The sequence below is a fragment of the Malaclemys terrapin genome, chromosome 1, assembly GCF_027887155.1.
Source record: "Malaclemys terrapin pileata isolate rMalTer1 chromosome 1, rMalTer1.hap1, whole genome shotgun sequence".
NCBI classification, from domain to species: domain Eukaryota; kingdom Metazoa; phylum Chordata; order Testudines; family Emydidae; genus Malaclemys; species Malaclemys terrapin.
This window is the reverse complement of record NC_071505.1, coordinates 132,600,362-132,672,450: the sequence shown is the minus strand read 5'-3', so window position 1 is coordinate 132,672,450 and position 72,089 is coordinate 132,600,362. Positions and strand designations below refer to the sequence as shown.

General features: G+C 44.8%; 1 protein-coding gene across 1 annotated transcript; it reads right to left on the bottom strand.

The window, feature by feature from the left end:
- Window positions 1-24,293: 24,293 nt before the first annotated feature.
- On the bottom strand, window positions 24,294-40,478 carry LOC128830632 (secreted Ly-6/uPAR domain-containing protein 2-like). The gene is made up of 4 exons (XM_054016500.1): window positions 40,414-40,478; window positions 30,851-30,927; window positions 29,760-29,870; window positions 24,294-24,552 (listed from the first exon to the last, which is right to left on the bottom strand). The coding sequence occupies exons 2-4, from the start codon at window positions 30,897-30,899 to the stop codon at window positions 24,443-24,445; spliced, it is 270 nt and encodes an 89-aa protein (XP_053872475.1). The 5' UTR covers window positions 30,900-30,927; window positions 40,414-40,478; the 3' UTR covers window positions 24,294-24,442.
- Between the last annotated feature and the right edge of the window lie 31,611 nt (window positions 40,479-72,089).

Here is a 72,089-nt window from a genome sequence, read left to right as displayed (position 1 = left end):
ACACAATCAGGTGCCTCATTTTGTGTAGAAAGGCTTTAAACAGACACCTGGGGATGAGAACGAGCAATTTTCTTTTTTTAAAAAGGCAGTGTAATTAGTGGGTTGCATATGGAGAGTCAGCACATCTCAGAGCAGGGAGGTGGGACTCCCTTACTAGAAAGCTCTGGCCAGCCATTCTGGAACCCAGTGTTCACCTCAGATCCAGAAAGATATCTGAGTCAGTACCAGTAATTCAGAGAATTCAGCCACAAAATCCACCAGGGGCTGAGGGACTGACCACTGAGGAAAGCTCAAAAGAGCTAAGTAGACAGAGCTGGTGTTAGAGATGACAAAGGCCTGGGTGAGGAACATGGTAACAATCTTTAGACAACTGAAGGTGTAAACACCATGGAGGTAACTTTGTAGAGCGTATATAGGGACATAACGAGGCATGATGAGGGAAAGTTCTCCTGAATATCCTATTTTGTAGTTCATATTTGTCTTGTGTTTTAAGGAAATAATGGTTATAAGGGCTTTGTCCTGAGGGTACTGGAGGTTCAGTACCTGACTAGATGCCATTCTTGCAGTGCACAGGGCACTGTTAGTTTAGTCCACCTCAGGCTGTCACACAGAATAACACAATTGAGCCAATGCAATTCAGTCCTGGTGGTTGTTAAACCTAGGGGGACCCTGGGACACATTGCCTGAATTGTTCCACAATCTACCCATGATGAAGCACTCTTGTATTTGGACACAGGACATGCTAAAGTCACAAGAGAGGAAGTGCTCTATTTTGAAAATGATCAAAAGGCTGGTCTAGACTGGTGGAACTTTGTCTGTCAATTAAGGAACCTGAACTGAGTAATGGTTTGCACGATCAGGCCCTCATTATAAAATCACAGATATTCTCTAAACATCCCCTGCAGTTATTCAGCCTCTTTTTAACTGCCCTGTGATGGGGTTTATAAACTCCACATTACAAGTGATGGTTTAAGGGGAGCTGAGGAGCCCGACTAGCCCATATTGTGGCACCTGGAGCTGGGAGACAGGTAATTCTGGAGTGGATCCTGCTGGGTAGAACCAAACTGGGTGGTTCCTATAAAGAAAGGACTGTAGGGCACTAGGGAGAGGAGACTCAGGAGACAGGTAGGTGGGAGTTTTCTTTCTGGGGGAAAGAAACCATGGAAGTATCTATAAGAAAGATCTGGTATCCTGGGACTATCCCTGAAGGGAGAGGGCAGCTGGGGGGAGGAGACTTCTTAAAGAGGCCTGGGAGAAGAAAAACTCCAGAGAATAAGCAGTGAGGGTCAGTGGCTTGAAAGGATCTTGGTTTCTATGGGGAAAGTTCTGGAAGGCAGCAGTTTGGAATAAAGTGAGGAAGAACTTTGCAGAGCTTAGGAAAGGGGCAAAGATGTTGGGAAGGACTGAGTCTGGGAAGGGTGGAAGAGTTTTGAATTCGGACACTGTTACCCTGGAAGTACTAGAAAATCACTGTCCTGTCAGTCTGATCCCTCTGAAAAATTCACTCCTCCTGCTCAATGGGAATCCACTAAAACAACTAAAATATTTACATACATTCTGAGAGCCATTCATTTTGTATCATCATTTTCCTCAGCCAGTGCATAAGGGCCTGTATTTTAAAACGTGTTTTAAAAATTTTGATCTCCAAGTCCATATTAATGCACTTTGATACATGTGGGGTGAGTTTCTGAGGTGCTGAGCACCCAGAGCACAGCACTTACTGAATTCAGCATTAGTTGGGAGTGGCTCAGAATCTCTGAAAATTGCTTAGCTTTGGGGCCACACACAACTAAAACGTTAGCTGGAACTGTTTTGTCTGTAAAACTCCTTGGAACAGGGACTATGGACCAGATTTCTTAAAGGGATTTAGGTGCCTAAAGAGCAGGAGTCACACTTGGTGCCTATCTGCATATTTAGGTGCTTAAATACCTTTTAAAAAAAACCTGGCATAAGTCTTCATCTACTAATATACACTGTACAGCACCAAGCATCCTGTGGGTGCTAAATAACATACTTGTGAACCCCGCTCTAGAGAAGAGTTAGAGGAAAATCAAACGTCAGTAAAACCAGGGAACACAGGCTGGGGTCACAAACACAGATTAGCTTAAAATGAGTTACATGAAATTGGAATCTGACTGAGTCTAATGCTCAGTTTCACATTCTATTCATGCTGCTAGTTTAAGCAAGGAATAAAATATCACACATACCTGATTTACAGCTGAAGCACAGGGCGATCTGTTTCATTGCTGTTGTGTGGCGCTGCTGGCTTATATACTTCCCCACATGCCTTTCCCCATCCACTCTGCTCCCACCCAGTAGACATGGAATTTCCTGCATGTTGACTTTTCCCTGTGCAAAGAGATTGTAAAACAAACAGAGGAAAGAACAGCCCGTAACAACTTAGAGTAACCTTGTGTTGAAACACTTTCTTTTGGCTTGGACTCAGCTTTTAGGGAAACATTGGGAGAAGTGGTGGCAGCTCTTACACAAGGTGCGAAGTACACAGTGTATCTTCCAAAGAGATGAGAAAATATTCAGGGAACCTGGGATGGCTGGAGAAAAACAAAAGAAAACTCTCTAAGAGGTGCTTCCCACCACAGTAAATCTATGGCATATGCTTGTGGCTCAAAATTACACTTTATTTTTTTAGTCCTTAGATCACTGACTAACATCATGTCTATATTAAAAAGTTGCACAGTTGTATCTTAAATCAGTTTAATTATACCTATTTAGATACGCTGATTGTGTATGTTCACACTGTAGTGCTTGCATTGGTGTAGTCCCTGTCACATTAGAAACCATGTGTTCACACAGCAGTGTGCGGTCTAGGTAGATCTCCCAGGATGCCTTGCACTGCTTCTAGACTTGCTGCATTCTGGACAGTTTTCATAGCAGATATTGGGATACCTCTGAGATGGCCAAGGGAGTTGTGGGAAGAGGGGTCAAGCTTGCTTAATCCCACTTGTGCCCTGGTACCATTTTGAACACTTTCAGCATGGAGGTGACACACATGAACATTGGGCTCCAGTCCCTTACTAACTGTGAAAAGCAGATCCTGTCATACTGGAGAGGCCTCAGAGAGGCATCCTCAGAAGCTCACTAGACCCAGCAGGATTGTTACAGGAGTTGGAACGATGGAGGACCAGATGATGGATTCCATACACACGTCTGTATAGTCTATTTGGTGAACTCCACTCAACAGAGCACAGCTTTGGGGCTTGGCAGTTATTTAGACCTGAGATGACCGGCAGTGGATTCAGAGCTTAAGGATGCTGAAGGGCTCTTTGGTGAGTCTGTGTGGTGAGCTGACCATAACACTACTGTATACCAGAGTAGGAGGTGTGCAAGCGCTGCTAAATCGTGTGACAGAGGGGCAATGTACAGCAGGTCACTGAGGGGGTTGAACAGTTAGTGTTCCCCAGCTGTGCTGGGGCTGTTGATGGGACCCATCTTCCTAAAATTCATCTCCTCTCCTCACTCCAAGCCTTGAGGTTTATCAGCCAGACGGGCCACTTCTCCACAGTTTAGTTAATCAGTGTTTAAATTATGTGTAGGCCAGCTCCATAGCAGCATCAAGCAATACCTCATACTTGTTTTATGACAGAGCGGGATCAGAATTAGGTCCATCATATCTAAGAAGCTTTGAGATAGATGCTGCCTGCATGAGGCTTTTTCTCTGATCACTTCTCCTGAAGAGCAGAATCAGGCTGCCTTCCCACTCCCATTTTCCTTAGAAAAATAAGGAGCTCTGATAGGCCTCTTGCTTACACGGGCTTCATTGTGGAGTAATTCCATTGATTTCAGTGGACTCACTACAGATGCACTCTGGAATAAATGAGAGCAAAATCTGAACAATTTATTGTTGCTCTCCATAGGAATAGAGAGCAGCACTTGTCAGACAGTGGGATTCTGTCAATCTGTTGGGGCTCTCCCTCTCTCCCTAATGCCATTTTTCTCTGCTCATGTAGTAGGGGTGGGGATATAAAAGCATATTGTTGTGCCCATCTCTCTATTCTCTCATGTTAAAGACCAAATTTATCTGTTTAAAAAAATCCCTGTTAAATCTTCTTTTGAAACTCTCACTAACCTGTCTGATCTGTGCTGTGAGGCTTGTCTTATCCTATTTTCTGGGATGTTGGGGCTTGCGACATAGTCTGAACAACACATACACTGCATTAACTAGGGGTTATATGAACTGAGAATGCTGATGGGGAGCAGAAAGGCCATGTGACCCACCCTCTAAAGTCAGCATGAGTGAGAATGGTGATGTCCAGCTTGGTTAAGGGAGGTAAGAGAGATTGATTCACATTCAATAGAGGGGAAGACAGAAGCCTTCCTGATTTAGAACCATGAGCAAAGATAAACAAACTAGACAGTGTGTAACAGAAATGGTGTCAGTATGCACTCAATGCACTTGAAGTCGCTCAGATGCTGCGGTGATGACCGTGGTATAAAAACTATACAGAACAGAGTATGGTGACAGCCTGTGCCCTAGAAGGGATAAAAGCTAAACAGAGACAGTCAGTGGAGTGGAACTTCAAAAACTTTCTCCTTTGTGGCTGGGAACCCCAACCTAAACTGGTGTGAATTCATTTTCATTAAAATATTACTTCCACAAAAATGTTTTGTTTGCTTACAATTTCCTTATTCAGATTAAAACCCGAAGACTTTCCCCAAGTCCCCGCTTCCTCCCTTGAGGAAAACCAAAAACTGATTTTTTAAATTTGATTTTTGTTACTGCAGCTGCATCTCCTGAACTTTGCTGAATCTCAACTCTGTCCCCTTGTGTCCACTCATTGCCTTCAATTACTTGATCACTTGCTGTTGCTTAAATAATACAAGATCTCACCATTTTGTTTACAACCTTAGATATGCACATTTAGCATTCTGAAGTATATCTCTGCCTTTCTAATATGTCTATCCCAAATTCATTAATGTAATGCTCTGCTATATTTTAGTGACCGATATTTTTATATAAGATCTGTTTTCAATAAAGTTTGTATTTCAGTCATTGTGTAACTACTTATCTTATGCATCTAAACTTCAATAAACAATCCTAATTTAGACACACATGCATTTCAAAACAGTCATTTACTTATTGACCAGATTTTGCAGCCCATATTCACATGCCATTTAGTGCTACAGAATGTTGTGAGTATTGGTTGCAGAATGGAACACTTCTGTAATAGGATTTTGTAAATATTTCCTAGATGCTTCCTTAACAAATGTGAAGGTTCTAATATCGATTACTGTTGTATCTCTTTATGTAGATGTTTACCTATTATATTTTTCTTAGGGGACCTGTCCTCTAACTTTCTTAATAAAGATAAAAAAAATCTTCATATGTAAGTTGCACTTTCACTATAAAGAGATAGCACTACAGTACTTGTATGAGGTGAATTGAAAAATACTATTTCTTTTATCTTTTTTACAGTACAAATATTTGTAATAAAAAATAATGATATAATGTGAGCACTGTGCACTTTTTATTCTGTGTTGTAATTTAAATCTATATATTTGAAAATGTTGAAAACCATCCAAAATATTCATCATAAATTTCAGTTGGTATTCTATTGTTGTTTAACAGTGCGATTAAACCTGCGATTAATCTTTTTAATTGTTTGACAGCTCAAGTTTTTTCAAAGATTACCAGCAACTGAACTCTAGTCACTGCTATGATGAATCTGCCAGGCAGGGAGCTACCATTTCCATCAACCCCCTACCTGATGACCTTCCAGGGTGGCAGCACAGCTGTATGCCCCTGAAACCAGAATATCCTGCAATTGGTTCTTCATCGTCTGGAAAGGCTCTGGTGGCCTGGTGTAGGGAGAGACGTCGATACTAATACAAAAATGATAAATTTTATTAATGGGTCATTAAACTTCCCTGTGCCTCTAGTGAAGTTTCAGAGTAGTGGGCTGTAGTCCACGAAAGCTTATGCTCTAATAAATTTGTTAGTCTCTAAGGTGCCACAAGTACTCCTGTTCTTCTTTTTTAGTGAAGTTTGTTTATGATATATTTATCATTACTTACTTACATATGATGCTTCCTGAAAAGTACCTAATACGCATGTATCTATTTGTTTAATTATATTAAATATGCAAGCTATCCAAAGGAATTCCAGCAGGCTTCTGCTTTCTGTCACTGCAGAGACAAGCAAGTGTCAGGAAGATCACCTCTTGTTAGCAATAAAACCATGTTTGTTGCCCCTCTGAGCATCTATACCAAATCAGAAAAGCTGCATTTTAAACTTCCTCTTGCTTTAACTTTCTATATCAATTTCTTTTATATACGGTGTTTCTGAAAAATAGAAGTGAGTTAGGCTGATAACCTAAACAGTTTATTAGTGGGCACCGTAAGCAATGATATACCAGACAGGACCAGCCTGCCTTATAGTCTTTTGCCCAATTAAAAGCAGTTTAAGTACTTATGAGAGAGTAAGCTTGGCTCACAATATATTTAGGAAACAGTATTGTTAAAGACAAGGTGGGTGAGTTAATATCTTTTATTGGACCAACTTCTGTTGGTGAGAGAGACAAGTTTTTGAGCTGCACAGAGCTCTTCTTCATGTCTGGGAAAGGTAATCAGAATGTCAGCATTCAATACAAGGTGGAACAGCATGTTAAACACAAATAGTTAACACATGTTGCAAGAAACCATTCAGTATGAAGTGAGCAATTAACACCTCTGCACTCATAGGACAAAGGAGAGTTAGTGGGTTTCAGATTATTGTAATGAGATATAAAAACTGATGTAAACAGGGTCAGAATAATATCACTGATATCTCTCTATCAGTGCTATAGAGGGCGAACAATTTATGAGTTTGCCCTGCATAAGCTTTATGCAGGGTAAAACGGATTTATCTGGGTTTAGACCCCACTGGGAGTTGGGCATCTGAGTGCTAAAGACAAGCACACTACTGTGAGCTGTTTTCAGGTAAACTTGCAGCTTTGGGACAAGTGATTCAGACCCTGGGTCTGTGTCTGGAGCCAGACGGGAGTGTCTGGCTCAGCAAGACAGGGTGCTAGAGTCCTGAGCTGGCAGGGAAAACAGGAGCAGGGGTAGTCTTTGCACATCGGGTGGCAGCTCCCAAGGGGGTTTCTGTGATCCAACCCGTCAGCCAACTCTGTCCACATATCTATTCAAGTGACATCATCATAGGACCTAATCACATCAGCCATACCATCAGGGGCTCGTTCACCTGCACATCTACCAATGTGATATATGCCATCATGTGCCAGCAATGCCCCTCTGCCATGTACATTGGCCAAACCGGACAGTCTCTATGCAAAAGAATTAATGGACACAAATCTGACATCAGGAATCAAAATACTCAAAAACGAGTGGGAGAACACTTTAACCTGTCTGGTCATTCAGTGACAGACCTGCGGGTGGCTATATTACAACAGAAAAACTTCAAAAACAGACTCCAACGAGAGACTGCTGAGCTAGAATTGATATGCAAACTAGACACAATCAACTCCGGTTTGAATAAGGACTGGGAATGGCTGAGCCATTACAAACATTGACTCTATCTCCCCTTGTAAGTATTCTCACACTTATTATCAAACTGTCTGTACTGGGCTAGCTTGATTATCACTTCAAAAGTTTTTTTTTCTCTTAATTAATTGGCCTCTCAGAGTTGGTAAGACAACTCCCACCTGTTTATGCTCTCTGTATGTGTGTATATATATCTCCTCAATATATGTTCCATTCTATATGCATCCGAAGAAGTGGGCTGTAGTCCACGAAAGCTTATGCTCTAATAAATTTGTTAGTCTCTAAGGTGCCACAAGTACTCCTGTTCTTCTTTTTAGGGTCAGAATAAGTTCTCCCCTGGCCTCTAGTAGTAATGAGCTGGGGGAGGGGGGGACTTCAGGACCAGACCATATTTGCATAAACACCTACTCTGCCAAGGTTTTTAGGAGACAGCACTGCAGTGCCAAAGTGATCAGTTTTGGCTGGTGTTTGGTTACAAATTGAATGCATGGGTAGTGAAATATTGTTACCCTTATCGTATGAGTAAAGGGCAGCAGAACTGTGCTTAGCTTGTGCTGATTGAGGGGGTCACCCTCAACTGAACTGAACTCCTTAACCAGGGTGTAGGGATGCCAAACCCCAGTGAAAGGAGAGCGGGGCGATAGACAGGTATTCCTATTCAGTGTGGGCTCTGCTTAAGGGCAGGTCTATGCTTAAAATGCTGTAGGGGTGCAACTGCCCCAGTACAGGATTTCAGTGAAGACACTACTATGCTGACAGGAGGCCTTTTCCTGCTGACATACTTAATTCATCTCCATGAGAGATAGGCGGTAGCTATATTGATGGGAGAAGCCCTTCTTTTGATGTTCCTAAGCAACAGAGTGATGCTGAGATAAGTTTATAGTGCAGACCTGGCCTTTGAGTCCTAGACAACATTTGACCCTCCCTGTCTCCACTGTTTTAGGCAGAACTGATTAGGCTCCATTGAGAGTCTTTATTTTGGTAAGTGATCACCAGAGCTGCAATCACTGATTCTCAGATGTAGCTGTTGAGCCTTAAGGCATGTCTACACTATAAAATTAAGTTGATTTAAGGTTAGGTTGACTTCCAGCCACTGCAGTAATTAAATCGGCTGGTCATGTCCACAATACCCTCCTTCTGCCAATGGTGTGCGTCCTCACCAGGAGCGCTTGCACCGACTTAAGTGCGGCAGTGGGGGGCAGTCAGACCCAGGATGGCAGGGCTCCAATGGTGAGCCCTGCACAGGGTTGACAGCTTGGGCTGTCAAAGGCAGCAACAGACAATGCAAGGAATGTAGTGTCTACACGGACACTGCATCGATCTAACTACATCGACCAAAGCGCTACACCTCTCGTGGAGGTGTAGTTGTTAGGTTGGTGTAGTGGCCGACTTACCTTGGCGGGAGCAACATTGTAGTATAGATGCTTACAGAGTTTGGTTGACATAAGCTGCCTTACGTCCACCTAACGCTGCAGTATAGACCAGGCCTTAGACCTGCTGTGGACAGTGTTACAATGAAATGGACCTCCGAGCTGGCATTGAGGTTCCCCACTACCTACTGAAATCACTGATAGGTGGGTTTAAGTGGTGGAACCTCAGAATGTGGCCTCTCAGAGGGTGGCAGCAGAGAAGCAGCAGTGCCAGAATGAACAATGGTGGCAGAATGAACAGTGGCAGCAGCGGCTAGAGGTGCGAGGGTGAATAATGGTAGCAGGTGGCCAAGTGAGTAATGGGCAACGATAGCACAGTGAATGGTAGCAACGGTGAGTCAGTTGTGGAGGTGTCAGCAGTAGCTGAGGTATTGCTTGATGTTCCTCTCCCTCCCCCCATGGTGGTAGGTGAATCCACATGAACACACCTCATAACTCTGGGTCTTTGCTGACCAAGGACAACTGACTGCGAGTGGGTGGAGGGAGAGGGGAGACGTGTGCAAGGGGACACTTGTTCCTCAGACGTGCCTACCGCAAAGTGAGAAACTGAGGCAAAGGACACTGCCCAATGCACTGTGCGGACAGGCTGGCTTTTGATTGCACATTTTTTTTAATGTGATTGTGGTGTTTTCCCAAACTAATGCTGGGTTCCCTTTCCCTTTTATTAAAAGTATTTTTTGTTATACACAGACTCAGTGCTTGTGAGTGGGGAAGTATTGCTTCTTAGAGGCACTCATGGGTGGTGTTAAGTTTTCCCAGATTACTGGGTGGGGGCTCGATCCAGTTCTGGTTTGTGTTGTTAAGAGGGGCTCCTAGATATTGAACCCAGGCCTTGCTGCTACCGATTACCCCTGGCAGAAGGGTTACACCAATGTCTCTATTGAGTCTATGATATTTGGTGTGTAGCAGAGTTCTGAACTTAAACTCCCAGGCTGGTCTATAGAAGGTGATCTGCAGGTTTCCTTTGAGGATGGGGACTGAACAGTCAGATATGGAGTGGTCATTTTGTGAACTGTTCACTGACGGATGACAGGTTTTTTGTCTTTTATCATTTTTCTGTGCAAGTTCATTTGAGAGTGTAGTCATTATCTAGTTAACCTTATAGCTGTTGTTGGGGCATTTGATGCACTGATGAGGTACACCACATGTTGTGATAGGTATGTGTATGGCCCCTGGATATTAAAAGGTGTGTTGGAGGGGCGGGGGAGATGTTCATAATCCTAGCAGTGGAGATATGTCTGTAGGTTTTGTATCTGTTCTGGCAGGGTCTGGTGCCGCTTGGAGTTGGTGTGTCCTGCTCTGTGGAGAGCTTGCTTCTAGGGTGACCAGCTCTCTCAATTTTATAGGGACAGTCCCAATATTTGGGGCTTTTTCTTATATAGGCTCAAATTCTGCCCCCCCCCCACTGTCCCATTTTTTCACACTTGCTGTCTGATCACCCTACTTGCTTCTAATGATGAGCTTGGCAAGGTTGGTGGGGGGGTGTTTGAAGACCAGAAGAGGGGGTTCCAAAAAGATTTCTTTCAGTATGTGGTGTCCATTAAATATGCGACAAAGAGTCCTGTGGCACCTTATAGACTAAGTCTATAAGGTGCCACAGGACTCTTTGTCGCTTTTTACAGATCCAGACTAACACGGCTACCCCTCTGATACTTGACATTAAATATGCATTGTAATTGTTTCATACTGTGACCGAATGCACCCCTGAATTCACACTTTACACACTGTTGTGATATTTTGTACAAAATATGAGTTGTGAGGTATCATTTGAAAAATGATAACTCACTGGACAATAATGTATGTAGCAACATTATATGTGAAGTTGTGAACATAAGCTGAAATCATGACTGTAGTCCGTTTACCAGACAAGTCTGGGAAGTGAGTAAACCTGTTTCTCAAAGACAAAGGTCAAGTTTATGCCCCAGGCAGGTGCCATCAGAGGTGATGTGCCATCACCTGTCAAGTGGCTTTTCTTTGGCAAGGAAAGGGGGCAGGAACAAACAGATTTGCATCTTAGCAAGGAACAGCAAAAAGCCTCCCCTCCACCAGATTCCATGTCTCCTTGCTCCTGGCTCTCAACTGGAAAGGACTTTAGGGGTTACTCTGAAGAAAATGCACTTAAAAGGGAGACTAGACTATAAAAGTGAGGGGCAAAACGCCCCAAGTTCTCTCCCTCTCCTAAGAGGACAAAAGAATCCAGCTCTTTGACTTTGGGTGGGATCCTGACGTGAAGATTCATCAGTAATGCTGTTAGGAGCATGTGGTAAGAATTTTACCTTGAATCAAGCCTAGGTTGTAAAGTTGTAGTATCATGAAGTTTTTATCTTTATTTTTCTTCTGACCATTTCTGACTTTAATGCCTCATTACTTGTACTCACTTAAAATCGATTTCTTTGTAGTTAAACTTTGTTCTTTAATCACAATCAACCTAGTGTTGTGAACTGTGTGGGTAACTCCATTTAAGGTGGCAAGTTGTTGTAAGGGAACAATAAACAGGGACAATGGACCTAAAACATCTGAACTGTCCAGGAGAGGGACACTTTTTTCTGTGTGGGGGGAATTTAGGACTGGGAGTGTGTTGGGGTTACCTTGCAAGTAATAACCGTGGCAGGAGTTTGCTGACAGGTTGCTTGGATCAGAGTTGCTGAACCAGGCCCATGGCTCTATGCAGATATTCCAGGGTGTGACCTGCATGACGTTTGGCTGTTTGTGAGGAGTCCAGGTTGGGAACTACAGCAGCAAAGCATTCTGAGGCATCCTAGGTTGCAGAGTAGGGGTGAAAAAGCCCTGAAATGTCACAAATACCCTGTATGGGCCAGAGTAGGGTCATATGTGACAACTAGGGGTGTGCAGTCAGTGTTTTTTTCTACATTGGATGGCCCATTTCATAAGGTGATCTATTTCTCTGTAATGTCATTGTTTGGTGAAGGTGGGTTTAAGTATGTTAAGGTGTGTATGCTGGACTGTTTCCTAGGAACGTATCCTGTGGGATCTGAGTTCCTGGCTGGAAATAACAGATTTCTTGGTGTGTGTGTGGGTTTCTTGTTGGATTTGTGGAGGTAAATGAGAAGATCCGTGAGTTTCTTATATATCGTTATCTGCAGGTTCCCTTGTTGAAGCTGACTGTGGTGTCCAGGAAGTTGACACTATGTGGGAGTGATCTAGAGATAGTTTGATGGATGGGTGGTGGTTGTTGAAGTTATGGTGGAAATCTATGATTGGGACAGAAAATGGCAATTTCCTGCAGTATCCTCCACAGACCTTAATTCAATAAGTTAAATCTAACCGTGTTAATTTTATGTATCATTGTGGACCAAGGATTGGATGTCATTGCAGAGGGAAGGTAACCACAGGTCCTCCAGGAACTAAGAACAGTGGGAGGTGATTAGGCAAATTCACTCAGGTTATAACACCTCCAGACCATGTTTCACCTTCTGGGGAGGCTGCATGTACTTGTATTCTCTAGAAAACCAAGAGACAAAGAAAGCAATTTCTGCTCATCTTAAACTGTTTCTTCTTGATTAGCTAGGTCTGTGGCTGATGAGGGGAGAAGCTGTTGTTGCCTTAGTCCTAAATTACCAACAAAATTTTAAATCATCCCTTTCTAGCCCACAGAGGGCATATCCCCAAATTGCTGGCAGATTCTCCTTTTTGTTTGTCTCTGGTTGTTGAAGGCTGTTTGGTTCTACTCAGAGTCTGTGGTTTGGTGCAGAGACTGTTCTACAGCATGCTTGACAGAGGCATATTCCCCTTGGCTCTCATGTCTGTTCTTCAAACTCCTCCTGGGCTCTGCTTATGAGCAGCAGGCCAAGAAAATCCATCTTGATGGCCTCATTCTAGCCATTTATTATTGCAGCTAATTCAAAATGGTTGGCTCAGCCTTAGCCAATCCCCAGTACACACTTTGGGCATGAAAATGAGCTGCCATATTTCTCTGCTAGTGGTGCCCTGTCTATTTTCCCCATGACGGATCAGGGGGAATGTCAATTATTTGATTGCTGATTTCCACCCACCAAGCATTCCCCTGGTATCTTGTACCTATGGCACCAGCAACCCTACCTCTGCCAGCCAAATCTATCAACTGTGTCTCCTCCCACCTGGAATGTAATGGAATCCCAGAGTTACCACCAGTTTAATATAGCTGCTAAGTACAGTAACACACCAAGTCCATTAATGTGCTCAGTAGTGTACCAGGTGTAGCATGACTTGGAGAAAAGGGAAGAAGGTGCTTCAGTTGCTAGGCCATAGAGGCGCTAGCCCTGGTGGGTCTCAATAAATGCTCAGGCAGCTGGCGCCAGTGAAGGGATAACTTTGAGACTGGCAGGAAAGGGGAGTGGCTTAAGCAGTTACACTTCAAGGTAAAACTGGTTCCTAACTTGGCCCCGGGGAGCAGCTCAATGGAGGGAGACAACTCCTCAGGCCTTGTGCCTCCGGAGCCCTCTCCAGCCCAGTCCTCTATTAAGGCATGTAGGAACTTGCAAATTTCCGAGTCAGAATTAGTCCCTGGTGTATCTCATTTGGAGGGCATTTGCAGCAGCCTGCTATCAGGAGCTCTGCTGCAAGTGTGGTGGCAGCTACACCACAAGGCCCCCATGATCTCTGTCTGTAGATAATTGTCCTTAATAAGGCCGAAAGCCTCTTCTCATGGATCGAACAACCAGTCAGGGCACACCAACCACTTATCAGATTCATTCCCAGTGTGTCAGGTGCTTTGGTTCAATAGCCTTCTTCAGGCTTCTGTCTCTTTAAGAGACTGAGCTAGCCACAGTCTCTGACTCTCCTTTCAGGTCTCTCTCTGCTCAGTCATCTGACTGCAGGGTGCCTGCCGCTTCCCACAAGGTCTGCATGGACCTGAATCCTGGTCACAGCCCTCTCTGTATGCAGATCTCTGGATCCTGCTGCAGCCTGCTCCTCCTCTTGTCATGTGGTTACTCAGCAGTTTCCCTGGCAGTCAGCTTCCCTGCTCCACTCATGGCTCGCCATGCTGCCACAGCTTCCCCTAGAGTTGTTACTTCTTGGGTCAGGGTCTTTCAGGGAGTTTCTACCCTTTCCCGCTACTGGTGGAGGGAGGGGGGATGGCAGTATGTGCTGTGGGGAGTGGGTTGATGGGAATAGTACCTTTCCTGCTTAGTAGATTCTTCATGCTACCTGAACCGACTCCTGGGTATAATTTAGGACTAAGGCAACAATAGCTTCTCCTCTTGTGGGCCACAGACCTAGCTAATCAAGAAGCAATAGTTTATGATGTGCAGAAATTGCTTCTTTATGTTCTGCCCTGATATGACATTTATATGTAGGTAGGTTAAATAATACATTATTGTTGTTTAATTAGACTTATTTGCCATTTTGTCCTTCCTTAATATCATAAATTTAATCTGGAGACAGACAGTGACCCAAACTAGTATTTTTGTATTCAGACCACTTCAGACTTTTACTCATTCAGACCATCATATGTGGTTTTCTCCATTCAGAATGGTTTTTTGATCATCATCACTGTCCTGGCATGTGGGTCTCTCCAGGGAGTTACTAGTAGAGATGTTGGAAACATTAGCTTCCACGTTTGTTCTGATTCCAGGAGGAAAAAAAGAGACACACACAGAGAGAATGAGCCTTGAAGCACCACATGGTCATAGAAGGGGAAATTCCCTCTTTTTCCACTTCAGAATGTCTCACCTGTGCTAAGGCCATGTCTTCTCTCAGGACCCTGGAGGGAGCTGTTGTGTATCAAATAACCACCTGAATCTGATTCACTGTTGCTTTACTTCCCCTGGGCAGCTGGGATGCTGAGGATATGTCTACACTGCAGTTAAAAACCTGCAGCTGGCCCATTCCAGTTGACTCGGGACTTGTGGGGCTCAGGCTAAGGGGCTGTTTAATTGTGATGTAGATGTCCAGCCGGAGCCCAGAAGTCTACACTGCAATTCAACAGCAGCATAGCCTGATCCCCGTGAGCCCAAGTTAGTTGGCACAGGCCAGCCGCGTGTGTCTAATTGCAGTGTAAACATACCCAGAGCGTCCCAACACCTCAGTCCATTTTTGGATCTAGCCCTTTGTGCTTTCCCTTAATAATTGACAGGCATGTGAAGCTTCAAGGAAAATGCCTCTTCCTTGCCATAAAGCTGTACTTATCACCTCCAGGTTCAGTTACAGATTCGAGAATGCAGTATATAGCTCCGGTTTTGTGGTAATATTCAGATAGTTTATTGAATGTTAGAAAGAGATGTTTCACTATTAGTTATTGTGATTTTTGTTTTTGCATAAAGTATTTGGTAGATATTTTAAATTATAGATTGAGGATTGCGAAGGAGTGAACTATCCCATTAAGGGTCAGCCAGGAGCTCACACCCAGGACAGCCTGGGTATAATGAGAGGGGCTCCCTGCTCCACTCTAGGACTGACCTATTTAAACAGGAACATGGAACTAAGCAGAGGAGAGGGGATTAGAAGCTATTGAGGTTTTAGTGGATGGTGGTTATTCCTCCCTCCCTCCTGTTTCCAAAGACTATGGCCTTGTCTACACTGGCAAGTTTCTGCACAGTAAAGCAGCTTTCTGTGCTATAACTCCCAAGTGTACACACTGCCAAGCCACTTAGTGCGCAGAAACTGCACAGTTGCTGCGCTGTAAAAAAAGCACCCTAATGAGACGTGTACGGCTTTCTGCACCGGGGGTACAGTGCCGTGGTGCCAGTGTAGACACCCTGGTCGATTACAGCACTGCAATTGCCTTCAGGAGGTGTCCCACAATGCCTGTTCTCACCTCTCTCATCATCAGAGAGGTTGAACTCTACTGCCCTGCCCTCAGGTGACCAACCCCCTTAAATTCCTTTGGAATTTTGAAAGTCCCCTTCCTGTTTGCTCAGTGATGTCTTCAGTGGTCTCAGCACATCTTTCCAGGTCACTATGCCTGCTCCACTCACCAGCGATCCCCAGCTTGGACAATGCGGAACTGCTGGACCTCATCAGCATTTGGGAAGAGGAGGCTGTCCAGTCCCAGCAGCACTCCCACTGTAGGAATTGTGATACCTATGGACAGATTTCACGATACATGACAGAAAGGGGCCATGACCGGGACACACTGCAGTGCAGGGTCAAAGTGAAGGAGCTGTGGAACGCCCACCACAAGGCACGGGAGGCAAACTGCCGTTCCGGTGCTGCGCCCACGAGCTGCCAGTTCTACAAAGAGTAGAACGCGATACTCGGTGGTAACCCCACCTCCACTGCGAAGGCCACTGTGGATACTTCGGTGGCTCACATGCCAGTTGAGAGTGGACTGAGCCAGGAGGAGGAAATCTTGGACGAGGATGTGGAGGGAGAGGGGGACCCAGAGGCAGAGGATGACCTGGAGGTCAGAGATGCATGCAGCCAGGAGCTCTTCTCTACCCCGGAGGAGGCTAGTCAGTCACAGCTGTCTGATCTTGGTGAAGCACAAACAGGAGAGGAGGCCCCTTGTAAGTGACTTTGATTTTGGGAATCACTGAAGCAAGTTGTTGGGGGCAGGAGGGTTGCAGAAAGCAGGCTTGTGCCTATGATGCGTGTACCACCACATGTCTAGTCTGAGCGGTGGAACAGGGTGTTTATTAACTCCCTCACTTCATGGGAATCTGCCTCAGAGATCTCCAGGAAACTCTCATGGAGATACTGGGTAATCCACTGCTACAGGTTCTTTGGCAAAGCTGCTTTGTTTCTTGCCCCATTAGGGGTAACTTTCCCGCACCACTGTGCCGTCACTGGGGGTGGAGGGAAGGAAAACATTGCTGCAGACAGGCGAGCCGCATGAGGGCCAGGGTGGAAGCCACAGTCTTGGAGAAGACCCTCCCTTGATTTCCTGTTCACCCTTAGCAGCGAGATATCTTCCATAATGAACACAGCCTGTGGAAAATGTGGGGCAGTAATGATTATAAGGCCCCCCCTATAGTGCTGGCTCTCTCCAAGAGCCACATGCCCAGTGTACAGTACAGTGCTGGAACCCTGATTTCCCCTGCCCTTGTGATTACTCACCATTTTGGGGGTCTTGTGGCTCATGTGTACTTGCCTGGGGTCAGCCAGTTAGTGACAGGTGTGTGAAGAGTGGCTGTGTTTTAAATCAGTGGTCTGCGTGTTGCAAACAATACTGCTTCTGTAAAATGTTGCATTTTGGCTTCACAGAGATGATCTTGGGAGCCCAGCCTCCCTCTTTGTTATCACCAGCCAAATGGCTGCGCAGAATTAGAAAGTGGCCACAAAGAACTAAAGAGGACTTTCTGCGTGAGGTCATGATGCACTCTGTGGCTGAGAAACAGGAATTGAAGGAGCGGTGGGACAGTGAGAAGAGGGAACAAAAGGAGAATGTGGCGCACCAGAATGAAGCCATGGAGCAGTTCTTAAATGTTATGGAGAGCCAAGCGGACATGCTTCAGACACTACTAACTTTTCAAACCGAGCAGCTCCGCGCCCGCCCTCCCCTGCAGCTGCTGTTGCTAAACTCTTTCCCATGCGCCCCTTAGACACCACCAACACACTCTTATCAACCTCCTGGCTCCAGTCTGTACCTGCTGCATTCCACTCCTCTCTCATCACAGTCCAGCCCTGAGGACTCTTAGTACCCCCTGCACTCAACACCCGTCCCTCTGCAGTTTAGCCCTGCTGAAGTACAGAACCCGCTGGAAGAAATGATAAAAGGGGCAGTGACATCATGACTTGACCTCTCTCCCCCCTCCTCAGCAGTGAAGGGACACATTTTTCAGCACTACTCAGCCCATTTAGGGGCTGGGAGAGGAAGACCCTTGTGTAGTTCCTAGGTAGGTTAGGAGAGACTCACTCGGCTTTAGTGATGAGCAGGAGAAATCCCCAGAGACCGAGAAATCCCAAACATTAGCAGGGGTGTTGGAACAATTTTTATAGTGGGGGTGCTGATGATGGAAACCATGCATTTGGTGTTTGTTATTCATTCAAGCTTGGGGGTGCTGCAGCGCCCACATCACCCCTAGTTCCAGCAACCCTGAACAGCAGGGAGCACTAGACGTGGGACAGGGAGGCATCCAGTCAACACACCAATTGGGGGATCACTAGTTTAGCCTCCATCTCTGAACCTTCCCTGAAACAGGAAACAACTTAATGTAGTGGAAACCTCCACCCAGTCACCAGAGACCCCCCCCAAATCTCCACTCCCACCTGCCTGTGCCACAGTCACTCAGGTCTTCCCTTAACACCACAATGGCACCAATGGAAGGCCTGGTTCTAGCCCCTTTGGGGACCCTCCTTTTACACTAGCATAAGAAGGTGTGTGGGATCCCATCCACCCTGGCCAACTCCCACTGGCTCGGAGGGGATACCAGGCCCTCTGAGGCTCTGGGAGCAATTGAATCCCAGTATGTGGGTGATGGTCCAGCTCTAGCTTCCTCATGCATCAGGTCTCTGGGACCCAGTAATGTCTGTTCCCTTCTCCTTGAGGCCCCGAAGAGAAGGTCCAGATCCTGAGTCTCCATGCTTTAGTAACTACTGGGCAACAGGGACATAGGCCCCTTTGGTAAGTCACCCCGCTAGTGTCCATCATCCTGCTGGTTCCTTCCTAGGCTTCCCAAATCCTGTTTGACAATACATGTGGTAGGGGGCTCCCCCATTTTCTAGGGTGTCTCAAATTCCCATCCCCTTTGCCATTCAGGAGACCCATTCTCCAGTCTTTGGGGAGACTGGAATTCCCCCAGCAATGACAGCACTGCTAGAATCAATCTGCATGTGGTAATCTGCCACCTGGTGGGAAGGTGTGACAGGGTCCCCGGGGTGCAGCCTGGACTATGGGACCACTGAGCCCTCTGTCCCACGAACCTGGGATGCCTTTCACAATGTGATGCTGTGTCAAGCCACAAACCTCTGGCAAGTATTGCATTTACATAGACATCCAGAGGCAGGAACACAGCCAACTTAGTTACATGAATGCTTTCCCCAGCCACTCATGAACCAACAATAGAGAGGGTCCAACCAATTCCCCCCCAGTTTGTCAGCCTTGCACCCCAGAGCTGTATTGTCTTGCCCTGGTCCGAAGCCTGGCCAGTGTAAGTTCATTACCCAGTCCACTCCTCCTTCAATGTGGAGAGGAGACACACAAGCCTTTGTAAACTGAGCTGAGATTTCCCAAGCACTTCAACCAAAATACACTGTTTTAGGTAAAATATAAAACAGATTAATTAACTACAGAAAGATCGGTTTTAAGTGATTATAAGTAGCAGGCATTGAGATCAAAGCTGGTTACTTAAGAAAAAAATTAAATTCACAGTCTGAGTCATAGGCACCAACTCTGTGGGTGCTCCAGGGCTGGAGCACCCACGGGGAAAAATTGGTGGGTGCTCAGCACCCATCGGCAGCTCCCCGTCCCCCCACCCAGCTCACCTCCGCCTCTGCTCCACCTCCACCTCCTCCCCTGAGTGCACTGTGTGTCCCAGTGCTTGAGGCGCGAAACAGCTGTTTTACACAGCTGGGAGAGAGGGGACAGGATGGGGAACACAGCACGCTCGGGGAAAAGGCGGGGATTTGGGGAAGGGGTCCAATAGGGGCAGGAGGGGGTGGAGTTGGGGCAGGGACTTTGGGGAAGGGGTTGGAATGGGGACGGGGAAAGAGTGGAGTTGGGGCGGAGTAGAGGGGGTGCGATCACCCACCGGCTCAGGGGAAAGTTGGCGCCTATGGTCTGAGTTCTACAAATTAAGCAGGATTTGAATCAAGCAGTGTCTCACCCTGACAGATGGTACAAGTGAGTTACAGATCCTCAGTACACAGTCTGGGACTCTTTCCCGGCCTGGGACCACCCTCCCCAGTTCAAAGTCTTTGTCCCCCGGACCTTTCTCCCAGGTGTTGAGCTGGAGGAAGGGGGAGAGAGGTCTAGTCATGATGTCACTTCCCCTCTTTTATCATTTCTTCCAGCTTGCTGGAAAGATCTATTCTTGTGATGTGGGGGTCCGTCCCCATTGGTCAAACAGCCTCCATTGTCTACGTGCTCCCTCTGAGAAGTCTCCTGGGATGATTCTTGGGAGAGTAAAGTTTCTTTAATATGCCAGCGCATCGGGCTACTCCATTGTTGTACCTGAAAGGTTGGGTGTGGGTGTTCCCAACCATAGAACATATTTTAGTAACACACACGTAGCAAAACTTCATAACTTCACATACAATGACAGCACATCCAATCCAAGAGGATATTAATGTTCAACAGATCAAGACTTTTAAAATGATACCTTCCACGGCATACTTTGTATAGAACATATCATAATCATATCACAGTGGTGAATATGGGGGTTTAGGGTGCTGCTTTGAGTGTCATAGCAGGGATACACGTACAATCGTTAAAGAGGGGATCACAGGTAAATGGTACTCCCCTGCTGGCCACCTATGCTTAGTTCCCCAAAGCAACACCCCCATGGGAGCCCAGGGCAACAAACTCTAGACACCCAACTAACAGGAGAGCTGTAAGTAAACCCATATGCTCTCCCAACTGGCCCTCTGCCCCATATTAACAGCTCCTCCTCCCCTTTGCAGGGGTGACTGATACCTGCCTGAGGTAGGCACTTGTACCTGGGTTCCTGGGCTTACCAGTCAGCAAGCATCTGTCCTTGTAGTCAATGAGCTGGGTAAAGCTTCCTCTCTTGAGGGCTGAACCTGATGGGCTGGAGTGAATGCGCTAGTGAAGGAAGGAGACAAAACACACCAGACAGAAAGCGAAATCCCTCTGAGCGAAGTGTCAGAGGGGCACCAACTGAAGGCATGTGATGCCTCCTGTAGTGATGTGGGGAGGAGTGATCCAGGTTTGCTTCTAGGAGAAGGATCATGTCTGATGGGGCTGGGTCAGTGTAGCACTGTGCAATGAGTGACTTCTTAGCTGAGTGTCTGTACACATAAACATGGCAGCCATTTCACATTCCCCAGCAGCTCCCACCCAGGCCTAGATGTTCAGGCCTGTTTCACAGAGGTGGAAAACTTTCCCAAGAACTGAAGTGGAAAACCAAGTGGCAAGAGCTCTAACCTCTGGCTGTGCTCCCCAGACAACCAGAAGGGAGCACAGTTTAACATCAGCACCAACACCCAGGAGCTTGAGTGCAGTGCTGCAGCAGTGTGGCTGCTCTATGGATTTGGAATTGTGTCTGCATGTACGTGTACTGATTAGGAGGTGTCCTAATTACCAATGTGTATTCCCTTCTTTTTGCTGATTGAGGGAAGTTTCTCCTTTTAGCTAACAACTACAGGGTCTCTATAGGGAAAGTGAGCAAGTAGCATGTGAGTCTGTCTCCTGTAGAACTCTAGGACGATCTCCCTGAAAAGAGGCTGATCTATTTTTTTCATTGACTTTTATTTATATATTTGGCTTCATCTTCCACCAGCTCTAACACTCTACTCTGAAATATAGAGCAGATCATGGCAAGATGGTGGATAGGGACTACCTGTTCTTTAGCCGTATAACTAACATACTGACTCAGGGAAGCAGCCAGGTGGTTCCTTACTATGTAGAATATTCAAAGGGTTTTTTTAAGCCAAGCTTATGGTTTGTTGGGTCTGACTCATGATTTCTGAAACTTGAGCTTGGCAATACTGTGTAACTGAGGGTAGAACTCACCATGATGGGCCATATTCTCCATTGCCCTGTGTCTTTATAATCATTTACACCAGCGCACAGTGAATACAGAGTGATTGTAAGCTAGTGGAGTTCTTAATTCCCACCCATGTGATTGGTGGCAGGAATCAGCCCATACACTTAATGTCACTCTGCGAAAGCTTTTACTTCAGGATGCTGGAGATGTGTAATTGTCATCAGTCCTGTACAAGTGTAAATACCAGACATTAAGCTTTCAAAGAAATGTAAGACTGGAAAGGACCTTGAGAAGTCATCAAGTCCAGCCCCTTGCACGGTGGAGGGACCAAGTAAACCTAGGCTATCCCTGACAGGGGTTTGTCCAACATGTTCTTAAAAACCTCCAATGACAGGGCTTCCACAATCTCCTTTGGAAACCTATTCCAGAGCTTAATTACCCTTATAGTTAGGGAAAAATTCTACTATTTAACCAAATCTTCCTTGAGCCGATTACTTCTCCATGTCCACTGAATGTGGAACAAGAACAATTGACCACCATCCTCTTTATAGCAGCCCTTAATATATTTGAAGACTTATCAGGTCACCCTCAACTATGCCACATTGTTGACTCATGCACTTGGTGATGCATCATAACCCACAGGTCCTCTTCAACAGTATGATCACTTAGCCGGTTAGTCCCCATTTTGTAGTTGGGGGTCTTATTTTATTTTATTTTTTTAAAGAATGCATTAGGTAAACACACTTACTGTGCATCCACTTTATTCTTCTTCAGCATCATACATTCAGTGTCCATTTTCTGAACTGGAGGTTGGTAGTGTCAACAGAGTAGTTTATTTGTCTTTATGATGGTATGGAGTCACCCAATACACTCCCTTTCAGTCTGGTGGGGTGTCACAGCTGAGCCCTGCATCACTGCCTTCACCCAGATTATAAATAAATGTAGACATGCCTTTTTTTTATCAAAGAGCTCCAACCATTCCAAAGGTCTAATTTATTAATGACTGCCATGAACATTAGTAGGATCTTTCTCCTTAACACCTATGGCCATTCATTATCACAGGCTCAGTCCAATTAGCAATCTCTAGCTCCTTTCTCAAGGAGATTCTTCTTTTCCTACACCTGCAAAGAATCTGTTTCTGGAACCCATCCCAGTTCCTCCTCTGGGTTACTCCTTTTACAGTCCATCCTGAAGCAAGAGTCCCCAGCTCTCCTCTGTGAAACTGGGCTGTATTTATTAATCCCTTGCTTTCTCCTTAGACAGAAATCCATTTCCTCCCTCCTCCCAAAATGGACTGCAGAGATGTTGGCCGCCATTAGAGCCCACTGGACCTGCCAGAGCCCAGCTTGCAAATAGAAGATAAGCCGGGGGAGTGAGACAGAGGGAACTGGAGGGTTCCCAGCAGCTGCAATTCTCAGCACGCCCTGAAGGAAGGAGGTGGCGGCGCGCAGGAAACTCCACACAAGCCTGGGACCCAGCATCAGGCTGTTTCTCCCTCTGGATCCCTGGCCACTGGGGGGGTAGAGGGTGAGAGTGTCTGGGCTAGGAGGGGCTGCAGTTGGGGTGGGGGGGAGTGTCTGGGCTGGGAGGGGCTGCAGCTGGGGTGGGGGGAGTGTCTGGGCTGGGAGGGGCTGCAGCTGGGGTGGGGGGGAGTGTCTGGGCTGGGAGCTGCTGCAGCTGGGGGGGGGGGGGGGAGTGTCTGGGCTGGGAGGGGCCGCAGCTGGGCTCTGTGGGGAAGGGGGGGCAATAAACAGGAACTGGGTCGTCATAGGGGTTTCTTTAACTTTCTACTCCTGTGTGTGTCTGTATTGTTGCAGACATACTTGCTGACAGGTATTTTGAAATAAATTACTGAAATAATTGAAACTGGCATGATTTATATAGTGTTATTTTGACAAATAAAATTTGCAGAATTATAAAATATTGTGCTCAGAATTTTTTATTTTTTGGTGCAGAATTCCCCCAGGAGTAACCCTCTCTGCAAGGCTCCTAGCCCCAGGCCCTTCAAGATACAGTGACACCCTCCAAGCAGCATTCATTCCTGGGAGCACTTCTTCTCTATCCATATCCTGATTAGGTCCTTATATGTATATCTATTGGGCCTTTCAAACCCTCAAAAAGCCATGCCATGCCATGTGATGGGGTGGGCTAACCACTAGGTCCTACCATTCTTAAGGGAAGACTTCACTTGAAACTTGTATTCTGCTGTATGGTCCTCTTCATTCAGAAATTTTATCTCAGTAGGTTTCATGGAATCCTTTCACATGCATTAGCAGAGCTGGGTGGGGAGCCCAGAACTGCAAGGGATATGGTAGGGAAGGACTGAGGGGCATTGGCAGATATCTGTGGGGAGGCAAGAACTGGAATAACAGGGGCTATTCCAGCGCAAGTTAGAAGGTCATTGGCAAAGCTGTGTGAGGATTCCAGGGCTGGAATAGCAGGTACTTCCCCAGTGCAGGAATAAAAGGAATTAGCAGTAACCTGTGTTGGTGTATGTAAGTTACTGAATAGCAGGAGATACCATGGCACAGGACTGAGATAAGCTGGCAGAAATACAGTAAATCCAGGAGTGGAATGACAGGTGTGCTACAGATCAGAATTGAGAGCTGTGTATGGGGAAAGCTTGCAGCACCTGTCTGTAACCTGCATTATCAGCCTCCACCTTTATGTGCACCAGTTAAATGGGAAAGGTTGTCGCATTTAAAAACTGTTAGTACACGGACATAAAGCCAAAGTCACTGCAGCTGATTTGGGGCTGTAATATCCTTTATTATTAGTGCTGCCCATGGAGTCACTAGTACAGCTGCTGAAAACATCCACAGTTAATACGTGTTCTTCTCTAAAATAAGAATAAAGTGGGAGAGAGAGATGATAACAAGGCCCCTCAGTGAGGATTTCCAGTCACACTGCAGGGGGAGAGGGACATCCTGCTGGTGTTGGTTTTGAGAGTGCAGGAGCTCCTGTCTATTGGTTGCACCGGTTTGAGTCGCAGCAAATGACCTGCACTGCAGACCCCCCCATGGCCATCAAGATTTGACATTCGTACGTCGAGGAGCATCGCTTAGCGAATTTACCTGGGAGACAGGAAGAGAGAGGGGGGGGGGAGATGGAATACCTCCAGGGATTTTGTGACTGGGCATACTTGGGTGATGCCACCACGTATTCCCTCTTCACCTTCTGCTTCTCCACCTTTCTTCTTTCTTCTATCCCCTCCCTCTGCTCCTCTATTCTTCCCTTCCTCCTTATCCATTTCCTTGCTATTTCTCCCTGTTTATCTTCCCTCTTCCCTTGTTGCTTTGTCTCTCAGTTTCCCATCTTACACCTAATTGCCTCTTGTGGCACCATAGCTGTTATCCAGCAGCTTTCCTTCTGGGTACAATGGGCAGGGTTGGGCTGGATCAATGTTAATTCTCTTCAGGCCCTTCCCACACTCATCCATGGCTGGGGAACTTGGTCAAAGACTTAGGCTTGACCCATCATGGCTGCTGAACACTTAGCTTCATATCACAGGAGCCAGCAAACAGAGCTGTAAACAGGGAAGTTTGAGTGGGACTTTGGGGAAGGGAGCATGTGGTGTTTTGTTTTTGTTCTGGTATTTGGGTTTTTGGTCTTGTTTTTTTGTTTTTATTTTTCCTTGACAGGCGTTTAGGTGGGAAGACTATGATGGATACAGAGGTAGTAGTGGTGGCGATTGAAGGAATGAAAGAGACAATGAAAATGACTGGATGTGGAAGCTCTGTGATGTACATGATCCTGGAGAGTACCCGAAAAAAGCTTTGTTTGTATGAAGTGCTGCCTGATAGAGCTGATGGAAGAGAAAATCTGAGGTTTGGAGATGCAGGTGGACACTATGGTTGAGTTCCGAAGGGCATTCAAGCAGGTGATGGAGGGAAGGAGAGAGGAGGCTAAAGGAAAAAATCAAAATGTGCAGATGCAAGCTGGACTGAAGAACTCGGAGGGGAGACTGCTGGATGAGGAAAGTGGCCAGTGGAAGCATATGACTATGAGAACCAGGCAGAGGAAAAGACTGGCTAGTGAAGGAGAAATAGAGCTCAGGAACAGGTTTGTTGACTTGGCACAGCAGGCAGTAACTGAAGGAGGGAGGGCAAGGAAGAAGAGAAGAGTGGCTGGACCTGTAAGAAGAGGGGAAGAGTCAATGTAGATACCCAAAGTGCAGAGCCCCAGGAGGATACAGGCTGACTCACAGAAGATTGCAAGGGAGAACAAAAGACAAGAGGACTTGCAGACAGAAAGAACAGAAGGAAGGCCAGAGAATCACACCATGACCAGGAAGAGGCCGGTTTACGTTACTGGGACTCCCTATTAAGAAGAACAGACAGGCCTGTCACCAGAGTTGATCTGGAGAACAGAAAGGGTGTGCTGTCTGCCAGGAGCTAAGACACAGGCTGTGGACCTGAGACTGAAGAGGATCTTAACGGGAGCAGAAAAAATTCCACTGATTCCCCCTCATGTGGGAACAAATGATAGAGCTAGATTCACACTGGAATGTATCAAGGGAGACTATGACAGGCTAGGGAAGATGCCTAAGGAAATGGAGGCTCAGGTGATCTTTAGTGGGATTTTTCCCTTCCCTAGAGAAGGAAAATGAAGGCAAGACAAGATTATGATGATGAACAGATGGCTCAAGCAGTGGTGCTATAAGGAGGGTTTTGGGATGTTTGACCGCTGGGAGGCATTCATGGACAGAGGACTGTTCTCATGGGATGGACTCCACTTAAGTGGGGAGGGAAAAAGACTTCTGGGATGGAGGTTGGCAGAACTGATTAAAAGAGCTTTAAACTAGGAACTCGGGGAAGATGGTTGGGAGATGCTCATGTAATCTCCACACTTGATTCTGTCATTGAGCAGGAGAAAAATCAAGTAAGAAAGGATACAGCAATGGAAAAGGGAACCACAGTGAATAGGAGAATTGCCATTAAGAGGAAAGATAGTGCCAATACCAATGAAGCTAACAGTCAGGGAGGCAATACTGGCAGTAGAATGATTGTACCCCGTTGGGCGAGGAATGTGGGCGAAGCAAAGCATCAACAATTAAGATATTTGTTCACCAATGCAAGGTGCCTGGGTAACAAAATGGAGGAACTAGAACTACTGGTGCAGGAAGTGAAACAAGATATTATAGGGATAACAGAAACATGGTGGAATAATAGTCATGACTGGAGTTACAGGTATTGAAGGGTATGTGCTGTTCAGGAAAGACAGAAATAAAGGCAAAGGTGGTGTACTAGCATTGTATGTTAACGATGAGGTAGACTGTAAAGAAATTAGGAGTGATAGAATGGATAAGTCAAAGTCTGTTTGGGCCAAAATCACTTTGGGGAAGAAAGCTACTAGAGGTTTCCCTGGGATAGTGCTTGGGGTGTGCTACAGACCACCAGGATCTGATTTGGATATGGATAGAAACCTCTTTAATGTAATTAATGAAAAAAATACTACTGGGAATTGTGTGATTATGGGAGACTTTAACTTCCCAGATATAGATGGGAGAACCAAGATTTTCCTGGATGTGATAGCTGACAGATTTCTTTACCAAATAATCACTGAACCAACAAGCGGTGATGCCATTTTAGTAGTGAAGACCTCATAGAAGAGCTGGTTGTAGAGGACAATCTTGGTTCAAGTGATCATGGGCTAATTCAGTTTAAACTAAATGGAAGGATAAACAAAAATAGATCTGCACTAGTATCCTTGATTTCAAAAGGGCAAACTTCAAAAAATTAAGGGAATTAGTTAGGGAAGTGGACTGGACTGAAGAACTCAACGATCTGAATGAGATGGAGGCTTGAAATTACTGTAAGTCAAAGTTGCAGAAACTATCTGAAGCCTGCATGCAAAGCAAGGGTAAAAAATTTGTTGGGAAGGATTGCAGACCAAGCTGGATGAACAAGGATCTCAGATAGGTGATTAAGAGAAAGCAGAAAGTTTACAAGGCATGGAAGATGGGAGAGATCAGCAAGGAAAGCTCCCTCTCAGAGGTCAGAAAGTGCGGGGATAAAGTGAGACCTGCTAAAAGCCAAGTAGAGTTGGACCTTGCAAAGGGGATTAAAACCAATAGTAAAATGTTCAGCAGCCATATTAGTAAGAAAACAAGGAAAGAAAAAGTGGGATCGCTAAGCACTGAGGATGGGGTGAAGATCTAGACATGGCCCAACATCTAAACAAATACTTCGTCTCTTGTCTCAGTTTTTAATGAGACTAATGAAGAGCTTAGGTGTAGTGGCAGTGTGGCTAATGAGAACGAGGTTATGGAGGCAAAAATTACCACATCCGAGGTGGAAGTCCAACTCAAACAGCTTGATGGGACTAAATTGGCAGACCCGGATAATCTCCATCCAAGAATATTAAAGAAACTGGCACATGAAATTGTAAACCCAATAGCAAGAATTTTTAATGAATCCATTAACTCACGGGTTGTACCCTATGACTGGAGAATTGCTAATATAGTTCCTATTTTTTAGAAAGGGAAAAATTGTGATCCAGGAAACTATAAGCCTGTTAGTTTGACCTCAATTGTATGCAAGGCTTTGGAACAAATTTGGAAGGAGAAAGTAGTTAAAGAAATAGAGGTGAACAGTAATTGGGATAAAATACAACATGATTTTTCAAAACGTAGGTCATGCCAGACCAACCTGATCTCCTTCTTTGAGAAGATAACTGATTTTTTAGACAAAGGAAATGCACTAGATCTAATCTACCTGAAGTCTAGTAAGGCATTTGATACAGTTCCACATGGGAAATTATTAATGAAATTGAGAAAATGGGGATTAATATGAGAACTGAAAGGTGGATAAGGAACTGGTTAAAGGGGAGACTGCAACAGGTGACACTGAAAGGTGAACTGTCAGGTTGGAGAAAGTTATTAGTGGAGTTCCTCAGGAATTGGTCTTGGGACCAATCTTATTTAACATTTTTATTAATGACCTTGGCACAAAAAGTGGGAATGCGCTAATAAAATTTGCGGATGACAAAAAGTTGGGAGGTATTGCCAATAAAGAGGAGGACCGGAATCTCATACAAGAAGGTCCAGATGACCTTGAAACCCAGAGTAATAGAAATGGGATGAAATTTAATAATGCAGAGTGCAAGGTCATGCATTTAGGGACTAACAACAAGAATTTTTGCTATAAGCTGGGAACTATCAGTTGGAAATGACAGAGGAGGAGAAAGACCTGGGTATATCAGTTGCTCACAGGATGACTATGAGTCACCAATGTGATGTGGCTGTGAAAAAGGCTTGTGTAGACCTAGGATTCATTAGGAGAGGTATTTCCAATAGAGACAGGGAAATGTTAGTACCATTAGAAGGCACTGGTGAGACCTCATCTGGAATAATGTGTGCAGTTCTGGTCTCCCATGTTTAAGAAAGATGAATTTAAACTGGAGCAGCTGCAGAGAAGAGCTACTAGGATGATCTGAGGAATGGAAAACCTACTTTATGGGAGGAGACACAAAAAGCTTGGCTTGTTTAGGCTAACCAAAAGAATGCTGAGGAGAGATATGATTGTTCTTTATAAATACATCAGAAGGATAAATACCAGGAAGTGAGAGGAGTTATTTAAGTTAAGCGCCAATGTGGAGAAGAACAAATGGATGTAAACTGGCCAACAAGTTTAGGCTTGAAATTAGATGAAGGATTCTAACCATCAGAGGAGTGTAGTTCTGGAACAGCCTTACAAGGGGAGTAGTGAGTACAATAAACTTAACTGGCTTCAAGACTGAGCTTTATGGAGGGGATGGCATGATTGGACTGCCTACCATGGCATATAGCTGACCTGTGATGGCTAGCAGCAAATATCTCCAATGGCTGGTGATAGGACATAGATGGGGAGGGCTCTGAGTTACTACAGATAATTCTTTCCCAGGTGTCTGGCTGATGGGTCTTTGCCACATGCTCAGGGTCTAACCGCTCACCATAATTGGGTTCAGGAAGGATTTTCCCCTGGGTCAGATTGGCAGAAACCTTGGGAATTTTTTTGCCTTCCTCTGCAGCATGGGGCATGAGTCACTTGCAAGTTTAAACTAGTTTAAATGGTAAATTCTCTGTAACTTGAAGTCTTTAAACCAAGATTTGAGAAATTCAGTAACTCAGCCAGAGATTATGGGTCTATTTCAGGAGTGGGTGAGTGAGATTCTGTGGCCTACAATGTATAGAAGATCAGACTAGATGATCAAGAGGGTCCCATCTGACCTTAAAGTCTATGAGTCTATAATCTGAAATGTCTGTGACCCCAACCTGTTCCACTGACTCTATCCTACTTACCAGTGGAAGGGAAGAACATTGTAATACATTGATCCTGGTTCATCCTACATTTCTCAGTGGTGGAGCATCTTCCTCCATTAGGGCAGTAATAACACTCCAGAGACACAACGGCTAAAGGAGGCAGGAGACAAAACACAGAGGTTCAACAGGACGAAGGCCAAGGTCCCTTCTTCCACTCAGGAGTGATTGAAATGCAAGGCCTTCCCACCAATTTTTCTTTGTGGGGGCAGGGGAGATAGAACAGAAGGGTGGCCCTGCAGTAGAGTACTAGCTTGGAACTTGTGAGACTTGGGTTCATTTCTCTGGCCTGCAATAGACTTCCTGTGTGATTTTAGGTAAGTCATTTAGCAACTCTGTGCCTCGGTTCCCCATCTGTACAATGGGGATAATAGCACTGCCCTGCCTCCTAGGGGTATTGTGAAGGTAAAAACATCAAGGATTGTGAGGTGATTGGATACTATGGAAATGGGGTGATATTAAGTAGCATAGATAGATATCTAGCTATGGAAACATGCAGCGTTGGTGGCAAGAGAAGGGTGGATCTGTGTCCGATCTTGTTTACACTTGTCTGAACTTGTGGTAATGTGTGGGGTATGCATAGCATAGTAACAAGCTGCATTAGGCAGGGTGCACCCCCACTGTGGTGTGTAGCTGCACGCAGCAGTGAAAGCTCTGGCAGGGGGAGGCAGTGGGGAAAGGTGCCCACCAGAGCCTTTTCCCACCAGCAGAGTCTTTCCATGCAGCAGAGAAAAGCTCCACAGGCGGGAGGCAGTGGGACAATAATGTCTAAAAATGGCAGTGCAGATGAGGGAGGCACGGCTTGGGCGAGGAGAGAGCTGTGCAGTGTACACACCCTAGGGTTCAGGTGTGTAGAGCACTGTACTCACATAAGCAGAGTCTCACTGCCTGCACTGCTGTTTATAGCTGAGCTAGCTGGGCATACAGCGTCTGTACCCTACACCCTGCTGTAAGGTGTAGAACTACCTTTGTCTAACTTTTCCCTTCTAAGGTTTCTTATTGAACAAAAGGGTCAATTAGAAAACATGAAGGATGGTGAGAAGCAACTGAGGCTTTATAAGCAGGGGACTCACCTTGTGCCATCAGCGCTAGGGCGAGCACACACACAGTCAGGTTCCTCATTTTGTGTAGAAAGGCTTTAAACAGACACCTGGGGATGAGAGCGAGCAGTCAGTCTGGGGAGCTGGCGTTAGGAGATGGCAGCACATTTTTTTTTAAAAGGCAGTGTAATTAGTGGGCTGCATGTGGAGAGTCACCACATCTCAGAGCAGGGAGGTGGGACTCCCTTACTAGACAGCTCTGGCCTGCCATTTTGGAACCCTGTGTTCACCTCTGATCTGGAACGATATCTGAGTCAGTAGCGGCAATTCAGAGAAGAGCCACAAAAACCTCAGGGGATGAGGGACTGACCAGTGAGGAAAGCTCAAAAAAGCTAAGTACCCAGAGCTGGGGTTAGTGATGACAAAGGGCTGGGTGGGGAACATGGTAACAGTCTTTACACAACTGAATATGTAAACACCATGGAGGTAGAGCGAATTTTTTAGGGATTGTAATGGGACATAACAAAGAGTGATGGGGGAAAGTTCTGCTAAGCATCCTACGCGTTAGTTAATATTTGGCTTGTATTTTTAGGATAGTACATGTGTTATAAAGGCTTCCTCTCCAGCACATTGGTAGTTCAGTATGTGACTAGATGTCATTCTTGCAGTTCACAGGGTACTGTTGCATTAGTCCACCAGAGACTGTCACACAGAATAACACAACTGAGCCAATGCAATTCAGTCTTGGTAGTTGTTAAACATAGGGGGACCATAGGATACATTGCCTTAATGTTTGCACAATCTACTCATGATGAAGCACTCTTGTATTTGGACACAGGATGTGTAAAGTCTGCAAAAGGACTATAGTCACTGTTTACATTCCCCAGGGTGCAGTCTGGACTGATGGACTGCTGTGTCCTCTTAGCTCTCCAGCCTGGGATGCCTTTTACTTTGCTCTGCTGTTGAACAGCAACCACTTCAAGTTCTTCTCACTCACGGTCACCAGTATTTAAAGTCACCCCCAGCTGAGTACATGAATGCTATGCCCAGCCATCCATGAATTACATATTGGGTAAGACCAGTATATCCCCAGTCCCAGCCTTGCTGCCCCAGAAATGTGTGTCTTACACTGTTCAGTACTTTCCTGGACAGTGTAAGCTCATAGATAGTCCATCATTCCGACACTGGGTAATGAGCATGCACTAGACTTGTTGACCTAAGTAGAGATTTCCCAAACACTTCAATCAAACTGGTTTAGATAAAACAATAAAACATGTTTATTAATTAGAGAAAGATAGATTTTAAGTGATTATAAGTGGTAAGGCATAAAAGTCAGAATTGGTTACATGAAAAATAGATAAAACCACAAGCTAACACCTAATTGAACTTAAAAGCAAAATGTCTCTCACCATAAGCTGCAACACTTCACAGACTAGATTTCCTTTCATACAGGCATCCACACCCAGTTGAATGTTCTTCAGATATTCCTTGATGCCGTGAGCAGAGAGATGGAGGAGAGGGATGACATGGAGGTCACTGTCCCTTATTTTTTTATACCCTCCTCCTCTCTTTGAGGATGGCCCCCTACTGGCATGTAGACAAAAAGTCCCCTGTACGTGAGATTCGAACTGTCTTTGGGATGCAATATAAATGTCTGGTTTATACCTTCTCCCCTGCTGGCAGCTGGCCGGTTAAGTATGTGATAGCTCATCTGACTTTGTTGTCTGGGGTTGCCAGTGTGTCTTTGTCTCTGAAAAGTGGGTTTGTGGGCATTACCCAGAACCACAACTTGTTTTAGTAACAATCATATAACCAAGTCTCATAATTTTACATGCCGTGTTATACACATTTCAACAAAATAATAATATTCAGCAGATTCTGAGTTTTCAAATGATACCTCACAAGACATACTTTGCACAAAATATATCATAACCATACAAAAGTGGAGAGCATGCAGTACAGGGTATCACAGTCACACTAGAGGAAATGCTCAATTTGGAAAATGATGAAAATGTTTAGTCTAGACTAGTAGAACTGCTTCTGCCAATTAGGGATGCTGAGCTGAGCAAAGGTTTGCAGAAAAAGGCCCTCATAATAAAACCACAGGCATTCTCTAAACTTCCCCTGTAGTTATTCAGCCTCTTTTTAATCTCTTTGTTGTGATGCTGACAGAGCGGCTCAGGCCAGAGCCGTAGGCCAATTCACATGGCACAGAATTCACATGCTACGAATCAATTGGGCTTAAAGATGAAAATTTAAATTTGATATTGAGAGTTCTAAGCGTTAAAGATCAGTCAAAATGAATGAATCACAGTCATATGAGGGTCTTGGGAGAAAAGACTTTGAGGAGTTTTGCTCACAAAGGGGGTTATATTTTAAGAAGAAAAACTCATATCAGGAACTGAGAGCTTTGCTCATAATCCGTGACTAGGCATCAAAAGACTCCCCTGCTGCAGCGGAACTGGCCCGCCTGTGACTCCTGAAAGCTGAACAAGCACGTGAGCATGAAAAAGAAATGGTGGAACACCAAATCGAGGAGAAGAAAGAAATTGAGGAAGTTGAGGAGAGAGCCCACCAAAGACGCATGGAGCAGGTAACAGCTGAGCAAGAAGCTCCCATTCCTGGGGAAGCAAAAGGAGCAGCCTCAGACTGTGGCAACATTCCCTCTGAACAGCAAGGAATGGGAGAAAGCCTGTCCAATTTATCATGAGAGTGACCGCATTGAAAAATTCCTGTCCACCTTTGAGAGACTGTGACAAATCCATAAGATTCCAGAGGATAAATGGATGCCTATCCTCTTAAGCAAGTTGACTGGAAAAGCCGGACAAGTTTTTAATGAAATGGAGGTTAGTGATGCTATGATGTATAAGAACTTTAAAGTAACCATATTGAAAAGGTTTAAGATCACTCCTGAGTCCTATCGACTGAAGTATAGAAATCTTAACATGTCTGACAATATCACTCATGTGGAATATGTGTATATGATGCGTAGTTTTGTGAAAAAAATGGATAGTTGGCAGGGTCTGAAGGTCGCTATGACAAGCTGTTTGATTTAATGGCACAAGAGCAGTTGTTATGGAGACCCACTGATGAAGTAAAAATGGCCATCTGTGACAAAAAAAATCCACAGTTTAGAATGCAACAGAAATTGCTGATGAGTATATTGAGTCAAGGGCTGAGGAGGGATGTAAACTTTCAGGGGAAGGGTAATCCCTCTGCTCCCCAGGTCAAAGGGGATGAGTGGGTCTAGGAATAAACCTAACCCCAACTTTGTTAAAAAAACCTCAAGGGAGCCCAGATATTGAAATCTCTTACTCTAAGGGAAAACAGGCAATCTGCCATCACTCTGGGGCTCCTGGCCATATAAAACTTGCCCAAAACTTAAAGTTGCCCCCAGAATCTGCACCCACAACCCCCACCAATGCTACCACCGAGAGTGCCAATGCTACCCCCTTGATTGCAGAGGAAATTGTAGTGGAGGAGAATAGCCTCGTAAATTATATTAGAACTGAGTCTTGGGAAGGTAGTGAAGAATTTATTAAGAGTGCAAGAATGAATGGCATTGAGTGTACAGGATGGAGGGACGCGGCATCACAAGTCTCACTTAGGTTAAACAAAGTGTGGTAAGAGCAGAGGACAGACCTCCTGGCAAAAATCTAAATAGTTTAGCTTTGGCTGATTTTTCTGTGACTGTTCCTCTAGTGAAAGTCCACCTTGAGTTGGAAAGATTTAATGGAACTTTAAATGGGACTGAGAATATATGACACCAGGCATGAAAACAACTGAGACTTTTTGCTGCCTTTTCTTCTATATGCGTACAGAAGTGTATCCCAAGAGTCTACTGGCTTTGCCCCCTTTGATCTCCTGTGTGGGAGGCAGGTGAGGGGACCCGTAGATTTGATTTGAGGCTCTTGGGAAGGTAGTATTGAGGAAACAGGACAGCCAGTAGGGGAGTATATCACTCATTTTAAGGAGAATTTGCAGGTTATGATGGATTTAGTGCAACAAAACCTTAAGAAAAGTCAGGAAACTCAAAGTTTAGTATGATCGATGTAGTGAAGAAAGGTCATTTGATATTGGTGATTTGGTGCGAATATTAATTCCCATGAGGAAAAAGAAAATGCAGGCTTATTGGGAAGGATCTTTTGAGGTGATTCAAAGAGTGAATAAAGTCACGTATGATGTAAGGAAGCCCAATGGCAGAGGAGCATGCAAACAATGCATATCAATAGATTTAAAGCTTACCATGAAAAGGAGATAGCAGTAAAAATGATCTATTGGGCTGATCTGGAAATGCTTTCTGCGACTTTAATTGATTTAGTCAAAGAAAGCAGGGAATAAACTCCTCTAGAAAGCATTGCGTTTGGGAATGGTTTAAGTCCAAACCCAAAGCAGGAAATTCTGGCCTTTTTAACAGGTTTTTTATCACAAACCGGTATTTTCCAACCAGCCAGGTCTAACTGAAAGATTGTGGACTCCATTCAAAACTTGGGGCCTCGCCCAGTTCCAAGCAGAGCATACTGGGCTAACAGGGAAATGCAGAAGCAAATTCAGGAGGAGGTGGAAAGCATGCCTGAAATGGCGGGGGTTACAAACATTTGCCAGAGCCTTTATCGATGACTTGGCTATTTTTAGTAGCTCCTGGCAAGACCACTTAAATAATGAGGGAATTGTGTTACAAAGGCTAAGAGACACCAGCCTCACTATCAAGGTCTCCAAATGCAAGATGGGAACTGCAGCAGTATGCTACATAGGCCACAAGGTGGGCAGTGGGTTGATTCACCCTGACCCTTTAAAGATAAAGGCCATTAGAAGCTGGCCTGGCTCTAGAACAAGAAAGCAGGTCAGATCCTTTATAGGTCTGGCCAACTATTACCCGTAGGTATGTAAAGGGATTTACTTACATTGTGGCCCCATAACAGACCTTACAAAATAAGGGAAGCCAGACTGGGGTGGTATGGACAGAGGTCTGTCAGAGAGGCTTCCAGAACATAACAGAAACTTTGTCTAAGGACAAGTTTCAGAGTAACAGCCGTGTTAGTCTGTATCCGCAAAAAGAAGAACAGGAGTACTTGTGGCACCTTAGAGACTAACAAATTTATTACAAGCTATCAGGAACAGTATCCCTGATAATGTCACAGCTAACCTGGTGGCTGAACTTTGTGATTTTGTCCTCACCCACAACTATTTCACATTTGGGGACAATATATACCTTCAAGTCAGCGGCACTGCTATGGGTACCCGCATGGCCCCACAATATGCCAACATTTTTATGGCTGACTTAGAACAACGCTTCCTTAGCTCTCGTCCCCTAACGCCCCTACTCTACTTGCGCTACATTGATGACATCTTCATCATCTGGACCCATGGAAAAGAAGCCCTTGAGGAATTTCACCATGATTTCAATAATTTCCATCCCACCATCAACCTCAGCCTAGATCAATCCACACAAGCGGTCCATTTCCTGGACACTACTGTGCTAATAAGCGATGGTCACATCAATACCACCCTATACCGGAAACCTACTGACCCCTACACTTACCTACATGCCTCCAGCTTCCATCCAGGACACACCACACGATCCATTGTCTACAGCCAAGCTCTAAGATATAACCGCATTTGCTCCAATCCCTCGGATAGAGACAAGCACCTACAAGATCTCTATCAAGCATTCTTAAAACTACAATACCCACCTGCTGAAGTGAAAAAACAGATTGACAGAGCCAGACGAGTACCCAGAAGTCACCTCCTACAAGACAGGCCCAACAAAGAAAATAACAGAACACCACTAGCTGTCACCTTCAGCCCCCAACTAAAACCTCTCCAGCGCATCATCAGAGATCTACAACCTATCCTGAAAGATGATCCTTTACTCTCACAGATCTTGGGAGACAGACCTGTCCTCGCTTACAGACAACCCCCCAACCTAAAGCAAATACTCACCAGCAACCACACATCACTGAACAAAACCACTAACCCAGGAACCTATCCTTGTAACAAACCCCGATGCCAACTCTGTCCACATATCTATTCAAGTGACATCATCATAGGACCTAATCACATCAGCCATACCATCAGGGGCTCGTTCACCTGCACATCTACCAATGTGATATATGCCATCATGTGCCAGCAATGCCCCTCTGCCATGTACATTGGCCAAACCGGACAGTCTCTACGCAAAAGAATTAATGGACACAAATCTGACATCAGGAATCAAAATACTCAAAAACCAGTGGGAGAACACTTTAACCTGTCTGGTCATTCAGTGACAGACCTGCGGGTGGCTATATTACAACAGAAAAACTTCAAAAACAGACTCCAACGAGAGATTGCTGAGCTAGAATTGATATGCAAACTAGACACAATCAACTCCGGTTTGAATAAGGACTGGGAATGGCTGAGCCATTACAAACGTTGACTCTATCTCCCCTTGTAAGTACTCTCACACTTCTTATCACACTGTCTGTACTCGGCTAGCTTGATTATCACTTCAAAAGTTTTTTTTCTCTTAATTAATTGGCCTCTCAGAGTTGGTAAGACAACTCCCACCTGTTTATGCTCTCTGTATGTGTGTATATATATCTCCTCATTATATGTTCCATTCTATATGCATCCGAAGAAGTGGGCTGTAGTCCACGAAAGCTTATGCTCTAATAAATTTGTTAGTCTCTAAGGTGCCACAAGTACTCCTGTTCTTCTTTTTGCGGATACAGACTAACACGGCTGTTACTCTGAAACTACTCCAGCTATGTGAATAATGTAGCTGGAGTCGACATAGCTTAGGTCGACTTACTGTGGGGTCTTCACTGTGCAGCGTCGACAGGAGATGCTTTCCAGTCAACTTCCTGTACTCTTCTCAGAGAGGTGGAATACTGGGGTCAGCTGGAGAGTGCACTGCCATCAATTTCGCGGGTCCTCAGACTCATTAAATCAATCAATACCAGATCTTTCCTACAGGCATTTCCGTGGTTTCTTTCCCACAGAAAGAAAAACTCCCACCTACCTGTCTCCTGAGTCTCCTCTCCCTAGTGCCCTACAGTCCTTTCTTTATAGGAACCACCCAGTTTGGTTCTACCCAGAAGGATCCACTCCAGAATTGTCTGTCTCCCCTCCATAGGCTTGCCAACCCTCCAGGATTGGCCTGGAGTCTCTAGGAATTAAAGATTAATCTTTAATTAAAGATTATGTCATGTGATGAAATCACCAGGAATACATCCAACCAAAATTGGCAACTGTACCCCTCCAGGTGGTACAGAATGGGCTAGTTGGACTCCTCGGCTCCCCTTAAACCATCACTTGTAATGTGGAGTTTATAAATCCCATCACAGCTTAATGTAGTCTGATGCGGCTCACCGCTGTGAGCGAGTATCTCAGGGCAGACTTTCAGAAAACAAGGGCAGACACCCCAAACTGGTTGTATGTTCTATACTTAGTTTTCACCAAGCCAGTGACAAATGTGAACTCCTGGATCACTATACCAGTCTTACCATGGCGTCACAGACAGTCCGCTCAGACTCTCCAGCCTATCTTGCCACCCAGACAAACTGAACTTTGTGATAAAAGGTCACTCAAACCAAAAATCACATCACATTTAGGTTGCTCTCAGTCCCAAGAGGCCAGTCATTTACCCCGGATCAGCTGGTACTCTAGATCTTACAGCAAAGACAATGCTGGCAGCCAATTTCTATAGTAAAATAACTATAGGTTTATTTGCTAAGAAAAAATAATGAGAGTTATTGAGAGGTTAAAGGAGGTAAAATATAATAATGGGTGAGTCAAAGTCTGTAAGTCCAAAATGGTAGCAGAGATGTAGTAATCTGCCAATTTCCCAAAAGTCTTTTCAGGGCTGCCCAGAATAACTCCGGGGATCTCCATCTTCTTATTCAGTTATTCTACCCTGTTATAATCCGAACAGTCCAGAGATGATGGATTTCTTCCTTAATCCATATTTATAGCTTTTCCACACAGAAAGCAAGTGGTTAGTGTCTTTACCCACATGGGTTTTTTTCTTTGATGACTGATAGTGAGGAATGCACTTAGAGTCCTTGACCTCGATCATCACACACAATGACCACTTACTTTGAAATAAGCATTTTCTGTTAAAGTTCTTAAGCCCTTCATTAGCATTTCACAAGATTTCTTTGATGGGTAATTTAGTTACAGGGATATACATAATGTACATGCCTGCCACTACATTATAATAGGAATAGATAAGTGAAAACAAAACAGTTAATATCTCCTTTGATCTCTATTAACACACAAGTGAATTGGCCTGAATGTATGCTAATACATTTAACTCCTTTGATATTCACACAAAAGTGAATTGGCCTATGGCTCTGGCCTTAGCTGGTCTGTCAGCATCAGACCCCCAACGCAAACCTGGTATAGAAAAGGGTGTCACTGATGCACCTGATTAGACCTTAGGGTTCCCCCATTCTTGATAAGGCATCATCAGCCATTATATTCTCCTTTCCTTTGATGCAAATTATATCCATGTCAAATTGCTGTAGGGCTAGTCTCCAACAAAATAAATGAGAATTGGTTCCCTTAGCTTGGTGCAGCCATGTCAAAAGGGCATGATCGGTTAAGCAATAAATTTTTTGTTTCACAATTAGGATTTAAGTTGCTTAACAACCCAGATAGTGGCATAACACTCTTTCTCAATGACAGCATAATTTTGTTCAGGGGGCGGGGTCAGCTTTTTGCTTAAGTAGGCAACGGGGTGCTTCTTACCCCCCACTCCATCTTGTATCAGTTCTGTGTCCAACCCAATGTTAGAAGCATCAGTGCACAGCACAAATGGTTTGCTGAAATCAGGGCTGACCAAAACAGACTCCAACGTTTGTAATGGCTCAGCTGGAGTAGCGTAACTTAGGTCGACTTACCCCAGTAAGCCCTTACATACAATATGAATGGCGCTCACAGTGGATCTTCATTTCCTCAGCCTGTGCATAAGGGCCAATATTTTAAAACACAGAGATCTAAATTTAGATGGCCAAGTCCATATTAATGCACTTTTATACATGTGGGCTGAGTTTCTGAGGTGCTGAGCACCCAGAGCACAGCACTTACTGAATTCTCCATTAGTTGGAGTGGCTCAACATCTCTGAAAATGGGCCACATTTAGTTAGTTACCTAACTTTAAGGCCATATACTTTAAATGTTAGCCTTTGTGTCCTGAACTGTTTTGTCTGTAAAACTCCTTGGAACAGAGACTATGGACTAGATTTCTTAAAGGGATTTAGGTGCCTAAAGAACAGGTTTCACACTAGGTGACTATCTGCATATTTAGGTGCTTAAATACCTTTTAAAAACCTGGCATTAGTCTTCATCTACTAATATACACTGTACAGCACCAAGCATCCTGTGGGTGCTAAATAACATACTTGTGAATTTGTGCTCTACAGAATTGTTAGAAAAAACCTCTAACTTCAGTAAAACCAGGGAACACACAATTGAATTTCAGGCTGGGGTCACAAACATAGTTTAGATTAAAATGAGTTTTATGAAACTGGAATCTGTGACACTGAGCGTTAGACTCTTTCATTCTATTCATGCTGTTGAAGTTTAAGCAAGGGGAAAAAAAACTCACATACCCGGTTTACAGCTGAAGCACAGGGCGATCTGTTTCATTGCTGCTGTGTAGCACTACTGGTTTATATACTTCCCCACATGCCTTTCTCACTCCACTCTGCTGCCACCCAAAAGACATGGAACTTCCTGCATTTGTTGACTTGGTTTTACGATCTTTCTGCATAGGGAAAACAGAGGGAAAAACACCCAATAGCACCCTTGAGTAAGCTAGTGTTGAAACACTTCCTTTTGGCTAGGACTCAGATTTTATGGAAAAAGTTGGGAGAAGTGGTGCCAGTTCTTGCACAAAGTATAAATTAATCAGTGTATCTTCCAAAGACATGAGGAAATATTCAGGGGACCCGGCATGGCTGGAGTAAACAAAACTAAAGAGAGGTGCTATCCACGATAGCAAATCTGTGGCAAATGCTTGAGGCTCAAAAATGACATTTTCTTTTTTTAGTGCTTAGACCACTGACTGGTGTCATGTCTGTACTTAAAATCTGCACAGTTGTAGCTTAAATCAGTCTAATTATACCTGTTTAGATACACTGTGTATGTTCACACTGTAGTGCTTGCATTGGTGTAGCCCCTGTCACATTAGAAAGCATGTGTTCACACAGCAGTGTGCAGTCTAGGTTGATCTCCCAGGATGCCTTGCACTGCTTCTAGGCTTGCTGCATTCTGGACAATTTTCATAGCAGGTAATGGGATACCTCTCAAATGGCCAAGGGAGTTGTGGGAACAGGGGTCCAACTAGCTTGGTTCCTCTTGCTTAATCTCATTTGTGCCCTGGTGCCATTTTGAACACTTTCAGCATGGAGGTGGCACATATGAACACTGGGCTCCAGTCCCTTACTAACTGTGAAAAGCAGATCCTGTTGTACTGGAGATGCCTCAATGAGGCATCCGCAGCAGCCCACTAGACCCAGCAGGATTGTTACAGGAGTTGGAATGATGGAGGACCAGGTGATGGGTTCCATGCACAGGTCTGTATAGTCTGTGTATTTGATGACCTCTACTCGACAGATCATGGCTTTGGGGCCTTTTGAGCACAAAATGGTGGGACCAGGCAGTTATTCAGGCCTGAGATGACCAGCAGAGACTTCAGGATGCTGAAGGGCACTTTGCTGAGTCTGTGTGCTGAGCTGACCATAACACTACAGTATACCAGAGCAGGAGGCTCAGGGGGCCCCTCAGCATGGCAATTACCATGTGGAAGATTGCCAGCCGAGGCTGCTACTTGTCAGTGTGGAACCAGCTTGGTGTTGGGAGAGCCTCAGTGTGGAATGTTGTGATGGAGGTGACAGGGGGCAATGTACAGCATGTCACTGAAGGGTTTGAACAGTTAGTGTTCCCCAGCTGTGCAGGGGCTGTTGATGGGACCCATCTTCCTAAAATCTATCTTCTCTCTTCGCACCAGGCCTTGAGATTATCAACCAGAAGAGCCGCACCTCCATAGTTTAGTTGATCAGTGTTTAAATTATGTGTAGGCCAGCCCCATAGCAGCTAGCAATACCTCCCTAACATGTCTGATCTGTGCTGTGGGGCTTGTCCTAGCTTATCCTACTTCCTGGGATGTTGAAGCTTGCAACATAGTCTGAACAGCACATACACTGCATTAACTAGGGGTTATATGAACTGAGAATGATCATGGGGAGCAGAAAAGCTGTTACCAGTCCGTGTAACCCACACTCTAAAGTCAGCATGAGTGAGAATGGTGGTGGCCAGCTTGGTTAAGGGAGGTAAGAGAGATTCATTCACATTCAGTAGAGGGAAAGACAGAAGTCTTCCTGAAGAAGAACCATGAGCAAAGACAAACAAAGTAGACAGTGTGTAAACAGATGTGGTGTCAGTATGCACTCAGTGCACTACTCAAAGTAGCTCAGATGCTACAGTGATGACTATGGTATAAAAACTATTTTTGTTACTGTAGCTGCATCCTCCTGAACTCAGCTGAATCTCAGTTCTGTCCCCTTGTGTCTATTCATTGCCTTCAATTACTTGCTATTGCTTAAATAATACAATATCTTACCATTTTGTTTACAACCATAGATACAAACATAGCATTTTGTTGTATATCTCTGCATTTTAATATGCCCAGTGCTTAACTTGTGTCAGGGCTTGCCAGGTCTGAACTCCCGCGCCTCTCAGCTTGGCAGCTCTTAGCCTTGGCACCTCTGGGCTTGCCGCATCGGTTATGAATGTAAAAAAATTGCTTGAGCCCCAGCACAGAATTCTTTGAGCCCCAGCACTCTTTCATTACAAATTAATCATTGAATATGACTACCCTACATTCATTATTGTAATGCTCCACTATATTTTAGTGACCAACCTTTTTGTATAGGTTCTGTTTTCAATAAAGTTTGTATTTCAGTGATTGTGTAACTACTCATCTTATGAATCTATACTTCAATAAACAACCCAGATTTAGACACCCATGAATTTCTAAACAGTCATTTACTTATTGACCAGATTTTGCAACCCATATTCACATGCCATTTAGTGCTAGAATATGTGAGTACAGGTTGTAATAGGATTTTGTAAACATTTCCCAGAAAACACTAAGCTTCCTCAACAAATGTGAATGGTCTAATATTGATTACTTTGCTATCTCTTTATATAGATGTTTACACATATTTTTCTAATGGGATCTGTCCTCAAACTCTTCATAAAGATCAAAGAATGCTTTTACTGCAGACTGAATGCATTTTCTTTAAAATACTGTAAAACGGTTTCCCTAGTTTCACAGGAGATCTTGTCATGTACAGAATGGCCACAGCTGATTGAAAATTGAAATATATGTCCAGCTTTACAAGTTAAATCAAAGAGAAGACTGACATTTTTCACTCCTTGACACAAAGGAAAAGGGTTCATTCCTGCCATCAAGTCAGGCAAACTATTCCCACTTATATCAAGGAGAATTGCCCTAGTTTAACTGAAGGAAGAAGTTAACCTCTTGTACCTTTGTGAATCCTAGAATTGTATTCATTAGCAGTTAGAACTGGTCAACATTTTCCACATTTTCATAAACACAAATGTTTAAAAAATTATTTTTTCAAAGATTTCCAGCAACTCAACTCTAGTCACTGCTATGATGAATCTACCAAGCAGGCAACTACCATTTCCCTGTGGAAACAGGGGTCAAACTAGCCTGGTTCCTCTTGCTTAATCCCACTAGTACCATTTTGAATACTTTCAGCATGGAGATGGCATAGCTGTATGCCCCTGAAGCCAGATTATCCTGCAATTGGTCTTCATAGTCTGGAAAGGCTCTGGTGGCCAGGTGTAGGGAGATACCTCCATACAGTATTAATACAAAAAATGATGATAAATTTTATTAATGGGTCATTAAACCTGCCTGTGCCTCTACTGAAGTTGAGGATATATTTATCATTATTTACATACAGATGGTGCTTCTTGAAAAGTACCTAAGAAGTATAGCTCTATTTGCTTAATTATATCAAATATTCAAGCTAATGAAGGGAATTCCAACAGGCTTCTGCTTTCTGTCACTGCAGAGATAAGCAAATGTTAGGAAGATCACTCCTCATTAGCCATAAAACCACAGAATCATAGGACTGGAAGAGACCTTGAGAGGTCTTCTAGTCTAGTCCCCTGCACTCAAGGCAGGCCTAAGTATTATCTAGACCACTCCTGACAAATGTTTGTCTAACCTGTTCTTAAAAATCTCTAATAACAGAGAGTCTGCAATCTCCCTATGCAATTTGGTTCAGTGCTTAACTATCCTGACAATCAGGAATTTTTTCCTAATGTCTAACCTAAACTGCCCTTGCTGCAATTTAAACCCAGTGCTTCTTCTCCTATCCTCAGAGATTAAGAAGGACAATTTTTCTCCCTCCTCCTTGTAACAACCTTTTATGTACTTCAAAACTGTTATCATGTCCCCACTCAGTCTTCTCTTCTCCAGACTGAACAAACCCATTTTTTTTCAGTCTTCCCTCATAGGTCATGTTTTCTAGACCTTTTATCATTTTGTTGTTCTTCTCTGGACTTTCTCCAATTTGTCCACATCTTTCCTGAAATATGGCATCCAGAACTGGACACAATACTCCAGTTGAGACCTAATCAGTGCGGAGTAGAGGGGAATAATTACTTCTTGGGTCTTTTATTATGCTCCTGCTAATACATCCCAGAATGATGTTTGCTTTTTTTCCAACGGTGTTACACTGTTGATTCATATTTAGCTTGTGATCCACTATGATCCCCAGATCCCTTTTCATAGTACTGCTTCCAAATCAGTCATTTCCTATTTTGTATGTGTGCAACTGGTTGTTCCTTCCTAACTGGAGTACTTTGCATTTGTCCTTATTGAATATCATCCTATTTACTTCTGACCATATCTCTAGTTTGTCCAAATCATTTTGAATTTTAATCTTATCCTCCAAAGCACTTGCAATTCCTCCCAGCTTGGTGTCGTCTGCAAACTTTATAAATGCACTCTCTATGCCATTATCTAAATAATTGATGAAGATATTGAACAGAACTGGACCCAGAACTGATCCTTGCAGGTCCCCACTTGATATGCCCTTCCAGCTTGACTGTGAACCACTGATAACTATTCTCTGGGAATGGTTTTCCAACCACTTATGCACCTACCATATAGTAGCTCCATCTAGATTGTATTTCCCCAGTTTGTTTATGAGATATTTATGGGAGACCGTATCAGAAGCCTTACTAAAGTCAAGCTAAATCACATCTATTGCTTCCCCATATCCACAAAGTTTGCTACGCTGTGAAAGAAAGCTATTCGGTTGGTTTGACGTGATTTGTTCTTGACAAATCCATGCTGACTGTTACTTATTACCTTATTATAGTCTAGGTGTTTGCAAATTGATTGCTTAAATTATTTGCTCCATTATCTTTCCAGGTACAGAAGTTAAAATGACTGGTATGTAAAACCCCGGGTTGTCCTTATTTGCCTTTTTATAGATTGGCACTGTATTAGCCCTTTCCCAGTCCTCTGGAATCTCTCCCATCTTCCATGATTTTTGGAAGATAATTGCTAATGGCTCAGATATCTCCTCTGTCAGTTCCTTGAATATTCTAGGATGTATTTAATCAGGCCCTGGTGATGTGAAGACATCTAACATATCTAAAAAGAACAGGAGTACTTGTGGCACCTTAGAGACTAACACGGATACAGACTAACACGGCTGCTACTCTGTAACTTATCTAAGTAATTTTGAACTTGTTTTTTTCCTATTTTAGCCTCTGATGCTACCTCATTTTCACTGGCATTTACTATCTTAGATGTCCAATTGCTACTAAACTTTTTGGTGAAAACTGAAACAAAAAAGTCATTTAGCACTTCTGCCATTTCCACATTTACTGTTATTGTTTTCCCCCCACTCTCATTGAGTAACAGCCTCTCCTGTCCTTGGTCTTCCTCTTGCTTCTAATTTATTTGTAGAATATTTTCTTTTTACCCTTTATGTCTCTAGCTAGATTAATCTCATTTTGTGCCTTGGCTTTTCTAAATTTGTCCCTACATACTTGTGTTATTTGTTTAAATTCATACTTTGTAATTTGACCTAGTTTCCATTTTTTGTAGGTCTCTTTTTTTGAGTTTCAGATCATTGAAGATCTCCTGGTTAAGCCAGGGTGGTTGCTTACCATACTGCCTATCTCTCCTATGTAATGGGAGAGTTTGCTCTTGTGCCCATAATAATGTCTTTTTGAAAAACTGCCAACTCTCTTGAACTTAGACTTGCTTCCCATACGATTTTACCTACCAACTCCCTGAGTTTGCTAAAATCTGACTTCTTGGAATCCATTATCTTTATTGTGCTGTTTTCCCTCCTACCATTCCTTAGAATCATGAACTCTTCCATTTCATGATCACTTTCACCCAAGTTGTCTTCCACTTTCAAATTCTCAACCAATTCCTCCATATTTGTCAAAATCAAATCTAGAACTGCCTCTCCCCTAGTAGCTTTCTCCACCTTCTGAAATAAAAAAATGTCTCCAATACATTCCAAGAACCTGTTGTATAATCTGTGCCTTGCTGTGTTATTTTCACAACAGATGTCTGGGTAGTTGAAGTCCCCTATCACCACGAAGTCCTGTGCTTTGGATGATTTTGTTACTTGTTTAAAAAAGCCTCATCCACCTCTTCTTCCTGGTTAGGTGGTCTGCAGTAGACCCCTACCATGACATCACCCTTGTTTTTACCCCTCTTATCCTGACCCAGAGACTTTCAACAGTCTGTCTCCTATTTCTATTTTAGCCTCAGTCCAAGTGTATACATCTTTGATGTATAAGGCAACACCTCCTCCCTTTTTTCCCTGCCTCTTGAGCAAGCTGTACCCTTCTATACCAATATTTCAGTCATATATATTATCCCACCAAGTTTCTTTGGTGCCAACCAGGTCACAGTTGTGTTTATTACTAACATTTCTACTTCTTCCTGCTTATTCCCCATACTTTCCGCATTACTATATAGACATCTAAGAGAGTGGTTCTCAACTAGGGGTATGTGTACCCCTGAGGGTACTCAGAGGTCTTCCAGGGGGTACATCAACTCTTTTAGATATTTGCCTAGTTTTACAAGGCTACATAAGAACCACTAGCAAAGTCAATACACACTAAAATTTCATACAGACAATGACTTTTTATATACTGCTCTATATACTATACACAGAAATATAGTATTTTTATATTCCTGTTGATTTATTTTATAATTATATGGTAAAGATGAGAAAGTATGCAATTTTTCAGTTATAGTGGCGGTGACACTTTTGTATTTTTATGTCTGATTTTGTAAGCAAGTAGTTTTTAAGTAGTTTTAAACTTGGGGGTATGCGAGACAAATCAGACTCAAGAAATGGGTACAGTAATCTGGAAAGGTTGAGAGCCACTGGTCTAAGATACTGATTTGATTTCCTACCTATGTTCTCTCTTGTCTCTTCCTTATCCCTGCTACAATGTTTTTGACGTACTTGTAGGCTTTTGTCTCTTAGGGTATGTCCAGGCTACCCACCGTATCGGCGGGTAGCAATCGATTTATCGGGGATCGATATATCGCTTCTCGTTAAGATGCGATATATAGATCCCCGAACGCACTCCCCGTCGATTCCGGAACTCCACCGGAGCAAGCGGCGGTAGCGGAGTCGACGGGGAAGCCGTGGCCGTCGATCCCACGCCCTGTGGACCCCAGGTAAATCAATCTAAGATACTTCGACTTCAACTACGCTATTCACGTAGCTGAAGTTGCGTATCTTAGATCGATCCCCCCCCCCCCCAGTGTAGACCAGCCCTTTTAAACAAACCATGTTTGTTTATCCCTATGACCATCTATAACAAATCTATAACAAACCAGGAAATCTGCATTTTAAACTTCATCTTGCTTTAACTTCCTATACTGTGTTTTGAAAAATAGATGTGAGTTAGGCTGATAACCTAAGCAGTTTATTATTGGGCAAATTAAGCAATGATATTCCAGGAAGGACCTACCTGCACTTAGTCTTTTGCCCAATTAGAAGCAGTGTAAGTATTTATGAGATAGTAGTCTGGGCTCACAATATATTTGGGAAACAGTATTGTGAAAGATAAAGTGGATGAGGTAATATCTTTTATTGGACCAACCTTTGTTGATGAAAGACACGAGTTTTTGAGCTTCATAGACCTGTTCTTCAAGTCTGGGAAAGATAATCACAGTGTCACAGCAAAATACAAGGTGGAACAGCCTATTCAGCATAAATAGTTAACACATGTTGCAAGAAACTATTCAGAATGAAGTGGGCAATTAATACCTCTGCACTCATAGGAAAAAGGAGAGTTAGTGGGTTACAGATCATTGTAATGAGACTCAAAATCAATGTAAGCAGGGTCTGAGTGTGCTTTCCCCTGACATCTAGTAAGCAGGGCCGGCTCCAGGCACCAGCCCAGCAAGCAGGTGCTTGGGGCGGCCAACGGAGAGGGCAGCACGTCCGGCTCATAGTCGGCAATTCAGCAGCGGGTCCCTCACTCCCTCTCGGAGCGAAGAACCAGCCGCCGAATTGCTGCCGAAGACTGAAGCAGCGGCAGTAGAGCTGATCACGATCGCAGCTTTTTTTTTTTTTTTTTTTTTTTTTTTGCTGCTTGGGGCTGCAAAAACCCTGGAGCCGGCCCTGCTAGTAAGGAGCTGGGGGGAAAAGACTTCAGGATCAGCCCATATTTGAATAAACCCCTACCTGGCCTAGGTATTTGGCTGTACTGCCAAAATGATCCATTTTGGCTGGTGTTGGGGTACAAATCGCTTTGAATGCAGGGGTATTGATATGTTATCCTTTATTGTATGAGTAAAGGGCAGCAGGACTGTGCTTAGCTTGTCCTGATTGGAGGGGGGGTCACCCTCCACTCACTAAGCAGGGGGTAGAGATGCCAAACCTCAGTGAAAGAGGGTGGGGACAGGTGTTTCTATGTGGGGGTAGGCTTTGCCTAACTAAGGGCAGATCTATGCTTAAAATGCTGCAAGTGGTGTAGCTGCAGTGCAGTGTGTCAGTGAAGACACTAAGATGCTGACAGGAGGTTTATTCTCCTGTTATAGTTAATATATCTCTGTGAGAGGTGGGAAAAGCCCCCCTATTGACATAGTGCCATCTACATTGGGGGTTAGGTTTGTATAACTGGGTTGCTCAGGGGTGTGGATTTTTCACACCCCTGAGAAACATAGTTATGCCAATATAAGTTTATATGGAGACATGGCCTATGAGTTTTAGACACCATTTGACTATCCCCCTCTCCAATGTTTATAGGCAGAACTGATTAGGATCAATTGAGAGAGTTTGTATGGTTAGTAATTTCAGCTCTGGTAATCACTTGATAACAAGGTCTAGCTCTTGAGCCTTAGGCCTGCTATGGGACAGTGTTGCAGTGAAAGAGACTGCCCAGCCTGTAGTGAGGTTCCCCACCACCCAGTGAAATCACTGAGAGCTGAGTCAAGTGGAGGAACCTCAGAATGGGGCATCTCAGAGAGGCACGGGTGGCAGCAGAGAAGCAGCAGTGCCGGAATGAACAGTGGCCATAGTGGCTAGCGGTGCCAGAGTGACCAATGGTAGCAGGTGGCCAAGTGAGCGATGGCAGCAGTGGGCAGCAATGGCAGAGTGAACAGTGGCAAGTGGAGGCATCAGCAGCAAATGAGGCATTTCTTGATGTCTCCCTATGCCCCTGGAGGCGAACCCACATGAAGACATCTCTGAACTCTGGGTCTTTGCTGACCAAGGATAGCTGACTGTCAGTGGGGTGCAGTGGAGGGAGTGGGGAGAGATGTGCTAAAGGGACACTTGTTCCTCTGACTTTCCCACCGCAAAGTGGGAAACTGAGGCAAAGGCCACTGCACTGTGCGGTCAGGCTGGCTTTTGATCATATGTTTTTTTAATGTGGTTGTGGTGTTTTCCCAAACTAATGCTGGGTTCCCTTTCCCTTTTATTAAAAGATCTCTTTGTTATACACAGACTCAGTGCTTGTGAATGGGGAAATATTGCCTCTTAGAGGCCCGCAGTGGTGGTGGTAACTTTTTCCAGATTACTGGTTTGTGTTGTTAAGAGGGGAGTTTGCCTGGGAGCTGTCCGAGAGGAGGTACGCTAAGTGCTGCATTAGGGGGGCTGTGTTGGTGAGTATCTGAGTGTCTGCTGCTGGGACAGTTGGTCAGTTTGACCGTGTGCTTGATTGCTTGCTTGTTTGTTTGAAAAGTGTGAATTGGGAGTGCTTTGTTCCAGCTGGGCCTTGAGTGGGCCTGACTGGTATATAAGGGCAGTCAGCAGCGAACCAGCTGAGCGGCGAACAGCAGAGGCTAACAGCGGGAGTTTGCCTGGGAGCTGTCCGAGAGGAGGTACGCTAAGTGCTGCATTAGGGGGGCTGTGTTGGTGAGTATCTGAGTGTCTGCTGCTGGGACAGTTGGTCAGTTTGACCGTGTGCTTGATTGCTTGCTTGTTTGTTTGAAAAGTGTGAATTGGGAGTGCTTTGTTCCAGCTGGGCCTTGAGTGGGCCTGACTGGTATATAAGGGCAGTCAGCAGCGAACCAGCTGATCGGCGAACAGCAGAGGCTAACAGCGGGAGTTTGCCTGGGAGTTCGCCTAGGGAGAGCGCACTGAGGCTTTCATCTGCAGGTTTCTCCGAGTCGTTCCTGCAACAGTTGAGGAAGTTCTTAAGAGGACGGTGATATGGAAGGTGAGCGATCAGCTGTTGTAACCTGCACAGGTTGTGCCATGTTTGTCTTTCTTCCGCAGGACAGAAGCGACTTTGTCTGCACAAAGTGCAAGCTGGTCTCCATATTGGAGGAGAAGGTTCGAGGGCTGGAGAAACAAGTATCAACTCTGCGTTGCATAAGGGAAAATGAAGATTTCCTGGACAGACGTCAGGAGATGCTTCTACGGCCACAATGTTCTGAAGATTCAGAGCAGGCGCAGCAGGGACAGAAGGATTGTGAGGAGGTTTGGCAGCATGTGACCTCCAGAAGAAGAAAGAGGAGCGTCCATGCACCAGCAATGGAGATACAGGTGAGGAATCGTTTCCATGTTCTCTCTACAGGTGCTAATGCGGAGAGTGGACTAGATGGCCCATCTGAGGGAAGGGAGCAGAAGGAGACTCCACCGATTGGAAGGCAAAAGATGCACTGTCCTAGGGATGGGGGTTCCACGACCACCACTCCCAAGAGGAGGAGGAGGGTGGTGGTGGTCGGGGACTCCCTCCTCAGGGGGACTGAGTCATCTATCTGCCGCCCTGACCGGGAAAACCGAGAGGTCTGCTGCTTGCCAGGAGCTAGGATACACGATGTGACGGAGAGACTGCCGAGACTCATCAAGCCCTCGGATCGCTACCCCTTCCTGCTTCTCCACGTGGGCACCAATGATACTGCCAAGAATGACCTTGAGCGGATCACTGCAGACTACGTGGCTCTGGGAAGAAGGATAAAGGAGTTTGAGGCGCAAGTGGTGTTCTCGTCCATCCTCCCTGTGCAAGGAAAAGGCCGGGGTAGAGACCGTCGAATCGTGGAAGTCAACGAATGGCTACGCAGGTGGTGTCGGAGAGAAGGCTTTGGATTCTTCGACCATGGGATGGTGTTCCAAGAAGAAGGAGTGCTAGGCAGAGACGGGCTCCACCTAACGAAGAGAGGGAAGAGCATCTTCGCCAGCAGGCTGGCTAACCTAGTGAGGAGGGCTTTAAACTAGGTTCACCGGGGGAAGGAGACCAAAGCCCTGAGGTAAGTGGGGAAATGGGATCCTGGGAGGAAGCACAAGCAGGAGAGCGCAACAGGGGAGGACTCCTGTCTCATGCTGAGAAAGAGGGACGATCGTTGAGTTATCTTAAGTGCCTATACACAAATGCAAGAAGCCTGGGAAACAAGCAGGGAGAACTGGAAGTCCTGGCACAGTCAGGGAACTATGATGTGATTGGAATAACAGAGACTTGGTGGGATAACTCACATGACTGGAGTACTGTCATGGATGGATATAAACTGTTCAGGAAGGACAGGCAGGGCAGAAAAGGTGGGGGAGTTGCGTTGTATGTAAGAGAGGAGTATGACTGCTCAGAGCTCCGGTATGATACTGCAGAAAAACCTGAGAGTCTCTGGATAAAGTTGAGAAGTGTGAGCAACAAGGGTGATGTCGTGGTTGGAGTCTGCTATAGACCACCAGACCAGGGGGATGAGGTGGACGAGGCTTTCTTCTGGCAACTAGCAGAAGTTGCTAGATCACAGGCCCTGGTTCTCATGGGAGACTTTAATCACCCTGATATCTGCTGGGAGAGCAATACAGCGGTGCACAGGCAATCCAGGAAATTTTTGGAAAGTGTAGGGGACAATTTCCTGGTGCAAGTGCTGGAGGAACCAACTAGGGGCAAAGCTTTTCTTGACCTGCTGCTCACAAACAGGGAAGAACTAGTAGGGGAAGCAAAAGTGGATGGGAACCTGGGAGGCAGTGACCATGAGATGGTCGAGTTCAGGATCCTGACACAAGGAAGAAAGGAGAGCAGCAGAATACGGACCCTGGACTTCAGAAAAGCAGACTTTGACTCCCTCAGGGAACAGATGGGCAGGATCCCCTGGGAGAATAACATGAAGGGCAAAGGGGTCCAGGAGAGCTGGCTGTATTTTAAAGAATCCTTATTGAGGTTGCAGGAACAAACCATCCCGATGTGTAGAAAGAATAGTAAATATGGCAGGCGACCAGCTTGGCTAAACAGTGAAATCCTTGCTGATCTTAAACGCAAAAAAGAGGCTTATAAGGAGTGGAAGATTGGACAAATGACCAGGGAGGAGTATAAAAATATTGCTCAGGCGTGCAGGAGTGAAATCAGGAAGGCCAAATCACACTTGGAGTTGCAGTTAGCAAGAGATGTTAAGAGTAACAAGAAGGGTTTCTTCAGGTATGTTAGCAACAAGAAGAAAATCAAGGAAAGTGTGGGCCCCTTACTGAATGAAGGAGGCAACCTAGTGACCGAGGATGTGGAAAAAGCTAATGTACTCAATGATTTTTTTGCCTCTGTCTTCACGCACAAGGTCAGCTCCCAGATTGCTGCACTGGGCAGTACAGCATGGGGAGAAGGTGACCAACCCTCTGTGGAGAAAGAAGTGGTTCGGGACTATTTAGAAAAACTGGACGTGCACAAGTCCATGGGGCCGGATGCGCTGCATCCGAGGGTGCTAAAGGAGTTGGCGGGTGAGATTGCAGAGCCATTAGCCATTATTTTTGAAAACTCATGGCGATCGGGGGAGGTCCCAGATGACTGGAAAAAGGCTAATGTAGTGCCCATCTTTAAAAAAGGGAAGAAGGAGGATCCGGGGAACTACAGGCCAGTCAGCCTCACCTCAGTCCCTGGAAAAATCATGGAGCAGGTCCTCAAGGAATCAATTATGAAACATTTAGAGGAGAGGAAAGTGATCAGGAACAGTCAGCATGGATTCACGAAGGGGAAGTCGTGCCTGACTAACCTAATTGCCTTCTATGATGAGATAACTGGCTCTGTGGATGAGGGGAAAGCAGTGGATGTGTTATTTCTTGACTTTAGCAAAGCTTTTGATACTGTCTCCCACAGTATTCTTGCCACCAAGTTAAAGAAGTATGGGCTGGATGAATGGACTGTAAGGTGGATAGAAAGCTGGCTAGATCGTCGGGCTCAACGGGTAGTGATCAATGGCTCCATGTCTAGTTGGCAGCCGGTTTCAAGTGGAGTGCCCCAAGGGTCGGTCCTGGGGCCGGTTTTGTTTAATATCTTTATTAATGATCTGGAGGATGGTGTGGACTGCACTCTCAGCAAGTTTGCAGATGACACTAAACTAGGAGGCGTGGTAGATACACTAGAGGGTAGGGATCGGATACAGAGGGACCTAGACAAATTAGAGGATTGGGCAGAAAAAAACCTGATGAGGTTCAACAAGGACAAGTGCAGAGTCCTGCACTTAGGACGGAAGAATCCCATGCACTGCTACAGACTAGGGACCGAATGGCTAGGTAGCAGTTCTGCTGAAAAGGACCTAGGGGTCACAGTGGACGAGAAGCTGGATATGAGTCAACAGTGTGCTCTTGTTGCCAAGAAGGCTAACGGCATTTTGGGCTGTATAAGTAGGGGCATTGCCAGCAGATCGAGGAACGTGATCGTTCCCCTTTATTCGACATTGGTGAGGCCTCATCTGGAATACTGTGTCCAGTTTTGGTCCCCACACTACAAGAAGGATGTGGAAAAATTGGAAAGAGTCCAGCGGAGGGCAACAAAAATGATTAGGGGTCTGGAGCACATGACTTATGAGGAGAGGCTGAGAGAACTGGGATTGTTTAGTCTCCAGAAGAGAAGAATGAGGGGGGATTTGATAGCAGCCTTCAACTACCTGAAGGGGGGTTCCAAAGAGGATGGAGCTCGGCTGTTCTCAGTGGTGGCAGATGACAGAACAAGGAGCAATGGTCTCAAGTTGCAGTGGGGGAGGTCCAGGTTGGATATCAGGAAAAACTATTTCACTAGGAGGGTGGTGAAACACTGGAATGCGTTACCTAGGGAGGTGGTGGAGTCTCCTTCCTTGGAGGTTTTTAAGGCCCGGCTTGACAAAGCCCTGGCTGGGATGATTTAGCTGGGAATTGGTCCTGCTTTGAGCAGGGGGTTGGACTAGATGACCTCTTGAGGTCCCTTCCAACTCTGATATTCTATGATTCTATGATTCTATGATATTGAACCCAGCCCTTGCTGCTACCGACTTCCCCTGGCAGAAGGGTTACACCAATGTCTCTATTGAGTCCATGATATTTGGTGTGTAGTGGAGTTCTGAACTTAAACTCCCAGGCTGGTCTATAGAAGGCGGAGAGCAGGTTTCCTTTGAGGATGAGAACTGAGTGGTCAGATATGGAGTGGTCATTTTGTGAAAAGGGTTCACCCACAGATGATAGGGTGTTTTTCTCTCTCATCATTTTTCTGTGTGAGTTCATTTGAGAGTGTAGTGATTACCTATCTTAATCCATATAGTTGTTGTGGGGATATTTGCTGTACTGGATGAGATACACCACATGTTGTGATAGGCAGGTGTAGGGCCCATGGATATTGAAAGGTGTGTTGTGGGGGTGTTCATCAGAGCAGTGGAGATATGTCTGCAGGTTTTGCATCTGTTCTGGAAGGATCTGGTGCTGCTTTGAGCTGGTGTATCCTGGTCTGTGGGAAGCTTGCTTCTGATGACGAACTTCACAGGGTTGGGCGGTTGTTTTGAAGGCCAGAAGAGGGTATTAAGGAAAGATTTCTTTCAGTATGTGGTCCCCATCAAATATGGGTTGTAATTGTTTGATACTGTGACCAAATGCACCACTGTATTCACACTTTAAACGCTATTGTATTAATCTTTGTACAAAATATGACTTATGAGGTATCATTTGAAAACTATCAGAGGGGTAGCCGTGTTAGTCTGGATCTGTAAAAAGCAACAAATAGTCCTGTGTCACCTTATAGACTAACAAATGTATTGGAGCATAAGCTTTCGTGGGTGAATACCCAAACTAATAACTCACTGGTCAATAATATCATGGTAAAATGTATGTAGCAACATTATATGTAAAGTTATGAACATAAGCTGAAATCATGACTGAAGTGTGTGTACCAGGCACTTGTGGGAAGTGGTAAACTTTTTTCTCAAAGACACAGGATGTGGTGATGTCCCAGGCAGGTTCTATCAACGCTGATGGGCCGTCACCTATTACGTGGCCATTCTTTGGCAAGGAAAGGGGGCAGGAACAAACAGGTCTACATCTTAGCAAACAACAGCAACCCCCCTCCCATCAGATTCCATGTCTCCTTGCTTTTAGCTGGAAAGAACTTTATCTAGGAGTCACTCTGAGGAAAATGCATTTCAAAGGATGACTGAACTATAAAAGTGAGGGGCAAAACATCCCAAGTTATCGCTCCCTCTCCATTTCTCTTGAACCTAAGAAGACAAAAGAATCCACCTCTTTGACTTCGAGAGGGATCCTGACCTAAAGATTAGTCAATAATGCTGTTAGAAGCCTGGGGTAAGAATTTTACCTTGAACCAAGATGAGGTTGTGAAGAGTAAGTATCAGGAAGAGTTTTATCTTTATTTTTCTTGTAACCATTTCTGACTTTAATGCCTCATTACTTGTACTCATTTAAAATCGATCTCTTTGTAATTACATTTTTAGTTCTTTAATCAAAATTAATCTAGTGTTGTGAACTGTGTGGGTAACTCCATTTAAGGTGGCAAGTTATTGTATGTTTTTCCCTTACAGGGACAATGGACCTAAAACATCTCAAGTGTCCAAGAGAGGGCTGGACAATACAAAACACCCTTTTCTGTGGGGAAAATTTGGGACTGGGAGTGTGTTGGGGTCACTCTGCAAGTAATAGCCATGGCTGGTGGGTGCCAGAGTGCGGCTGGTGTTTGCTGACAGGCTTCTGGGATCAAAAGTGCTGAACAAGAACCGTGGCCATACACAGACACGCAAGGTGTTACCTGCATGCTGTTTGTGAAGAGCCCAGGTTGGAAGCCACAGCAAGAAAACATGATGAGGCATCTCAGGTTGCAGGGGAAGGGTGACAGAGCTCCCCACTCGTGAATATTATCATAGATACACTGTATGGCCCAGTGTGGGGGTGGTAAGTGAAAACTAGGGGTGAGAGGTCTGTAGTTTTTTGGTTTATTTTTTCTGTATTGAAGCAGGATCTCTCTAGGTATTTGGATGGGGTATTCCATGAGGTGATCTACTTCTCTGGTGGAGTGTCGTCATCTGATGAAGGTGAATGTAAGTATGCTAAGGTATGTATCCTGGACTGTTTCCTTGGAACATATTCTATGTTATCTGACTTCCTGGCTGGAGATAACAGATTTCTTGGTGTGTGAGGGTTGGTTGCTGGATCTGTGGAAGTAAATGTAGAGATCTGTGGGTTTCTTGTATATAGCTATCTGTAGGGTTCCCTTGTTGAAGCTGACCGTGGTGTCCAGGAAGTTGATGCTAGAGTGCAAGTATTCTAGAGAGAGTTTGATGGATGGGGGGTGGTTGTTGAAGTTGTGGTGGAAATCTATGATTGTGACAGATAACGGCCATTTCCTGCAATATCCTGGACAAATCTTAATTCAATAAGTTGAATCCAACTGTATTAAATTCATGTATCATTGTGAGCCCATGACTGTATGTAATTCCATGAGGGAGGGTAACCACAGTTCCTCCAGGAACAAAGAACAGTGGGAGGTGATTAGGCAAATTCACTCAAGTTGTAACACCTCCAGACCATGTATCACCTCCTGAAGAGGTTGTATGTACTGGTTCAAACTGGATTCTCTGGAAAACCAAGAGACAAAGAAAGCAATTTCTCCATATCATAAACTATTTCTTTTTGATTAGCAAGGTCTGTGGCCCACAAAAGGAGAAGCTGCTGTTGCCTTAGTCCTAAATTACCAACAACATTTTAATAATCCCCTCCTATCCCATAGAGGGCATACCTCAGATTGCAGGCAGATTCTCCATTTTGTTTGTCTCTGATTGTTGAAGGCTGCTTGGTTCTATTCAATTTGTGGTTTGGTCCGGAGACTGGTCTACGGCATCCTTGACAGAGGCATATTCCCCTGGGCTATGATGTGCCAGTTCTTCAAATGCCTCCTGGGTTCTGCTTATGAGCAGCAGGCCAAGAAAATCCATCTTGATGGCCTCATTCTAGCCATTTATTCTTGCAGCTAGTTCAAAATCATTGACGCAGTTGGCCCAGCCTTATCCAATCCCCAGTATACACTTTCGGCATGAAGATGAGCCACCATATTTCTCTGCCAGTGGTGCCCTGTCTATTTTCCCCATGATGGATCAGGGGAAATGTCAATTATTTGATTGCTGATTTCCACCCACCAAGCAGCCCCCTGGTATCTTGTACCTATGGCACCAGCGACCCTACCTCTGCAAGCCAAATCTATCAACTGAGTCTCCTCCCAGCTGGAATGTAATGGTATCCCAGAGTTACCATCAGTTTAATATAGCTGCTAAGTACAGTAACACCCGAAGTCCATTAATGTGCTCAGTAGTGTACCAGGTGTAGCATGACTTGGAGAAAAGGGAAGAAGGTGCTTCAGTTGCTAGGCCATAGAGGCGCTAGCCCTGGTGGGTCTCAATAAATGCTCAGGCAGCTGGCGCCAGTGAAGGGATAACTTTGAGTCTGTCAGGAAAGGGGAGTGGCTTAAGCAGTTACACTTCAAGGTAAAACTGGTTCCTAACTTGGCCCCGGGGAGCAGCTCAATGGAGGGAGACAACTCCTCAGGCTTTGTGCCTCCGGAGCCCTCTCCAGCCCAGTCCTCTATTAAGGCATGTAGGAACTTGCAGGTTTCCTGGTCAAAATCGGTCCCTGGTGTATTTCATTTGGGGGGCCCCCTGGCTGCTGCGATAGCAGGCTGCTCCAAGTGTGGTGGCAGCTAGGCTACACAACCCCACAATCTCTGGCTATAGATAATTGTCCTTAGCAAGGCTGAATGCCTCTTCTCACGGATCCCAAAACCAGTCCGGGCACATCAACCACTTATCTGATTCATTGTGTGTCTGATGCTTTAGTTCAATAGCCTTCTTCAGGCTTCTGTCCCTTTAAGAGCCTGAGCTAGCCACAGTCTCTGACTCTCCTTTCAGGTCTCTCTCTGCTCAGCCATCTGATTGCAGGGTGCCTGCCGCTTCCCACAAGGTCTGCATGGACCTGAATCCAGCTGCAGTAGCAGCTGGTCACAGCCTGCTCAGTATCCAGTTCTCTGGGTCCTGCTCCTGTCATGTGGTTACTCAGCAGTTTCCCCGGCAGTCAGCTTCCCTGCTCTGCTCTTGGCTCACCATGCAGCAACAGCTTCCCCTAGAGTGGTTACTTCCTGGGTCCGGGTCTTTCAGGGAGTTTCTATCTTTTTCCCCTACTGGTGGGTGGAGGGTGGATGGCAGTATGTGCTGTGGGGAGTGGGTTGATGGGAATGGTACGTTTCATGCTTAGTAGATACTTCATGCTACCTGAACTGAGTCCTGTGTGTAATTTAGGACTAAGGCAACAACAACTTCTCTTCTTGTGGGTCACAGCTCATCAAGCAGCAATAGTTTATGATGTGCAGAAATTGCATCTTTATGTCATGCCCTGATGTGACATTTATAAGTGGGTAGTTTAAATAATATTATTGTTTAATTAGACTTGCTTGCCATTTTATTCTTCCTTAATATCATACATTTAATCTGGAGACAGACAGTGACCCAAACTAATATGTTTGTATTCAGACCACTTCAGACTTTTACTCATTCAGACTATTGTGTGTGCTTTTCTCCATTCAGAAATTTCATCTCCTTAGATTCTATGGAAGCTTTTCATATGTGTTGGCAGAGCTGTGTGGGGAGCCCAGCGCTGGAATAGAAGGATAGTTGCAGGGCAGGTCTGAAGGGAATAAGCAGTTTTCTGTGTGAAGGTGTGTGTGCAAGACACTCAGGACTAAGTGGCAGGGGTTGCTGTGTTATATGACTGAAGTGCATTGGCAGTACTGTTTTTGGGATCCAGGAATGACATAACAGGGTGCTGCAGGTCAGAACTGACCGAACGTGGCTTGCACTATACCTGTCAGCCCCTCACCTTTCTGTGCATCACTTAAGCTTGAACAATTGCTACGTTTTATAAACCCTTACTTATAAACAACCTTTTCAGCTGATTTTGCATTTTAATATTTTGCATCATCACTATCCTGGCATATGGGTCTCTCCAGGGAGTTACTAGTAGAGATGTTGGGAACATCAGCTTCCAAGTTTTGTTCCAATTCCAGGAGGGGAAAAAAAGAAAGAGAGCAGAAAAGTATCCATAGTATCCTTAGTGAGGGGTCCAGTCGCTGTGCGAGGTAAAGGGAGATAACAACCTGCCAGTCTTGCGTGTGGAGGAGCTCCTGTCTATCTGTTGCACAGATTAGTGCCTCAGCAAACAGCCTTCAGTACTGAGCCACCCATGACCCTCATGGCGTATTTAGCTGCAAGAGAGAGGAGAGAACTTATTAGGAGGGAGAGCTTCGAGGGCTGTCTGACTGGCATATGTGGGACAGGGTCACCAGTTTCTTGGGGATGATTCCCCTGGCTTACTACCCAGTACAGCAGAACATGAGAGAAAGAGGCCAGGGCTGGGAAGTGGTGGGGCATGAGTGCCAATGGTTTAGTAGGGTGGAAGGGAAAGGAAACTTGAACATGTACTGGGGCATCTCCATCCCACTTTCCCCTCTTCTTTGTTTCCTTCTTTGTTCTCCCTGCACCCCAATTCTCTGCTCCATTTTCATTCTTCCCTGCTACTCTTCCCTTTTCCCTAATTCTCTGTTCCTCCCCTCTCTCTTTTTCTCTCTCCTAGTTCTTTCCCATTCTCTGGACTTGCATTTATTCTCCTGCCACTTCTTCCCCCGCTCTTCCTTTTAAGCTTTCTCTCTCTGTTTCACATCTGCACACCACATTGCTTTCTGTGGTCCCCATTGCAGACAGGGTCACTGGAATGGCCATACTGGATCAGACCTGTGGTCCACGTAGTCCAGTAACCTCTCTCTGACAATGGCCAGCACGAGGGGATTCAGAGGAAGGTGCAAGTAGCCTTGGAAATATGCATATGGGGGATAATCTGCCTTTACATTGGGTCTCACCTTCATCTCTCATAGTTAGAGACTGATTTAACTTCCACAAAAGATTTATCATAACTAATTATGAAACACTGGATATTCATATACATGCCCAGTCCTGTTTTGAATGCTGTTAGTTCTTGGCCTGGATGACTTGTGGCAATGAGTTTCACAATGTAAATTACACGTTGTTTGAAAAAGTACTTCCGTTTACCAGTTTTTGAATATGCAAACTGCTAATTTCATCAAATGTCCCTTTGCTCATGTGTGATGAGACAGGGTGAACAGAAGCTCCCACTGTGCCTTTTCTAGACCATTCATTATGGTATCGACTTTTACCACGTCCCTTCTTATTTGTCTCCTTCCAAAGGTATAATAATCCCAATTTTTTCAATCTCTCTTCATATGGGAGTTTTTTCTAGACTTTTCCTCATATTTGTTGCCCCTTCTCTGAATGCCTCCCTCCCTGTCTATTTCTGCAATACCCTTTTTTGGGGGATGGTGTGACCAGTACTGCGCACAGTGGCTGAGGCTGCACCATTGATTTATATAAAGGCATTATGATATTTTTCTCCAGCTCATTCCTTATGACTGCAAACACCCTGCTAGCTATTTTTTACTGCAGAGCTGTTTACAATCATGCCCTGGTCCCTTTCTGGAGCTGATACATCAATTTAAAACCTTGTAAGTTGCAACAGTCATTTAAAATGTTCCCCACCAATGTGCATTGCTTTGCATTTCTCAATATTGAACATTATTTGCCACTATCAAATGGCTCCTCCTTCAGGTAGGAGGTGGTGGCACTTGTGTTAAGCCCCCTGTTCTCCCCAGTCTGTGGTTGTGGAGTTGGGGAAGAAGCTTAGGCCTTACTGACACCACCATAGTTGCAATCCATACTCTTTAGGGAGGTCTTTGAACCCAACTTGTTCCTTTGATCCCCCACTGCTTACTAAGGGTAGGAAAAAACATGGTCATACATTGATCTAGGTCTTTTCTGCAGTGCTGAAGCATCTTCCTCCAGTAGGGCAATGATAACACTGCAGAGCCCCCACAGCTAGAGGAGAAGGGTGACAAAAAGGAGAGAGGGTCAAGTTTCAATAGAGCCAGGGGAGTCAGGTCAAAAGTAAAAAGGGCCTGATCTCCAACCAGGACCCTCCAAACCCTTTGATAGCTGTGGAGAAGGACAAACAGAATTATGGTTTTTTGGTTACGGCAGTTATGTGGGGAGGCTGGCTCAGTCTCACTTCTCTGTTTCTCAGTCTCATATTAAGCCATAGGCCAGGCAGAGAAACATGAAGGAGCGTGAGAAGGTGAAGGATAAAGGAGTACCTAGTATTTCAGGCACTAGCCTGGGATTTGAGAGAGCCACGGGCTTCCTGGGTGACCCTGTGCAAGTCATTTATCTTCTGTGTGCTTCTGTTCCCCATCTATAAAATGGAGATGATACTGCTGTGTGATGGGGTGTCCATCCTACACACAGCACTGGAAGGGATGAAGGGGGCCAGGGAGGCCTATTAACTCCACATGCTGCACCTGGAGGGAGAGCCAGGGAGCAGGGATTGATTGCAAGCAGGCTCAGCTGGGAAGGAACAGGCGGAACCTATAAAGTCAGGTAGCTGGCAAAAGCCAGGGGCTGCTTGCTGGGAAAGGGAAGTCATTCCCTGGGATGTTTTGGGCTTTCTTCTCCCAACCCTCACTACTCCTTCCTGAACTGCTTCCTACCTCTCCTGGTTCCCCTCCTTTCTCTGAGTGTACCAGCTCCAAACCCTCTTCCCAGGAAGTCACTGCTACCTGTGTGTCCCTGCAGCCTCCAAACACTCCTCCCTCTTCCCAGGGAATGATTGCCCTTTTCCAGCAGCAATCACTCCAACTTCCTGCTAGGGATGTCAAAAATAAGGGACTGTTTTCCTAGCATCCCTGCCCCACCCCTCCTCTCAATATTATCATTAATAATAAGCACCAGCACTCACCTATATTCACCAGTGGAATTTCTTGCTGCTTTTTGCAACACTCTGCAACTCTCAATCTTGTTGTACAGAGATGAAGAAATAAGGGACATCCCTTGTAATGAGAGACTATTGGCAATCCCATCCCCGGGCTATTTCTCCAGGTGCATGCTTTGGAGTTAATAGGCCTACCTGGCCACCTTCATCCCTTCCAATTAGGGTCACCAGGTGTCTGGTTTTCAATCAGAACACCCAATCGAAAAGGGATCTCGGCAGCTCCAGTCAGCACTGCTGACCGGGCTATTAAAAGACCGTTTGGCGGCACAAGCAGGCTCCCTACCTGGTTCCGCATGGCTCCCAGGAAGCTTCTGTCATGTCCACCTCCAAGGCGTAGAGGCGGCCATGGGGGCTCCGCACACTGCTCCCACCCTGAGCGCTAGCTCCGCAGCTCCCATTGGCCAGAAACCGCGGGCAGTGGGAGCTGTGGGGGTGGCACCTCCAGATGGGGGCAGCATGCAGAGCCCCCCTAATCCCTCCACCTAGGAGTCAGACATGTTGCAGCTTCCCAGGAGCTGCCTGAGGTAAGCGCTGCCCAAAGCCCATGCCCCAACCCCCTCCTGCACCTAAAGCCCCTTCTGCAGCCTGTACCCCAACCTCCTGCCCCAGCCCTGAGTCCCCTCCTGCACCTAGACTCCCTCCCGGAGCCTCCTCCCACACTCTGAACCCCTCTGCTCCAGCCCAGAGCACCTTCCTGCACCCCAAACCCCTCATCCCTAGTCCCACCCCAGAGCCCACATCCCCAGCTGGAGCCCTCACCCTCTCCTGAACCCCAAACCCCTCATCCCTGGCCCCGGCCCCACCCCAGAGCCCACATGCTCAGCCAGAGCCCTCATCCCCCACACTCTGAACCACCCAGCCCAGAGCCCCCTCCTGCACTCCAGAGCCCACACCCCTGCCCCAGTCCAGTGAAAATGAGCTAGTGATTGAGGTTGGAGGAGAGCGAGGGACAAGGGAAGAGGGTGGGACCTTGGGACAGGGGGCAGGGCAAGGGTGTTTGGTTTTCTGCTATTAGAAAGTTGGCAACCCTACTTCCAGCATTCTAGGGGGTGGACACCCCATCACATGCTGACAGCAGAGTTGTGAGGATAAATACATGAAAGATTGTGAGGTACTCAGATACCACAGTAAGGGGGGCATGAACCATAGACAGAGAGAGGCTTTACATGCATCAGGACACACCTTGTGCCATCAGTGCTAGGGTGAGAACACACACTAAGAGGTTCCTCATTTTGTTCAGAAACGCTTAAAAACAGCTGGGGATGAGAGCAAGCAGTCAGTTAGGGGAGTCTGCAGTAGGACACTGCAGTAAAAATATATCCCAATGCAATTCTGGAACTACTTATGAAGAGGAAGGCAGATGTTTTATATGGAGCAGGGACGGGAGAGCCCCTAACTAGATGGCTTTGGTATAACCACAATGGAGTATCTGAGACAAGAAAGATCTCTGTGAAAGCAGCTGAAATGCAAAGAAGAGCAGCGAAAACATCAGGGGCTGGAGAGGCTGACTTTTGCGGAAAGATTAAGAGGTAAATGTTCAGTAGCTTGAGTAAACAATCTGTAAGTTGGTGGGAAACATGGTTCCAATCTTGAAAAAATAGGAGGGTATAGGCCTAAAGGTATTGTTTAGGGGATTACTGTGGAATAAAGTGGAGGAAAAAGAAGATTCTGCTGGATATCACATTCATTAGTTAGTATTTGTACTGTGCTTAAAAGACAATGTTCTGTATAAATGTTTAGCATTTGTATTGATATTATTTATTTGTTATCCTGTTTCCTAGTGATGAGATCTCTTAGAATAGGGAATCCTTCCCCCTTGAAATAAAGACAGGTGCAGCAATTAGTCGTAAACCGCTCATTATATAGGTGCTTCATACACTGGAGCATTTATGGCAATGCCCAAGGAATCAAATGTATGTTTTAAAAACAAACAAACAAACAAGAAAATTAATCTCATTGTTAAAGTTGAGAATTTGAAATGCCCAAAAGTCTGAATAGTCTAAAGTTGAGGCTCTCCAGGCAGTGTTAACTCAGTCCCTTTCCATGTAGAATGTTTGTATTATGCAGTTAAACATACACCTACATAATGTATGTACACAGTGTGCCAAGATAAAGCCATAGTGGGATTCTTACCTTTGGAACGTCTGGACTTTTGCACATTTGAAATCCCCACCCTAATGTTTTGGTAAGTGCAGTCTGATGAGCTATGTACATAGTGTGAAGCTTGATCCTGCAAACATTTATGCACTCACACAGGTTCATCGAATCAGGCCCTTAGTGTTCCTATTAGCCTGATCCTGCTAATCCTTATTCTTGTGAGTAGCTTTTACGGACACATTTTGGTCAGATCTGTAGCTGATGAATTGGGAGTGCTTTGCCAAAAAGATTTGTCCACCCTGGAAATAGCTCACAACTAGGACCTACATCTCTACTTGGAAAAAATGTTGGCTGAAATGTTAAAAGCTGTATAAAGCATTTGAATGTCCAATTGTCACTAAAATTAATGGGAACTGGGCATCTAAATCCTGTAGACAGCTTTGAAAACCTCAGCTTTAAATTGATAGTTTAGCTTCCTGTCAAAGTGGCTTCCTCCTTTAGGCATTGGCAGTTAACTACTTGACTAGAGAAGCCAGAAATAACACAGCTGAGGTGATGTGATTCAGCCTCAGTTATGATCTACTCTAGGAGGCATCCTGGCATACAAATCATAACATAGCAAGGTCTATGCATGGTGGAGGGACTCTTGGCGTGGATGGAGAGCATGGTAAAGTCACATGAGAAGGAACACAATGTTGAACATGATCTGAGTCTAGTCTAAACAAGCCTGGGGGACTGATCCTGTCAGACATTGTTGCTTAGTTGGGTAAAGGTTTGCAGGATCCAGGCTCTTAATCTTTCCTTGTCATAAAATCACTGGTGTTCTTTGACTATAGATTCATTTTCATTCTCTTTGGCTCATATTCATACAGAGCGAAACAGCTTTACCAGGTGCAATTGGGAGACCCCCCCTGCCATTCTATCCCATATTCCAGCAGATAAGGCACTCACCTGAGAGGTGGGAAATCCAAGTTCAAATCCCTCCTCCCCATCAGGCAGAGGGGAGAACTGAACTAGGGTGACTGCCCTAACTACTGGGCTAAAGGATACAAGGGAGGCAGCTGCCTCCTCCTCCTGTTTGGTGTGGGGTTAGGCATGCTCTGAGCATACCCACCAGAGCAGGCCCCACAAGCAAGATAGGCAGGGGACTTTGACAACTGACATTTAGGTGCCGCTAGAAAAGCTGAGCAGGGATTTTGAAGATCTCAGTAGCACCTACATCTTAGACTTAGGCACCTAAGCCCTTTTGTGGCTCTAACCCTTAGGTCTGGTCTATACTACCCGCCTGAATCGGCGGGTAGAAATCGACCTCTCGGGGATCGATTTATCGCGTCCCGTTGGGACGCGACAATCGATCCCCAAATCGGCGCTCTAACTCCACCAGCGGAGGTGGTAGTAAGCGCCGCCGACAAAAAGCGGCAGAAGTCGATTTTGCTGCCGTCCTCACAATGGGGTAAGTCGGCTGCAATACGTCGAATTCAGCTACGCTATTCACGTAGCTGAACTTGCGTATTTTAAATCGACTCCCCGCTGTAGTGTAGATGTACCCATGGGCTCCTAAGTCCCTTTTGGGGAAACACAAGGACACCACTAAAATCAGGGAACACACCATAATCAACTGTCAGGCAGGGTCACAAACACCATTTAAATTAAAGAGTTTTTATGAATGTGGAGTTTGTAAAACAGGTTTAGCTATGGAGTCTCTATGGGTATGTCTACCCAGGGATAGAAGACCTGTGGTACGTCTGTGTCTGGCCCAGGTCAGCTGACTCAGACTTACAGGGCTCAGGCAGCAGGGCTAAAAATGGTTTGTGTAGACGTTTGGGCTTGGGCTGGAGCCCTAGCTCTGGGGACCTTCTGCCTTTGCAGGGTCCCAGATCTCGGGTTCCAGCCCAAGTCCGAATGTCTACACAGCACTTTTTAGCCCCACAGCCCGAGCCCCATGAGCCCAAGTAAGCTAACTTGAGCAGCTGCAGATTTTTTTTTATCCCTGTGTAGATGTACCTTATTCTCTAGTCTCTCCCCTCCGTAAATTTGAGTGAGGAAAGAAGTTTGTACTTACCTGGTTTGTCGAAGAAGTGCAGGAGGATCTGTTCATTGCCGCTCTCTGTGCTTCTGTTTTATATACTTTACACCTGACCCTTTCCCCCTCCCTTCTGTATTGGTAGCCCACGAAAGCTTATGCTTTAATAAATTTGTTAGTCTCTAAGGTGCCACAGGTACTCCTGTTCTTTCTGTATTGGTAAAAATAGTCCTCCAGCAACAGTCCCACAAAGCTCCCCGTGTCTGTGATAACGACCACTCAGGTCACAAACTTCATAGAATCATAGAATGTCAGGGTTGGAAGGGACCTCAGGAGGTCATCTAGTCCAACCCCCTGCTCAAAGCAGGACCAATCCCCAGACAGATTTTTGCCCCAGATCCTTAAATGGCCCCCTCAAGGATTGAATTTACAACCCTGAACTCTACTGTTCAGAGTCACAGTGACTGGAAGGCCACTCTCCTCCTCCACCCACCCAGTTTAAATCTGCTGCATGTTTTAAAAATGTTTCTCTTCCTGCTAGCCCACCTTTACAATTTCATAGGTCCACAGATTCACATACAGCTACACCTAAACCTTATGTTGTTCCCTGGTCCAGTAAAGATGCCCTGGATTTCCTGAGGCTGTGGAGAGAAGGGGTTGTACAAGCCCAGTCACAGAATAAATTCAGAAATAAAGATGTCTATTTAGACATATAAAGGGCATATAGCAGCTGGGGTATGACTGGAATGGGCAGCAATGCCAGGAGAAGGGGCATTTGAACCGGAAATCAATGGAGGGCAGCAAAAAATCTGGGGCTATGCCAGAGACTTGCTGCTTCTCTGATGAGCTTGTTATGCTTAAACAAAGCACACAAGATCTTTTATAGGGGGGAAGGCAACACGCCACATTTATTGAGAATACAGCAGTTAGTATATGCTTTTCAGTGTCACACACACACCATCCACACAGTCCCGCCAGTCGATGTTTATAGTTACCAGTCCAGAGTCTGATCAATCTAGTGGCCAGCCAGATTGGTCGCAAAGAGGAGCCAGGCTCTGTCAGTCGCGATCCAATGCTCCTGGAGTAATGGCAAGACGAACCCAAAGTCCCATGGCAAAGCACCCTGTTCTTATAGTCTTTTTTCTCTGTTGAAGTCTATGGATTTTGCTGTGTCAGTTTATGACTGGTTACTCCTTAATTGGTGTTATCTTTTGATATAAACAGTCCACGACACCTCTGAGAGGGTCATCCAGTCCCGGATTTGATTTAATCAATTGTCTTTAGGGGTGCCATCCTCCACCTCAAGGTCGTCAATCTGCCCTTCCTCAATCATGGATACACGTTGATGGTTCTCTGGAGTCAATAAGTCTCTGTAAATGTCTTTGCTCCTCCTTTCTTGACCATCTGGTTAACAATGGCCTTCACACCTTATCTTTTCCTGATGCATGCATTCCTCATTCACACAGTCTTTTACAGAGACCTTTGAGAATACAAACATCAGTATTTTATATCAAGCAAAAAGACATTTGTAAATTAAATCTTGCTAAGTTTTTATAACCAAAACAATTCACATTGAGGCCCAGGCCTTCAACGTTCCCCTAATCTACTTAACATAGACATAGTACAGGATCCTGTCTCTTACTAACTAAACCTTAAAACAAAGAACTGGTGCCTGGAGCCGGCCCTGACTGCAAGGAAGGAGCTGGTAAAGTCTATTTTCTTTTCCTTTGTGTTCTTTGTAAATTCTTGTGATGCTGGGTCAGAAAGTGTTAAGCAACTGGCAGGGTAAATGATCCAGATTCAACCTTTAGAGCAGAGGTGGGCAAGTTGCAGTCGCGGGCAATCCACTGGCGGGCCGCCAGATAGTTTGTTTACATTTTCACAGCTGCCCGCATCTCCCAGTGGCCGCGGTTTGCCGTTCCTGGCCAATGGGAGCTGTGGGAAGTGGTGCGGGCCACAGGGATGTGCTAGCCATCACTTCCCGCAGCTCCCATTGGCCGGGAATGGTGAACTGCGGCCACTGGGAGCTGCGGGCGGCTGTGCAAATATAAACAAACTATCTGGCGGCCTGCCAGTGGATTACCCTGATAGGCTGGAGGTTGCCCACCACTGCTTTAGAGACATGTTAGAAAAGTATATAAATGGTAATTAGGGCCATTCCATGTTAGATAGGCTAGAACTTTGAAATGCAAGCCTGTATTGTTAGAGAATTATAGGTGATACTAATTGTATGTGTTTACTTATATCTTGTTAGATGTTAGCCATGTAAACAGACAGTTCCTGTCTATTACTATAGCTATTGATTCACAGATCAAAAGGCAATATTAACATCTATATGAATCTTGGGTGAAATAATGTCATTGTCTATATGTCTCTTTAAAGTTTGTGATAAACTGCTTAATGAATAAATTACCTTATGTTAATCCATGTAGTAACTACTGGTGATGTTTGGGAAACAGAAGGTTACATCAAAGGCCTATTGTTCAGTCAAGGACTCTGTGCTGCCCAGGAACTGTATTAAAAAAACTTGGAACCCGATCCTTTTTATTTCAAATCTGCTTGTGCTTTATTGGGGGAACCATTGAGCAGTAAGATTGGGATCTCCAATTTAATTTGGATTACCCTGGTATGGAACATTGGACTGAATCTATGGACTAATTTTAAGAACTCTTTGCAGCTCCAAAGCTCACCAGCTCTACTATGAAATTGATCTCAGAACTGTATTCATGTCTGTATGTATAATGGTCTTTTAACCAATAATCTCTTTTTTCTTTTAAAATAATTTTCGGTTAGTTAATAAGAATTGGCTGTGAGCATGTATTTAGGTAAGATCTGAAATATTAATTAACCTGGAAGGTAATGTGCCCGATCCTTTGGGATTGGAAGAACTTTCATATTTGACTTGGCTGTCTGGGAGGGACCCCAAGGCTGGGTTGTTATAAGGGAACTGTGGTTTTGGTGTGTAACCAGTAAGGCATTATAGAAGCTGTTTAGCGCTGATTTGGTAATCTAAGTATTGGAATATTCACCAGCTTTGGGGATTGTCTGCCTCATAGTTTGCAGTTTGCTCTAATTGCGTAACCTCAGTGTGGTCCCTCAGTGTGGTCGTCATCGTCGCCTCCACCCCACCCCCACCCTGGACCCTAGTCACAATTCCAAAGAGTAGATCTAGTGCAGTTGAAAGATAAGGGGGTAATTTATTAGTTTGTTTATTTGGGCTACATAGAAACAATTGTTCCATAAAAAATATTTCTTTGTCCAACATCGGCTATAAATCCCCCTCCTCTCAACCACCTTCAAAGCGATTAATTCACCACCTTCTCAGAAATTTGGGAAGGTAGATAAGGAGATGGATTTGCATTGTAAATTGCTTACTGATGTTATCAGCATCCACTCAGGAACAAAGGATTCCTGAAGCCCTCGTGCATTAGAGAAGTGGACGAATTTAGAATCAACACTGATTGATGGGGCTAAAGAAAGTGATATGGGGTGTGAGCTATTAGCATAATAATTAGCTAACTAGTTTTGCCATTCTTGGGACCCATTCTCCGGCTCACTGGGATCAGCAGGGCCAGGTGTGTTTGCAGAGGCCACACAGTGCCCTCATGGTTAGGATATTTTGCTGATATGTGGGAAATCTAGGCTTCATTTACATTTATGACCTCACTCCTTAGTTGTTGATGCTGCAGACAGAGTGTGCTCTGCCTCCACACAGGGAATGCTTCATGTCTCTCAAAAGGGACTCCTCTGGCTGGGTATGGAGCATAGCCTGATTACCAAAGGAGTCCTGTGTATCCCTCTCAAGATAGCAGGAAATTCTGCTTGGATACCAAACAGGAAAAAAATATTATGGAAGGATCCTTTTACGTGCGGTGTCCATTTTTTCATAGCATTTGAGTTTGTGAATGATGGGCTGTCTGTCTCTACTTACAGTACAAGTCTTTGTAACACAAGGCTTACATACACTGTATTAGCAAATAATAGACAAGACAAAAATGTATAGATATAAGAATTGTGTACTTTGTAAACAAACATGGGGGGAGAGCAGATCAGATTTTAGAATTAATGGTTATTGGAGTGATAGTTTAATGCTAAAGATGCAAGTCCCTTTACTTTGGACACACTGGTTTCTGTCAGCCCATTACAAATTAGTGGAGCTGGATTTTTTTTTTTTTTAATCAAAACTTTTTTTTCCATGAAAAAAGCTGTGAAATGGTAATTTGCTTTAAAAATGCTTTTGAAAAATATCAGGCTTTCATCAAAAATCCTCTATTTTTTTTTCAATGAAAACACAAAATATTCTAAAGGAAAATATGAACTAAAAAAAATCATTTTTTTTAAAGCCAAAATTTTCTTGGGGGAGAATTCCCACCCAGCTCTGTAAACTAATCATTTGTATTTTGGAGGTGTTCATAATTAAGGCTACAAGTAGGTCATGGATTCCATGGTTTTATGAGACCTCCGTGACGTCCTAAAAATTCCAATAATTCAGCCTTGAGCGGTGGGAGTCCGGGCTTCGGTGATTTTTAATAAAAATGCTAATGCCAAAATTGTAGCCTTACTCATAATTATTACCTGAAAAAAGAGTAGCCTCAGGGTAGCTATCTCCCTGATACTCTTTCTGGTGCAAACTGATGCAAAGAATTCATTTTGCTTCTCTCAAATGTCCTTAAGTCTTATGTGCTCCCTCATCTCGCTGACTCACCGATTGGCTGGACTCACCGATTCTCTTGCAGATTTCCTGCTTAGATATACTGAAGGAATTGCTTTTTCTTATGCTTTGCTACTTCCTGTTCAAATATCCTCTTAGGCCTCTTAATTTCTGTCTTACATTCTACTTACTGTAGTTAATCCTCTTTTCTATTGGATTCAAGTTGATTGGATTACTGTTTTCTGAAACATAACTGTTTGGCACAAATAACCACTTGAAATTTGTTGTTTACTATATTAGTTTCTTCTTTTTTCTTGGTTAGAAGTCTGCATGTCTTCTGTGATTCTGGCTTCAATAAATTCCTCCATGAGTCTAAGGACTTTAATTTCCTTACTTTTGATTTTAGGATGTTTTTTTATGAGCTTCCTCACTTTTAGATATTCCCCGTCTCTCTCTACTAGTTTTTTGGTATGATTCCCCCCCAAATATAATGAATTTATACTATGGTCAATATTACTCAGGTTTCAGAGTAACAGCCGTGTTAGTCTGTATCCGCAAAAAGAAGAACAGGAGTACTTGTGGCACCTTAGAGACTAACAAATTTATTAGAGCATAAGCTTTCGTGGACTACAGCCCACTTCTTCGGATGCATATAGAATGGAACATATATTGAGGAGATATATATACACACATACAGAGAGCATAAACAGGTGGGAGTTGTCTTACCAACTCTGAGAGGCCAATTAATTAAGAGAAAAAAAACTTTTGAAGTGATAATCAAGCTAGCCCAGTACAGACAGTTTGATAATAAGTGTGAGAGTACTTACAAGGGGAGATAGAGTCAATGTTTGT

Excerpts from the sequence above, each read along its gene's own strand:
- LOC128830632 (XM_054016500.1), bottom strand. The coding sequence starts at position 30,899 with ATGAGGAACCTGACTGTGTGTGTGCTCGCCCTAGCGCTGATGGCACAA. Across the intron at positions 29,871-30,850 it reads CCTAGCGCTGATGGCACAAG|CCGTTGTGTCTCTGGAGTGT; the intron begins GTGAGTCCCCTG and ends TGCCTCCTTTAG. Across the intron at positions 24,553-29,759 it reads AATGTTCTTCCCTTCCACTG|GTAAATTCGCTAAGCGATGC; the intron begins GTAAGTAGGATA and ends CCTGTCTCCCAG.